The sequence below is a fragment of the Helianthus annuus genome, chromosome 12 (assembly GCF_002127325.2).
Source record: "Helianthus annuus cultivar XRQ/B chromosome 12, HanXRQr2.0-SUNRISE, whole genome shotgun sequence".
In the NCBI taxonomy this organism is placed as follows: Eukaryota; Viridiplantae; Streptophyta; class Magnoliopsida; order Asterales; family Asteraceae; genus Helianthus; species Helianthus annuus.
In genome coordinates this window covers 37,741,999-37,814,087 of record NC_035444.2, presented here as the reverse complement: position 1 = coordinate 37,814,087, position 72,089 = coordinate 37,741,999, and the positions used below count along the sequence as shown (strand labels likewise).

At 36.1% G+C, this 72,089-nt stretch overlaps 6 protein-coding genes and 1 non-coding gene across 7 annotated transcripts; all 7 read left to right on the top strand.

Annotated features, from left to right (window-relative positions):
- The first annotated feature begins 14,887 nt into the window (after positions 1-14,887).
- LOC118485037 lies at positions 14,888-21,185 on the top strand. Its single transcript, XM_035981253.1, has 7 exons — positions 14,888-14,949; positions 15,048-15,088; positions 20,050-20,188; positions 20,336-20,609; positions 20,681-20,765; positions 20,848-20,972; positions 21,049-21,185. The coding sequence occupies exons 3-7, from the start codon at positions 20,060-20,062 to the stop codon at positions 21,183-21,185; spliced, it is 750 nt and encodes a 249-aa protein (XP_035837146.1). The 5' UTR covers positions 14,888-14,949; positions 15,048-15,088; positions 20,050-20,059.
- On the top strand, positions 15,302-19,960 carry LOC110892742. Its single transcript, XM_035981254.1, has 2 exons — positions 15,302-16,886; positions 16,965-19,960. Exons 1-2 carry the CDS (start codon positions 15,302-15,304, stop codon positions 19,958-19,960), a joined length of 4,581 nt encoding a protein of 1,526 aa, XP_035837147.1.
- Positions 21,186-30,917: 9,732 nt separating the features above from the next.
- On the top strand, positions 30,918-33,120 carry LOC110894683 (E3 ubiquitin-protein ligase BOI). Its single transcript, XM_022141909.2, has 2 exons — positions 30,918-31,466; positions 32,501-33,120. The coding sequence occupies exons 1-2, from the start codon at positions 31,146-31,148 to the stop codon at positions 32,975-32,977; spliced, it is 798 nt and encodes a 265-aa protein (XP_021997601.1). The 5' UTR covers positions 30,918-31,145; the 3' UTR covers positions 32,978-33,120.
- Positions 33,121-35,124: 2,004 nt separating this feature from the next.
- Positions 35,125-35,884, top strand: LOC110892743 (glutathione S-transferase T3-like). Its single transcript, XM_022139892.1, has 2 exons — positions 35,125-35,569; positions 35,658-35,884. Exons 1-2 carry the CDS (start codon positions 35,125-35,127, stop codon positions 35,882-35,884), a joined length of 672 nt encoding a protein of 223 aa, XP_021995584.1.
- Positions 35,885-53,606: 17,722 nt separating this feature from the next.
- LOC118485188 lies at positions 53,607-53,712 on the top strand. The gene has a single exon (XR_004875493.1). It is a non-coding gene; the product is annotated as a small nucleolar RNA R71 (small nucleolar RNA).
- A 2,371-nt stretch (positions 53,713-56,083) lies between these two features.
- On the top strand, positions 56,084-58,472 carry LOC110894684. Its single transcript, XM_022141910.1, has 2 exons — positions 56,084-56,328; positions 56,660-58,472. The coding sequence occupies exon 2, from the start codon at positions 56,662-56,664 to the stop codon at positions 58,375-58,377; it is 1,716 nt and encodes a 571-aa protein (XP_021997602.1). The 5' UTR covers positions 56,084-56,328; positions 56,660-56,661; the 3' UTR covers positions 58,378-58,472.
- Positions 58,473-65,695: 7,223 nt separating this feature from the next.
- Positions 65,696-68,421, top strand: LOC110894685. Its single transcript, XM_022141911.2, has 3 exons — positions 65,696-66,020; positions 67,100-67,421; positions 67,514-68,421. Exons 1-3 carry the CDS (start codon positions 65,937-65,939, stop codon positions 68,236-68,238), a joined length of 1,131 nt encoding a protein of 376 aa, XP_021997603.1. The 5' UTR covers positions 65,696-65,936; the 3' UTR covers positions 68,239-68,421.
- Positions 68,422-72,089: the final 3,668 nt, after the last annotated feature.

The window sequence follows — 72,089 nt, the reverse complement described above, 5'->3', positions numbered from 1 at the left end:
GTGCAGGTACTATACGAACTAGGCTGGCTGTTTCCTAAGAGCGTCCACTATAGTCTCGCAAGCTCGGACGACAAAATATCTGTTGAACAATTTTTATCTTATTTTATTTGATCCGCCTTTGGATCCGTTTCAACTACTTATGATGTTTATTATGTCATTTTAATTAAAGTTGAAATGTATCTATTCTGCTTCCGCTGTGCATTACTATGTTGTGTTGTTTGTCTATGACGATGCCAACTACGTCACTGTACCCCACACCGGGCCCACCGGTGACACGTGGAAATCGGGGTGTGACACAAACCTTTTGACCCACTTCAAACTCCTTTGGCTTCAACTTTGCATCATGTGCCCTCTTCATGTCATCCTTGTACTTTGAGGCACACTCGTACGCTTCTTCCCTAAGCTCCTCCAACTCGCAAAGCTTTAACTTTCGCTCCTTTCCTGCATCGTCATATTTCATGTTAACCTCTTTTATAGCCCACCAAGCACGATGCACAAGCTCAACTGGCAAGTGGCAATTTCGCCCATAAACTAAGCGATAAGGAGTGGTTCCAATAGGTGTTTTATGAGCCGTTCTATAAGCCCATAAGGCGTCATTCAACTTCTTTGACCAATCCTTTCGGTCGGGTCGAACGGTCTTTTGCAAAATTTCTTTTATTTGCCTATTGGAAACCTCAACTTGACCGCTTGTTTGTGGGTGGTAGGGAGTAGCAATTCGATGGTCAACACCATACCGTTTCAAGAGTTTGCCAAAGTTAAAGTTCTTGAAATGAGATCCCCCATCACTAATGATCACCCGGGGAACCCCAAATCTAGAAATTATATTCGTTTGAACGAAATTGCAAACAACGGTGTGGTCATTTGTTTTGGTGGCAATCGCTTCGACCCATTTGGATACATAATCGACCGCCACCAAAATGTATAAATTGCCATGCGAATTAGGGAATGGGCCCATGAAATCGATCCCCCATACATCAAAAATATCTACAATAAGGATCGGTTGCATGGGCATTTCATCCCTTTTTGATATACTCCCTAACTTTTGACACTCAACACAATTTTTAGCGAAATTAAAAGCATCCTTAAAAATAGTCGGCCAATAAAGGCCACTATTGAGCACTTTGTGCCCGGTTTTGTGACCACTGAAATGGCCCCCACAAGCAAATGAATGCAAGTGCATCAAGACGCTAGGAATCTCCTCGTCGGGTATGCATCTTCGAACGACTTGATCCGGACAAAACTTGAATAAGTCCGGTTCTTCCAACGTGTAATACTTGATTTGAGATAGGAAGTGCAACCTCTTCCTTCTATCCCAATGAGCCGGCAAGTCACCTGTAACCAAATAGTTGACAATATTAGCATACCATGGTAATATTCCAACTTTTAAAATTTGCTCATCTGGAAAAGTCTCATTAATTTCTTCACGGGAAGAATCCTCTACACTCAATCGAGACAAATGGTCCGCGACCACATTCTCGCTCCCTTTCTTATCTCGAATCTCTAGGTCAAACTCTTGTAGCAAGAGAACCCATCGGATTAGCCTCGGCTTCGCATCCTTCTTGTCCATGAGATACCTAACTGCAGAATGGTCAGAATAAACAATGACCTTAGTACCCCATATATAAGCACGAAACTTATCCAACGCATATACCACCGCAAGTAGCTCCTTCTCGGTGGTTGTGTAATTCAATTGTGCATCCGAGAGAGTCTTACTTGCGTAGTAAATGGCAACCGGTTTCTTGTCTACCCTTTGACCCAACACGGCCCCCACCGCATAATCACTTGCATCACACATAATTTCAAATGGTAACGACCAATTTGGTGATTGCAAGATTGGGGCCTCAACCAACTTTTGTTTCAACACATTAAAGGCATTTTGACATTCTTGGTTAAATTCAAACGGGTGATCCTTTAGCAATAATTTACAAAGAGGTTTGGTTATATCACTAAATCCTTTTATAAATCTCCTATAAAACCCCGCGTGACCCAAAAACGATCTAATACCCTTAACACTCGTGGGATAAGGTAAGGTAGAAATGACTTGCACCTTTGCACGATCAACCTCTATCCCACGACTCGACACTACATGCCCCAACACAATCCCTTCTTGAACCATAAAGTGGCTCTTCTCCCAACTCAAAACAAGATTCTTTTCAACACATCTTTTCAAAACCTTTTCAAGTTGGTCAAGGCATGTATCAAACGATGACCCAAATATTGAGAAATCATCCATGAAGATTTCCAAAGACTCCCCCACCATATCTGAAAAGATACTCATCATACACCTTTGAAAGGTGGCGGGGGCATTACAAAGTCCAAATGGCATCCGCCTAAATGCGAAAGTACCATATGGACAAGTAAAGGTAGTCTTTGCTTGGTCTTCCGGATGTATAGCAATTTGATTGTATCCAGAATAACCATCCAGAAAACAATAAAATTTTTGTCCGGCCAATTTCTCAACTATTTGGTCAATAAATGGCAAAGGGAAATGGTCTTTGTAAGTTGCGGCATTCAACTTCCTATAGTCAATACAAATACGCCACCCGGTTACCGGCCGAGTGGCGACCTCTTCACCTGCGTCGTTTGTGACGACTTGAATACCCGCCTTTTTAGGAACTATTTGTGTCGGGCTCACCCATTGGCTATCCGAGATAGGGTATATAATACCTGCATCTAGCCACTTCAATACTTCCTTCTTCACCACTTCTCGCATATTCGGATTTAGTCTTCTTTGTGTGTCGCGAGAAGGATTCATACCATCTTCCGTGATGATCTTGTGCATCACCACCGAGGGACTAATTCCCTTCAAATCCGCAATGGTCCACCCGATAGCGGCTCTATGGGTGACCAATACCTTCATCAACTTCTCTTCTTGCTCCCCGGTTAAATTGGATGCAATAATGACCGGGAGCGTGCTACCTTCACCCACATAAGCATATTTAAGATGCTTGGGTAGCACCTTCAACTCCAATGCCGGAGGTTCTTCCAATGACGGCTTCAACTTCGTGTCTATGCTTTCCGGAAGACTTTCCACTTGATGTGTCCAAGTGGGCCTTCCTTCTTTTGCCGCCATAACCTCCAACTCTTTCATCTCTTCATCCATGCTCCGATTTGTTTCTCCTTGCAACCTGTCAAACATGAAACACTCCTCTATTGTGTTTTCCTCTTCGACACTAGTGTCACATAGAGGTATACACTCGTCAACGATGTCCGCCATATAACATTCATCGCCAACTAGAGGATCCGTTAATCCTGAAAAGACATTTAACCGCAACCGACGGTTACCAAAAGTCATGTCGACCGTGCCCGATTTGCAATTAATTTGGGCATTCGATGTTGCCAAAAATGGTCGACCAAGGATCACCGTTGGTTGCTTGGTTCGGTCCAAAGAAACATAATCTAATACAAGAAAGTCCACCGGATAGTAAATGTCCTCGACCTTGACTATTACATCCGTGACTATCCCACGGGGTAGTTTAGGAGTCAAATCGGCTAACACCACGGTGGTGTTAGACACTTGAAGTGGACCAAAATCGTATTGGTCATATAAGCTACCCGGCAAGATACTCACACTTGCCCCAAGATCCAAAAGTGCCCGTGTCATTTTAAATTCACCCACTTGTATTGAAATAATGGGCGCCCCCGGATCTTGAAGTTTTGGTGGAAGTGCACCCGAAAGAATCGAACTCACATTTTCGGTTAAATCAAGTTTTTTAGGAAATTTATGAGTTCTCTTTTGGGTACATAAATCTTTCAAGTATTTCGCATATGAAGGAATTTGTTTGATAGCATCTAAGAGTGGTAAGTTAATTTTAACTTGTTTAAAAATTTCCCACATCTCTTCTTGATGTGGGCCTCTTTTGTTTACCACTTTCTTAGATGGTCCCAAAAGAGCTTCGGGAAAAGGGGCGGTATTACCCTCCACACCCTTGTCCTTAGCCTTTGGGATGGGAACGGTCGCAACGGGTGTATCTTTATTAAATTTTAAATCATTTTTATTTTGACCCGTTCGACCGTTACTACCTTCATCGTCACTCGCATCTTCCACCACCCCTTCAACAAACTTGGGTGGTGGTGGCTCAACACCGTTGTCTATCACTCGACCACTACGTAAAGAAATTTTATTTATAGGTACCTCACGTGTGTTTTTCGAACTCGACCCATGATGCTTAGGGTTCACCGTAGTGTCACTTGGAAGTCCTCCTCCACTTCCTCGAACTTGAGCCATCTCTTGAGCCAATTGCCCCACTTGCTTCTCCAATGCTTTTTGGGACTTGTCTCTCACCTCGAACTCTTTTCGCATCTCAATTTTTATCTCTTGATTTGAATTCCGCATTTCCGTTCGAAGTTCTTGATGCGAATTGGTGATAGTGCTCATGATAGCATCTAGTTTCGAGCTAATTGAATCGTCACCTTGGGAGTTAGATGCACCACCTCCATTACCACCTTGGTTGTAACCCCGTTGATAATTGCCTTCACGATTTTGATATCCTTGGTTACCATTTTGGTTGTAATTCCTTTGGTAACCCCCTTGGTTACCACCTTGACGATTGTTGTATGAGGACCCACTTTGACCACCTTGATTACCCGATTGGAAATTCGGGTTCATTTGATTTGAGGCGTTACCATACCGGAAATTAGGGTGATTTCTCAAACCCGGATGGTAAGTGTTGGAATTCATGTCGTATTGCTTTCGATCCCCATACACTTGATTTACCTCCTCGGTGTAGTCACTCGATCCCGTTGGGCATTGTTTGGTGCTATGCCCAATATCACCACAATCTTCACACACTTCAAATTGAACCGCGTTCACCTCTTTCTTTTTCTTCAATTGAGCTATTTCCCGCTCTAAGGTGGAAATCCTATCCTTGGAATCGAGATCGGGAAGTGATCGGGAAACCGGATGCCTTTTTGCTCTATCGGCCGATTCTTTTTGTTTGGATCGTTTGCTCATCCTCTCCAAAAATTCCCAATCGTCATCCTCATGGTTGCTCAAGAGTGTACCATTGCTTGACGTCTCAAGCCGATTCCAAGTTGCATCATCCAAACCCCGTACGAAACATTTCACCAATTCCCATTTTTCTATTTGGTGATGTGGGCATCTCCTCATGAGTTCTTTGAATCGGGTGAATGCTTCATATAGAGGCTCACTTGAAAGTTGACGAAATGACCGAATTTCATCTCTAGCATCGTCGGTCTTGGCCATGGAATAGTATTCATCCAAAAACGCTTGTTGCATTTGTTCCCAAGTTCGAATACTATTGGCCGGAAGTGTGAGGAACCACTGTTTTGCTTTATCTTTCAATGAAAATTGAAATAGCCGAAGCTTCACTTCCTCTAGTGCGAAATTGTGCCCTCCAATAGTATCACAAATAGACGAGAACTCCGTTAAATGAGTGTACGGCTCATCATTGGACCTCCCGTTGAAATGAGGAAGGATGTTGATGTAATGCGGCTTACAATCAAACATCCTCCTTTCGCATACTATCGGAGAATTGTTCTCGGTCACTATCAGTCGGAAACGGTCATTTACTCCCCGTGGAGGTTGTTGACGACGTTGTGGCCCATTAACTTCTTGATCGACCGGTCTTCGATTATCCCGTCTTCCACCCCTTCGATCCTCTCTTCGATTATCCCTCGGGTTACCACCTCCCACAAAACGAGGAATCCGGTTAGGGTTTACATTGTTGTTGTTATTATTGTTGTTGTAAAACCCTTCATTCCGGTTTCGTTGGTTGTTGTTTTGTGGTTGACGGTTGTTCCCATAACCATCGTTTCTTCCACCTCCGTACCCATAATCATCTTCCCCAACATAATTGGCGTTTTGAGACCCAAACTCCTCATCATCGTACCTTCGAGCATTGTATACGTTTCCCCTATTCACGTAGCCCCAATATTCATCATCATTAGCTCGATCATCGTAATACCCCCCATCGTCCGAATTTTCCGTATGAATGCTTACATGTTCCGGCGATTGATAACCGGGAACACTATACGGTTCGTCATCGGGAATTGCATTCCTTAAATCGTCGATGTTGAAAAACGGGTCTTCATTTACGGGATTACCGTGATCACGGTTACCTCTTCGATCGGAGTTGACATTCCGATCATCAAGGTTAATAGGTAACGATGCTTGTCGGTAAAGAGGTTGTTGTTGAGGTGTTCGTTGGATGTTGTTGGTGTTTTGGTTTCGGAAAGGTGGAGTGGGTGGTCTTGCATTGGTGTTACCACCCGGTTGCTCTTGAGTGGGATAAAAGGCTCCTCGGGATTGGAATTGATTTGGGTGGAGGTTTTGGTTTGGGTTAAATTCTTGGTTGGAATTGTGGTTTGCCATTGAATCGGTTTCAATGGTCGGTGTGAGTGGTGGTGTTTGGTTGGTTTGATTAGAAGCAAGAGTTGCTTCTAACCGGCTTGCTAGGTTTCTTCTTGCAAGTCTTTCAATTTCCGGTTCGTAGACTAGAGGTGAAGTCCTCCCGGAATTCCATGTACGCATGCACTACCTGTAACCTGCACAAGTAACACACCCCGCGTAACAAGGAAAAAGACAATACAAAAAGAAAGCAAAACAAATTAAACAGTTAATCACACTAATTCAAACAATATCCAAACACAAAGCGCACGCACTCCCCGGCAGCGGCGCCAAAATTTGATCGGAGTGTCGCGCTCCGGTCAAAGATAATATTTATATACCCTAATTACCCTTAACAAATAGCTAGTGGTAGCAAGGGGTCGAACCACGAAGAGTATGTGGTTTGTGTGCGGATTTGATTGAATTATAAGACATTGTCACTTTTATGAAGCTTGCTATATTGTTTTTGTATGTTTTTTGTTTGATTGGAAGTTGTGAATTAGAATAACTAAAATGATTAACTAAATTAATTACTCACGATTACTAAACGCAAGAAGTGGAATTGATTGTTTGAACAAAAATAAGAAAACAAGGTTCACACCCGGTTCGGTAATTGCATTCCTAGGGTTCCTACACGTTTTAAGATTGATTCAATTGCAAAAACGATTAACGAGTTTAGTGTTACACGGCTTAGGTGCCAAGAGCTATCAACGTTATAAAGAACGGACCACAATGCACTTCGTTACCAAGAACATGTAAACTCTAACCTAGACAAGGCATAATTGCACATAAACATTTCATAAAGTCAAGTTTAATCTTCACTCGACGGTTTACGAATTCAATACAAATGCAAGACAATTATCATAAGTTTCAAATCAAGAAGCAATTTGTCACAAAATCAATCCAAGAACAATGTTTTAACCCTAGACTTACAATTAACCTACACCGGGGTGAAACCTCCAAGGAATTAGCCGCGCATGATCGAAGAAACTTGATCACCGGATGTCGTAGACTTGAGTTGGATCATCATGAAGCTTTAAGGTGAAAGAATGGTTAGGGTTTGTGGTGGAGAAATTGAATCGATTGAATGATGGTTGATGATTAGGGTTATGGAATGAAGATTGGATGGTGTTGATGGTGGTTGATGATTCAAGGTTGTAGTATGGATGATAGGTGGATTAGAGATGAAGTGGTGATGAAAGATGGCTCCAAGAATGTTTTTCAAAATCCCAAAAATCTGTAACTTCCGAATTTAATGTCCAAGAACCAATCATAATCGAGCATAACCCCCAAATTCACAATCTGCGCGTTTCCAGTTTTGATAGGCCGTCGCCGACGGCCCTCAACCCGTCGGCGACGGGTTCTGGTTTGCTCTCCTTCTTCCGACGGCCTAAATGTCTGGATACGGCCACAATGTGTCTACGGGGCTTTCTGGGACCCGTCCGGGACGGGTATACCCCCGTCGCCGACGGCCCCTAAAAATCCACTTTTCCATTTTTTGCTCCTTGCACTCCCGATTGATCCGTAACGCATCCCGGTGCTCCGGTTTTCGACCCGGTGACCCGTAAAGCTCCCGAAAAGCTCCTTAAACTCCATCAAACCTGCAGAACACATTCTTGATTAAAAGTAGGCTATTCGAAACTAAAACTTGCGTAAAAACGTTAAGTTAAACAATAACAAGCACCGGTTTCTAACCACGTATCATATAGTTTGCCATAATCAGATGTTTTAGTGCTTTTGAGGAGCCTTGTTTGTTGGTTTAAACCTTTCTCACTTGGATTCTTACATGTCTTTTTGAAGGGTACACGTTCTATGATACTTTTGACTTGTTTGACCGGAGGTACCTTACTGACCCTTGTAAAAGATTGTTTTAGTGGCTTCTTGTCATCCGATGCTTTTATTTGTTCGAACATTTCTAGTTTTCACCCTCATGTACACATCAAATGTTTCATCCGATATGGTTGTCTCTATTCTTTACGTTGATTGATACATGAATGTGGATTCTTGTTGTAGCTACTTTTAAAATGTTAGCGTGGTCTCGCTTGTGTTGGTCATAAATACTTTCTCACGTGACTTTTGAGGAAACTCGATAGTGAAATCAGAGTATAGTTTTTGAAGTTTCACGTTTAATATACAATACAGAAGTATTTTGCGCATGTGGTAAAAGTCATTACTATCTTAAGCTCTTGTCATGATCATCAGGTTGGTATGAGATTAAAGACATTGCAACAAGCTCTGGGAGATGATGTTTGTTCCTTAGCGGCTTAGTTATATCTCGAGATGCCACACACTCATAAAATCGACCTAGTATCCGTTTGGCTAAGCACATTTTATGTTTCATTTTGTCTCAGGTGTACTAGAAAAAATATTGGAACACAACAGTGGGTGTCATAAAATTGACTTATACCAAAAAAATGACTTAACAACTATCATTTGCATCATATTCAACATTTAAATAGGGTTGTTAATAACTAAAATGAAATTTGTGAAACCATTGTAACCTCTAACCAACCACAATCTTCTCTCATTGCTTTAAACCCTCAAAAAGACAAATTAAATGAAATAAACACCCATGACCTAGTGATCTAATGGTATGATGTTTCCCCCCGGAAAGTTAGTGTGGGTTTAACTTCTTGCAAATGCAAGGTTAAATGGTATTTATGAGTTAAATATTGTTGTTCAATAAAAACGATATAAACGTTAATAGCACGATTATTCTCAAAGATGAGAGAGGAAGACATGTGTCCTTGACATATAATCCCCTTACTGATGCCAATAGGGTTATTGAAGATGCTCACAAAAGCATATGAGCGATTTTATCAATGTTTTTTTTTTGTCTTATGCTTGCAATGATTCTCTCGGGCATTTTGAAGGACCTTGAGCACTATAAACATGTGATATTATTGTCTCGGTAAATGAATAATATTCCAACAACAAGCAACACAAAAAAGGTTTCAAGTAACAAAGGCTAGTCACACAATAGGTTGACTATTGGCTCACATGTCATCCTCATGTCTTAAAGTTGAAAATTTTTATTAACTACGACTAGGTAGACATACTAGCATTTCAAATGAGCCAAAAGTACAAGTAACAAGTTGGATACATGTTCGAACTTGGATGTGCAAGTAGATCCTGAAAGTCATCCAAACAGACAGTTATAACTAGGTCGAGTCTAATTGAATCTCACTTCATAAACATACTCAAGGTCAATGTTCATATACGTTTGGTTTAACTCAAGAGCTTAAACAAGCTTATTATTTAAATAAAATATAATAGTTACCTATACATGTATAACAATGTAGGTTATACGCAAGAAATTTAACATGAATGTCACTTGCATAGTGTCAAATCCATAAATAAACAAAAATTGTTCATAAATATTTGTTTATAATTTCAAAAGAAATGAATAAAAATTGAATATATGTTAACATTATGTGTTTATATACATATATGTATATATATATACATATATTATTTAGATATTTTTATCACATTTATAAATACAATAATATTTATTATTTTGGTCAAAAATCTGATTAAAAATAATGTAACAAAATTTGTAAAGTGAGGTAGAGTGCTTAGGTGATGAACAATGGTAAAAATGAATGCTTGACGAATGAAATGATGAACACGATGATTTCTACAAGGAAAAGCCTTTGATCACCAGTAGATCGTCGGCATAAAAACCTCGGATAGTGAAAACTATCACTATCAACTATAGTGCACAAAAAAGATTACAACTTCGATGTTGATCAAGTGTGGTACAATCGAATACTAAGTGTATGAGAGCTCTGGTTTGCAATGTATGCGAATGTGTATGTGTGTTCGTAATTGCAACTATGTTAACTAACACTTGATCAACCCCTTTTGAATTAACCTAACAACTAAGTCCAACTTTCTTGGAAGACCACGTTCAACCCCATGACCGTTTGAAGAATTGGCACGTGTAGCATCTCAAACGAATAATGCCCGAGATTCCAGCTGAGACTTAGTCCACGTCGTTCATAACCTACACATGAACATTAGAAAACACAGAGAACAATTGTTAGAAATCATAAGTAATAATAAGGATCCTTGATCCTCAGACTCCTTTCACCATCCGCTAAGGATAAGTGATCCAGGCAATACTTCAGGATACATGATACATAATTAGTAAAACCTATACCCTAACAAATTCCCCCAATATGGCGGTTGTGATAAGGATCACAGCTGTCATATTGCCGTTAAGATCGAACTAGCCGTTACACAAGCCAACTAGCCGTTACGAGGCCTGACATCAGTGATGGGATTGGCTGTAACCATCATAGCGCTATTTAGGGTAGAGATAACTCTTCAAATCCCTTTAAATATCATAATATCATCTTTTAAATCTTCATTCAAGAATTAACTCAGTATTTTTTTCTTCGAAATTCTTCATCTCCCTTTCTTCGATCATGACGAAAATGGCTACCTGATCCTCACTCGGCAAGTTTAGCAAGTTTCATCAACCAATTTTCAAATTCAAAAAAATTCTTATAATTTTGCAAGACTTATTAGTTTTGTGAAAATTAATTTGATGTTTATAAAATTCTTTTGGGAAAACATTATGACTTTAATAAAATGATACTTTTATAAGTCAGGTGTAATTATATGAAAAACCATTTTGTTGTACTTTTCTTGATTCCTATGATATTCATCATTGGTTTAACTTTGATCTTCATGTGAAGATGCCGGTTTTCGTATCGTTATCTTTGTATGCTTCCGAAGCATCATTTTTGAATTGTGTCCACTTTTATCCTCATTCAATTGATGTCAAATGTCATTAATCTTCATAAATTTTAAACAATTAATGTATGTGGATCGCAATCTTCAATATTTAATCAATCCTCTCGAATTCATCATTGTTTTTCTTGTTTAATATCCAATTATTAACAAATTAATTCAAAACCAATTCTTATAATTTTGCAAGACTTATTAATTTTATAAAAATTAATCTGATATTTTATAAAATTCTTTTAGGAAACATCATGACTTTAATAAAATGATATTTTTATAAGTCATTGTAATTATATAAAAAACCGTTTTGTTATACTTTTCTTGATTCTTGTGTGATTCATTGTTGGTTTAGCTTTGATCTTCACGTGAAGATGTCGGTTTTCATATAGTTATCTTTAAGCTTCCAAATCATCATCTTTGACTTGTATCCACTTTGATCTTCATTCAATTGATGTCAACTGTCATTAGTCTTCATAAATTTCAAACAACTGATATATGTGGATCGTAATCGTCAATCTCTAATCAATTCTCTCTAATTCATCATTGTTTTTCTTGTTTAATGTCCAAATCCTAACTAATTTTATTTTAGTTTAACTTCTAGCCCTTTATCTGATTTAATTATCACGTTGTGAATTAACTAATATTTACATAAAAGAAAAAAAAGGTGAATGGTTTTGATTAGAGGAGGACCACATCTCATTTGGTTCTCACGTCCGTTAAGGGGGCGGCACTCCCCACTTCACCATCCTTCTTACACGCACGTGGTGGTATTTAGCACTGGTTTTGGGTGAGGTGGTATGGGACGCCACCCCACAATAACCATTGTCATCTAGATTATTATATTGTACCCGTTACAATTTTGTGTTGTATCGCTCAATTATAAATGGTATACTCTAAATTTTTTATAGTTATATTAATAAATAATATTTTCTTTTTTAAGTTTGTTTGTTAATGTGTCTATTATCGATCATTACAAGAAATTATATAAATATGGTTAGTGAGGCTTCATGAATAGTATTTTTTTTCATTTTTAGTTTCATTATAAATAGCATTTTATTTCAACTTAAACATCTTATTTAATGCTGGTGTGGTGGTAATTGTGGATGTTGGTTTAGCGAACATCACAGGTTCGATTCCTAATACCTTACTTTTTCCTCCATTTTTGCTTTTTTCCCCTCTCGCTTGGTATGTAGTGCCACGTGTTCGCAATTGTACACGCGTCCGCTTATGTGATTATTCACTGCATGTATTTGGTTTGACAACACAATTGAAAGTCTTTTTCTTCTTCACTTGGCTCCCTACGGCTTCCTTTGGTTTCACAACAAACTTGAAAGTCCTTTTCTTCTTCACTTGGCTCTTTACAGCTTCTTTCCTTACAGGTATGGTTGCTTAATTTCCAGTTATTAACACTTTTGGGCATCAAAATTTCAAGTGGTTTTAAAAATATTGCTTCTTAGTGGGTTTTATTTAGGGCATGCTTTTGGTTTTAGGGTTCACGCTGGTTCTTAAATTGAGAGTTTATGAATTCCAATATGGTTTTTCTTATTTTAGTTTTAGGATTTTAAGTATGGGTTTAAAGGCATTTTGAAGGAAATGTTTCAAATTGATTTGCTTTTGGTTTTGATTTTATCCCCAAAATATTTGGGGGTTCGTTCTTTCTCATTTTCAAAGATGCAAGTGGCATCTTATTTTACACCTCTGATGTTCTTATTTGATTTCTATTCCATTGGTCAATACGAATCATCAAGTAGCATGTAGTATCCGATTTTTTTTTATGAATTACATGCGATTATAGTAATTAGCGACTGCGTCCTTCCATCTGCATCGCAGTGGTTGTGACATCCGGGTGAAGGCTCGGCTCGGGATTCAACCCGGGTTCGAGTCCAACGGGGGCGAGCGGTGGTCGAGTAGTCGGCCTTTGGACATAGCTCCGAAAGGGTGGGTTTACACGTGGAAAATACTTACCCGTTCCAAAAAAAAAGTAATTAGCGAATTTTGGGGTTTTAAAAAAATTTGGAAGAACAATGTTAAATTTGAGTGATTGTTTTTACAGGAGTGGTATTTTTTAATCAAAAAAAAATCCCCAGATGAGGTGTAATTTTTTGATTAATTTTGACAAGAATTTGAAGAATTTTGGTTTATGTTGAGATTGAAGGTTACTGTAACATGGATTTTGCTCTAAATTGCTGTTGATGTTAGATAAAAGAGGTTTTAGAATTAAATGACTGTTATGGAATGGTATTGTTGTACTTTGGAAAATTTGAGCGAACTCTCGGTCGGTTCGTGGTAAACGTTTACATGACGCACTTTACATGACACACATTAGATGACGCACAATATGCTATGCCCTATAGAGTCATTGCATTATAAATGGTTTCTTTACTTGGTATACTTAATAGTTGTACCGCGATACTTGGTATGCAGTAGTTGCATTCTGACCGACCACTACTATGTGATCATATTACGTTGAAATCAAATAGGGTAAGCTTTCAAAATTGTCGCTTTTATAGCATACATGTTTCTATTAAAGTATCAAGAATAGAAATGATTTTTTTTTATATTTTTTACCCCAATCGTTATCGCGATGCTACTCATCTTAGTTTCCATGTGTGCTTTATATCCTTTACCATTTTTCCTTTATATGAAATGTGGCTTATGACCTATGAGTTGGAAGATGCACTCTAGATTCATGTGTATGTTGTTATAATGGTTTGTGTAAAGCATATAGACACTAATGGGTCAGATATACCCTTGATGGTCTTCAAAACAAGAGAATACAACTGATCGACCATCGTGGCACTATAATAACGTTTCGTCTTCATTAAGTAGGAAACTTGGTGTTTTATGCTATGGATCATGCTACCATCTACCCGCATTTCAAATAAAAAATGTATAGATTGTTGACTAAAATGTTAAATTTGTTTGTTGACAAGTTCTTTATTTAGTCACAAACTGTGGATTTCAATTGTGTCATTACTATTATGCTATTATACGTGTTTTGACATTTTCATATTTATGTAGTGAAAGAAGAGGTTGCTTTGAGTAGAAAAGATGATGAACTAGGAATCTGAATAGGTTTTATATGTAAGTAAGAACCAGTTGGTTAGTTATTTGTTTCATGTTTTGTTTAGCTTGATGAATAATAGCTTTGATAGTGGTTAGATGTCCCTGAAATATTTTAGTTTTATCTCGGTACCGACTTTTAACATTTTCGCTACCGGTTCGATGCCGGTCCGGTACCGGTGTTTACCGATTTTACCCTAAAATAACGATACCACTTTAAAATTTATCCCACTTGACATTTGAATTATTAGGCTCAATGCTAATTTTATTTAAAAAAAATAAAATAAAATATAACTGTAAATTCTTGGCCGACAATTGTTCATCGTGGATACTGAAACGGTGCTGGCAAACAAGCATCCGGATGGCATAACGGCACTTTTTTTCCCTAGGCTAAACAAATGGACGCCCACTGAATATCATTAGTTTCTCCGGAGCGAATAATCATATATATGATCATCGGTTGTACTAGACGCGCTTATTGCTTATAGGATTTTTGTAGATTGTAGACCGTAGGTTCCTCATATTTTTACAATGTCATGGAGAAAGGTTTGGTTAAGAATTTGAATCAGTGAATGATATGCGAGAGTGATACTACATCTTCTAGATAGATAGATGACACTTTTTTTTAATTTTTAGGCTTATATACAACTATGTGTGCACACAGCCTCCAAAAAGCTCAGGCACTTATTAAGATATAGTAAATTTTTTCTTTGGGTATGGCAGGTTGACAGTCACATGCAACCAGCAGCAAGTGTTAGTTCTGAAGAAAATATTCGTTGAAGGTATGGTCCTTCATTTAAAATATTGTATGTTCGGTTGTGTATTTCTTTACTTTCATTTTTGCCCCTGACGCTTTTATTTTAGTTGTTTTTTTTCTCAGGTTCACTGGCGTTTCCATGTGCATTCGCATAGTTGACTAAGGTATGTTCCTTCACTTCAAATTATTGTATGTTCGGTTGTGTGTTTATTTAGTTTTGTTTTTGCCCCTGATGCTTTTATTTCAGTTGTAGAGTTTTCATAACCTGATGTTAAATGTTGTAGCTCAGTCTAGACAGTGTGAGGTTTTGTTTGGTTAGCGTTTTAGGTTTGCGTGGCGTTTTTGTTACACATTTCGTTCCAGTGCCTTTGTTAGACATGTCAACTCCATCCACCAGTAGGAAGAGGAAGCGAAAGGCAACTGTAGTTGATGGTGAAAGCGGGGAGTCATCATCGTCTTCTGGTTTTATCCTCGGTTCTCAAACAGCTGCTCAGTCAGTAAGGCGCTCTACAATTATTAGGGCTTCATCGTTCCAGCGTGTCCTTCAAAGTCCATTGTCCGCACAACCTAATACTCAGGTGAGTGGACAAACGGCTTCAACATCAGGTAGTGTGCCTGCGCCTGGTCCAGCGTATATTGATTTGGGGGATTGTACTAATGTTTGTGAATATTGTGGGGCTCTTTTTTGGCACGAAGAAAGACTGAAATCATCACCTCAAAAAAATAGACCAAGGTACAATATGTGCTGTAGAGAAGGCACTGTGCGAATTGACTTTCCACGGGAACCACCAGTCTATATAAAGGAATTGTATTCTATGGCGCATTTTATGGAAAATATACGCGCTTACAATTCCATGTTCTCAATGACTTCCTTCGGTGCACATGTAGATCATGAAATTAATCATACTCCCGGGCCCTATGTTTTTAAGGTTGCTGGTCAGGTATCACATTGGTTGGGCTCCTTATGTCCTCCCGTGGACAACAAACCACGGTTCCTTCAGATGTATATTTATGATACAGAAAACGAGGTCGAGAATAGGCTTCGGTTTTTTGAAGGTGACACTCGGAGTCCTTTATCAGCAGACATTGTTTCTACTCTTGCTCGAGTTCTTTCAGATGTGAACGGGTATGTTAAGCTTTTCAGGAGCGCAAGAGATATATGTTCTCTTCAGGAGGTCCCAAATTTTGCGATAAAACTGTACAATAGTCATACCCGAAAAAACTATGAAATGCCATCTACTAGAACTCTTGGTGCTATTATCTGTGATAACGATCCGTTAGCAACTGACTATGACATCGTTATCCATAGCAAAGATGGTAATCCAAGACGCGTTAGCAAGTTGCATTCTTCGTATATGCCGCTTCAGTACCCGTTGCTCTTCCCCTTTGCAGAGCAAGGTTGGTCCCCTGATTTACGTTTATCTGGTCGCACACTATCAGAGGATCAAAATTTGACGATGAACATGTTCTACGCTTATCAGATACATGATCGCATAGGTGTATACACTTTGTTGTTGAAAGCTGGTCGTCTTTTGCAACAATATTTAGTTGACGCATATGTGTGCATAGAGCAATGTAGGCTTGACTACTATCGTGCTAACCAAAATCGTTTTCGTTCTGAGTTTCTTCGCGGTATCCATGATGCTTTCTCCAAGGGTGAGACTGAGGGTCGTGATGTTGGTAAAAGAACCATTCTACCATCCTCATTCACAGGTGGGCCAAGGTATATGTACAAGCATTATCAGGATGCGCTCGCTATTTGTAGAGTCCACGGTAATCCACAATACTTCATAACATTTACCTGCAACGTTAAGTGGCCAGAAATCAGACGCTACTTGAATCACGCTGATTGCACAGGCGCCCAAGAAAGACCTGACATTATTGCAAGAATTTTCCAACTGAAGGTTGAATCACTACTAAAGTTCTTAAAAACACAAAAGACTTTTGGTGGTGTTGCAGCAGGTATGAAAAAAAAAAGATTTATCTACATATATTTTTTTTGGAATTTCCTTTCCTTATGTCCACTTTTTTGCTTTTCAGATCTTTATACAATCGAATTTCAGAAAAGAGGCCTTCCACATTGTCATATGTTGCTCTGGGTTGTACCAGAATGCAGAATAAAAGATGCGCAACATGTGGATAATTTCATTTCTGCTGAAATTCCAGATCCAGGGGCAGATCCGACTTTATATCGAATAGTGACTGATTCTATGATGCATGGTCCCTGTGGCTTACCAAAAATGAACGCACCATGCATGGTTAATAAGAAATGTTCAAAATCCTTTCCAAAGGCCTATGAACAAGTCACTCGATTTGACAAAGAAGGGTATATTCACTATAAAAGACGACCAAATGGTCCTCAATTGGAAAAAAATGGTGTGCCACTTGACAACGGTTACGTAGTCCCATATAATCGGACTCTTTGTTTGCATTTCGAGGCACATATAAATGTCGAATATTGCGGTTGGAGTATGCTCATTAAGTATTTGTTCAAGTACATATCCAAAGGTGTAGATCGCATTTGTTACGCTGTCACAAGGACCCCTGACTGTACAACACAATCAACATCAAATTCTCACGAAGGTGTAGACGAAATCTCAAAGTTTGTAGATGGTAGATTCGTTTGTCCACATGAAGCAGCTTGGAGGATCCTCAATTTTCCAATTCACCATAGAAACCCAGCTGTTCAGCTATTAGCCGTTCACTTAGAGCACATGCAGAATATCATCTTTAAAGATAACCAACAGCTACATGACATTCTTGGTAACCCAGCAACTCAGAAAACAACATTAACAGAATGGTTAAGAAGCAATGAACAACAACCGAATGACAGGGATTTATGTTACGTGGACTATCTGTCTAGGTACCGATGGGATCCCTCCAAGAAAGCATGGCTTAAAAGATTATCTACCAGAACTCCACCAATTGGAAGGTTGGCATACATACATCCAGCATGTGGTGAGTCATTCTACCTAAGAATGCTACTTAACCACCAAAAAGGTTGTTGTTCTTTCGAGGACATCAGAACAGTTTCCAACATTGTATACCCTACCTACCGAGCTGCATGCGAGAAACTTGGTTTGATAGGCGATGATAGAGAATGGGTTGCAGCTTTCGTAGAGGCATCGTCTTGGGCCACGGCTGCAGAATTAAGGGCTTTGTTTGCCCATATGCTTTTATTCTGTGACCTATCTAATCCATTAGGTTTTTGGCAGAAATACTGGCCACGAATGAGTGATGATATTATTAGGAATTTGAATGATGTTACTGGTACGTCAAATACTCACATTAGTGGCTTAAACCTGCAACAACATGTATTGTTCGAATTGGAATTATTGTTGAATTCTAATGAAGGTTCACACTCATTGGCCAAGTTTGGCTTACCGATGCCTCCTGATTCAATGGTGTCAGCACTAAGAAACAGATTACTTTTGGAAGAAAAGTGCTATGACACTGACGCCTTGGTGACTAAAAGTAGAACTATGGAAGAGGCCTTAAACTCTGTTCAGCTAGCAGTATACAACATGGTTGTAAACTCAGTTATGCAAAATACGCAAATACTTTTGTTTATATACGGCCATGGAGGAACAGGAAAAACTTTCCTATGGACTGCAATCATAGACAAACTCAGGTCCGTTGGGAAAGTAGTTCTTGCTGTCGCAGCATCAGGGATCGCTGCCTTGCTTTTGCCTTCAGGAAGAACAGCTCACTCTCGATTCAAGATCCCGTTAGAATTAACAAATGATTCATTGTGCTACATTAAAAAAAACACACAGCTCTCCCAATTATTAATGGAAACGTCGCTTATTGTATGGGATGAGGCACCAATGAGTGATCGAAGATGCTTTGAATCATTGGATAAGAGCCTTAAAGACATAGTTGGTAACAAAGACAAACCATTTGGCGGAAAATCTGTGCTGTTAGGAGGAGACTTTCGACAAACATTGCCGGTCAAACCCAAAGCTTCAAAGAATGAAATCATTGCATCCACTTTACCTAGGTCACACTTATGGAACGACTTCAAAATTGTTAAGCTATATGAAAACATGCGTGTGACCAGATCAACGACCTCACCTGCTGATAAGGAAGCTGCTCTAGCATTCTCAAAGTGGTTACTTGACATCGGAGATGGTCTAACTGGCGTACCGTACAAACAATCACCAGACACGAAAATCATTGACATACCAACACAGTTTCTAATACAACCAGGGGAAAATGGCTTGCATCAGTTGATAAAATTCATTTATGATGACGACATCCTCCACAATCCAACAGCCTCTAACCTTTCCGAGAGAGCCATAGTATGTCCAAAGAATGAAACCGCTGATGAAATCAATGAGTTAGTGCTTGCATCTTCCCCTGGCGAATGTTCAACATACTTGAGTGTAGACTCTATAACGCCTCATTCCCACAGCCAAGGTGATACCGATCTTATGTACCCACCTGAATACCTGAATTTGTTGAACTTCCAAGGCATACCCTCACATTGTCTAAAGCTTAAAATAAATACTCCTGTAATTTTAATGCGAAACATTGATCAAAAATCAGGTTTGTGTAACGGTACTAGGCTATTAGTGTCACAATTGCTGCCTAGAATCATTGAAGCACGTATAATAACTGGCACAGCTATTGGCCATCGCGTTTATATACCTAGAATAAACTTTGTGCATAAAACTAATGACTTACCTTTTGTATTTACTAGACGTCAATTTCCAATCAAAACATGTTACGCAATGACAATTAACAAAAGTCAAGGCCAGTCGTTAAATAAAATTGCTGTTTACTTGCCTGAACCTATCTTTAGTCATGGGCAGCTTTATGTTGCCCTTTCTAGAGCAACATCACCAAGCGGCCTAAAAGTGCTCATAACGCCTCACGAAGAATTTGAAAGTGATAACACCAAAAACATCGTGTACTCTGAGTTACTAGCAGATATTGAAGCTCATGAGGTTAACCTCACAATCCATGAGCAAACACAAACCAACACCACACAACAAATAACAATACATACATTCCTTTACTGTTTCAGATCATAAAATAAATAATGATAGGATTTTTTACGATATTATCTGCCATTATAAACTTCTCATACTTTACTATACGCTAATTATGTGCCATTGAACAGGAAAGACAACATGCAAGAGGGTAGGATATCATCCATTGTCCCAGCAGGACCTGCAATACCAATTAAAATTCGTGTCATAAGAAAGTGGCAGCCTCGCCTACGAAACAGCGACATGTACTACTTTTTCATAGACAAACATGTAAGTTTGTAATTCATATGCTATATGTCAAATTAAAAAATTCAGTAAATATTTTTGAACTTCAATTATGATTGTCTTCACATGTATTATTGCACAAACAGATGCTAAATTTGTGCTAACTGATCCTTTTTCGCTCTGTTAATCCAGGGTGATGGAATACAAGCTAGCGTGCACTGGCTAGACAAAGAACTTTTCGAAAGGAAAATCACCCTTTTCTCATGCTACCTTCTGGAAAAATACATATGCGATGACCAGCCAACACCACCAAGAGTGAATTCACACATCGCAAGCATTCGCATGGGAACAAAAGCATCACTAACCTTAATTCCTACACCAGATGCATTTCCAATGTACTATTTCAACTTTTGTCCCTATAGCGACCTTTCACTTCGTACTGGTGACGATCAAGAACTCCTTACAGGTAACAATACTCGCATTTTCAAAACTTCCATAACATCTACTAACAAATCTAAACCATTTGCCCAATCATAGACTACTTGGCAAAGCTAGAGTACACAACACCCGGAACAACCAAAAAGGGAAGAGAATATCTACGTCTTCGTCTCACGGATATCAGGTTACCCATACATATAACTATTCATGTAAATATTTTTCACAGTCTAACATGAGGCGAACTAACGGTTACACAAATGTGACAGCGGCGAACACATAAACGCTACTTTATGGGAAGAGGTCTTACCAAAGTTTGATAAACAGGCAATGTTGGCTGCAGAGCAACCAATAATCGTTGCCTTGACATCCGTTTGCGTAAGCACGTTCAATGGTAACACACATAAACTCAAATCCTGTATCGCCAAAAGAATATATTCATTATCTAATTACTAGCACATACAATATAGATCGAGTGCAACTAGCATCAACAATTCCAACCCATATCTACTTTAACCCTGATATAGAGGCTGCCACAACTATCAGAAACAGGTTTTACAACTTTTATTACCGCAATGAAAATACTGTAGACATTTTTGTCGTGTAACCAAAAAAATAAAATCGTATCCAGGTTCAAGGAACTACCACCCCTCACACTCCAAGCAGGGGAAGGTCAGACATCACAATTGGAACTCATGTCAACAGACGAAAGAAACAAGAAAACCATTACCGAGCTACTGCAACAAAACAATGTACAAAACCAGGCAATATTCCAATCCCGCTATGAAACTAAAAAGCTTATCAATTACAATTCATTTTCATATAATTATTTTCAAACAGGGCAAAACGTTCACCTGTGAGGCATCAATTGTATCGTTTATAAAGGGCAAGCCTTGGTACTACACAACATGCACAGAATGCCGAAGGAAAATGTACAAAACCAATGAAGGCTGGTCGTGCGGATCACATGAAAATCTGCCAGAACCTAAGTTTATGTATGTAATTAACATCTAAAACATTTCGCCAAAAAACAACAAAATAATACCATAAATTATGCAGGTACTGTGCATCTACAACAATTGCCGATCACACAGACTCAACAACAGCAACACTTTTCGACGAAGCACTGACAAGCATTATAGGACAACCATGCAGAGACATCGTCATACAAGAAGGTTACACAGATCGCTACCAAGTACCAAAGCCCCTATTAGAGGCCGTTGGCAGACTAATTTCCATGCAGGTACGGTACATCAAGTCCCCAATACCGGGCTCAAGCATTCTAGCAGTTAACAGGGCATCCATTGCACAACCACTGGTAGACACACATGGTACCCCACCATCACCAACACAGACAACACCTATTGGGCAAAAGGAGCAACGACCGAATCAATCAACAACCTCCACAACCAAACGACAACTATCCTTCACAGAACCAGGTCTATTCCTAACTACATATACTACAACAGTACTACAACATTAATATCTACCTATGAAACTTTTCTCACAGGTCCCGATATCAGCGACACCAAAAGAATCCGCTACCCAGATGCTTAGGAACAAGAAAAAACATCAAGACTAGAAAGAAGGCACCTCTTTTTGCAACTAACTATTTTGTATACATCATTTTGCAACTAACTAGATGCTCAAAGGTAAGAAGAAAAAGTTAGCACTCCGAAAAAAGCATCTCTTTAGATATTTTGTATAATTTTGTAACTAACTATTACCTTCAAAGGAACTATAAAACCAAAGCCAAAACGTATGCGATACGCTGCATTTTGTAACTGGTTTCATTTTGTAAATGGCTTCTATTGGCAATCTAAAAGTTTAGATCTCTTTCTTACATTGCTGTTCACTATGCTTCGCCGCAACGCGCGACTCCAACATATCTAGTTTTGTTTACAAGTCGTCTTATATGCCTCCTGTTATGGAATTATTTTAGGTCTTTGATAATTAGTCCAAGATTCGTATTATGTTATAACTTGAGCCAAGTAATCCATTGTTTTAGACTAGGGGCATAATTTCAGGCAACATTTAGTAAGATAATGCACGAGATGGACACATGTGGCTATAAAAGAAGTGTTTTGTATATACATGTGTCTATATAAAATATATAGTGTGAAAACCTAGATTATATATAAATTTTGTTCTAAAGTTAAAGTGTGACAAAGCAAATAAGAGAAAAACATAACCGTTAATAGCCCAAAATGCATACAAGAGTCGACCGAAATGATCAAGACAACACATGTAGCATGTAGCAAGGGAGATATAAACCACATGTACCAATGACCGAAAATGTGTTGTTTGAAGGAAGCAATACTAGTGATTAGTAAGGCATGATCAAACATACGGTACGAAACAAATATTCAATGAAATTTTATATAATAACATTTACGATTGTGAATGGTACTAATTTTTAATTGGTCTATTTAACTTTAATTTATAGGGTTTATATATTATTGTTTCCTTTTTCTTTAGTTACTTTATATTACTAACACGTTATTTAATAAAGTTATTATGCAATCCCAAAACACTAATAATTCTATTTTTATAAATGATTTACATTTATACACTTGAACTTTAATAGGTTTATACACGTAAGTTTAATATTAATTCTTTTTTCGATAAACGATTTACATTTTAACCCCCCAAACTTTAATAAAGTTAAGTTTTTCCTTATATATATATATATATATATATATATATATATATATATAAAGGATTCGGATCAAGAGAAAACTCCTACGAGTTGTTGGAGCTTAGGGAACTCGGTCTTTACATGCGAGTTTTACCCCTATCTTTTTCACACCTATAGATTAAAACATTACAAAGATGGTTGTAAAAGAAATTCGAAGTTGTGTTTTTCAGTCTTTTACAGCTAAATTATTTTAGGTCTTTGATAATTAGTCCAAGATTCGTATTATGTTATAACTTGAGCCAAGTAATCCATTGTTTTAGACTAGGGGCATAATTTCAGGCAACATTTAGTAAGATAATGCACGAGATGGACACATGTGGCTATAAAAGAAGTGTTTTGTATATACATGTGTCTATATAAAATATATAGTGTGAAAACCTAGATTATATATAAATTTTGTTCTAAAGTTAAAGTGTGACAAAGCAAATAAGAGAAAAACATAACCGTTAATAGCCCAAAATGCATACAAGAGTCGACCGAAATGATCAAGACAACACATGTAGCATGTAGCAAGGGAGATATAAACCACATGTACCAATGACCGAAAATGTGTTGTTTGAAGGAAGCAATACTAGTGATTAGTAAGGCATGATCAAACATACGGTACGAAACAAATATTCAATGAAATTTTATATAATAACATTTACGATTGTGAATGGTACTAATTTTTAATTGGTCTATTTAACTTTAATTTATAGGGTTTATATATTATTGTTTCCTTTTTCTTTAGTTACTTTATATTACTAACACGTTATTTAATAAAGTTATTATGCAATCCCAAAACACTAATAATTCTATTTTTATAAATGATTTACATTTATACACTTGAACTTTAATAGGTTTATACACGTAAGTTTAATATTAATTCTTTTTTCGATAAACGATTTACATTTTAACCCCCCAAACTTTAATAAAGTTAAGTTTTTCCTTATATATATATATATATATATATATATATATATATATAAAGGATTCGGATCAAGAGAAAACTCCTACGAGTTGTTGGAGCTTAGGGAACTCGGTCTTTACATGCGAGTTTTACCCCTATCTTTTTCACACCTATAGATTAAAACATTACAAAGATGGTTGTAAAAGAAATTCGAAGTTGTGTTTTTCAGTCTTTTACAGCTGCTGTAAAAAGCTGATAACATCACCATTACATCAACTTTCTACAGTATTTACGGCTGGTGTAAATAAAAAAAAAAAAAAAACTAGTTTTTTGAAACAATTGATTTTTTCAGGATTTTTGGTAAAAAAAAATTGAAAAAACCTTTCGTAAGGCCGAATTCTCTAAGTTTTCCCAACTCGTATGTGTTTTCATTTTACTAACCCTATATATACATATATATATATATATATATTTAATTATTATTTATTTAACTTATTATCTCTATATAAAATGATAGATGTTCTACAGTAAAAAGAAATATATATTTTAATATTATTTCTCTTTCTTTACTTTTTATACATTTTAAATAACATTAGTTTCACAAGCAAAATGTTTTATTTTTTTTTTTCCTTTTTTACTGTTTATTCTATAAATATCTTATCTTTGTTTTCTTTTCTTTTTAACTTTTGATTTTTCTTTCTAATATAATTATTATAAATAATTTTATTAGTTATTTTGTTAACATAATATTTTATTGCTATAATTGTTTTGCTTTTCGCTTATAATTTTACTCAAACATGTTAAACATATTTGAATATTTTTCCTTACCGTGAGGAAGGAAACCGATACTCTTTGAACCGTTTTTATGTTTTCTTAACATGGAGGCAAATTGTGCGTTGAAAATTAAGTTGGCTTGAAATATGATATTTTGTTAGTGCCCGATATAATAACTATTTCTTTACCGTGAGGATTGAAACCGATAGTGAGCATTGTAACTGATACCGGTAGTTTAATATCTAGTTTTTTCTGCTTATGAAATGCTTACACTTACCAAAAGGACTAGGGCATCTTGTCTAAAGGAAAAGCGAGCAGTGACTCTATCGGAATCTACAAAACTCGACTGGAAGCAGGAGGAAGCCACTCTAAAGAGAAGGACTATCAAAGAGTCATGTTGGGCTTCGACTATGGACTAGGAGTTCTCCTCGGCCATAGAGAGGCAATTGACCTTTCGTGCCTGCTATGATTGCTTGTCTCTTCGATTGTCGGACCTATCTCTGATCATGTATTTGATAGAGTTGGAACTACTGTAAAGATCTGCTTGATATCCCGCCATAACTTCATAAGAAGATGAGGCAAAAAGTTCGTTAAGAATTAAGTTGTATTCGCAATATAGTAATTTTTTGGTACCTGGTACAATAATGGAATCGTGAGAAACCGTCGCTTCACATGGAAAGTTGCTGCCCGCCGCATCGTCAGCGCTTATTTTTAATCCTAATTATATTAAAGCTACCTTTTAAATCTTGACATGTTTACTTAATCGTGTTGCTTGCTTATTTTACCGTCATTTAAATTACACTTTACATGGTCTAAATCAATATAATAGGTAACAAATTCATTTGTTATTTTTATTTACCTTATTTTAGTTAAAGCTAACTTTTAACTCTAAACACGTTGATTGCTTATTTTTACCATTGTTTATATTAAAGTCTGCACGATCTATTTATAAGATTAATTCTTTTTTATTTAATTATTATTTATTTAATTTATTATAATTAAATCTACCTTTTAAATCTTGACATGTTTACTTAATCATGTTGCTTGCTTATTTTACCGTCATTTAGATTATAGTTTACATGGTCTAATTCAATATATTAGGTAACAAATTCATTTCTTATCTTTATTTACCTTAGTATAGTTAAAGCTAATTTTCAATTCTAAACATGTTGATTGCTTATTTTTATGGTTGTTTAGATTAAAGTCTGCACGATCTATAATATATCATCGATAGATCATGTAACGAATACATCATCACCAGCATTCTCCTACAACCCCACCGCGAAGTGTGAACTCCAACACTAGGGGTTGATGTGACGAGCAAAGAGGATGAGTGAAATTCTTTTCCACTTGCAGTGAAAATGTTGCCCCTCGTATGATCACTATTTTTCGATTCGCCCCTGATGAGGTGCCCACCCGGGAACTCACGAATTTTGTTTTTGGTTGCCCGGTGGAGACTTTCATCTGAGCACGCTTAACTGTGGAGTTTTCATGTGCTGCACAACCAACTAAGCCCAAAACGCGTTGGTGATTTAAGAGGCGTAAAATGTCTTATAAACCAATAATCTTTCCTAGTCACGGCTGATGTAGGATTTGTTTAGGGTATTAAAGTGATCTATGTTAATCTTTTTAATAATTGATATTAGTATCGATATCATTACATGCAGTCGGGGCAAGAAATGAGAGAGAGAGTCACAAGGCTTTCAACGTGGAAGAGAGAGGTCCTTGTCCTTCATTTCATACGATAGAGAGTAAATTAATTTTATGAATTGGACTTTCTAAGAATAGGGGATCCACATGATGGGTTGTTAAAAAACATTAAATATTGGGACATTTATTTTAAGGACCTCCGAACTAGATCTTTCAAATTCTTAAATTGAATTGGATATTAATGGCAAAGTTGAAAGAAAATAGTTGTAAGTTGGGGAGAATGAAGAAGATAACCATTTGGGGAGTAATGACGTCATGATACATTTACCAAGTTACGTGCAAAGATAAAACTAATGTGCCTGTATGTAATGCTATGTAAGCAGGCTCCACTTACCCATTGACATTGCTAGAAATCCAACAGTTTTTTTTTTTTTTTTTTTTGGGTAGTGATAGTTTATATTAATTTAAAAGTGTGAAAAATGTTTTAAAAACAGTTAAATCTTTGATCTAATAGTTGAGATCAATAGGGATCAAATTATAAATTATGTTTTAATTATTTGGACTGATTTGAAAATTGTAGGGGTAATAGTGTCTTTGTATATGTTTCAAATTAGTTAACATCTCCTAAATTCTAGTGATTCACTCCTAAATTCTAGCGATTCAATTTTAAACTTATTTTAAAATTCGGACAATATAAAAAATCCAGAAAATATATAACTGCTACAAGAAATATATAACACTATATAACAATATATAACACCATATAACACTTTGTAACACTATACATCTATCATAGACATACCATCAAAAAAATATAACACTATAACACTATATTCCATTATATAACTCTAAAATAAAACTATATAACACCATTATATATATATCTAATTTGCAACATTGGTATGCATACCGATGTTGTAAGCTATGCTTAATTGCTTTTTCTTTACATTTTGACTTTAAAGCTTACTCATAAGTCATCACCTACCTCTTTCTTATTTGTCACCTGGCCTACATTGCACCATTCCTCACAATAATACTTCCATTATATTATAGGGTTTAGGGTCCATTATATTATATATAATTATATATAAATATAATTTGCAACACATCTATACATTATGGTTTGTACCATAATGCTTAGTGGGTTGTATCCACTAAAGACAAACTTGTATTTCATTTAAACACTATAAATAATTTTGCGAGTTAACACGACACAACATGCGTGTGTGGTTAAACATTTTTACGTCGTCTATTTTTTTTACGTTTGAAAGGTTCATCGTAACGCTCGGGATCCTAAATCGACTTAGTTATTTTTTATTTATTTTACGTTTCGGTTTAATTTCTTCGCATTAACACAAAGACAAATTTTTATTTCATTTAAATACTATAAATAATTTTGCGAGTTAACACGACGCAACGTGTGTGTGTGGTTAAACATTTTTACATTGTGTTTTTTTTTCCGTTTGACATGTTCATCGTAACGCTCGGGTCCAAGATCGACTTAGTTATTTCTTTATATGTTTTACGTCTCGATTTAATTTCTTAGCATTAACATGCTGCAACTTAAGTGTTGGTGGTCTTTACCCAAAAAACTTAAGTGTTGGTGGTCGCTGGTAATAGTGTGCCATTGGTGGTCGCTGGTAATAGTGTGCCATTGGTGTTCGCCCCCGCCGCAACGCAGGGGGTGCCTAATACTAGTTTATATATACTCTAATTTGCAACATTTTTATGCAATAGAACTTGTACTATGTGTTTCATTTGTTGTACCACTTTAGAAGGGCTTCATGCTTTTTAGGAATGGCAATGGGCCACTTGTACCATGCGTTTCATTTGTTGTACCACTTTAGAATGGCTTCATGCTTTTTAGGAATGACAATGAGCGGTGCTTGGGCCGGGTATTGGTAATCCCAAGTCCGTACCCGGTTGTAATTCTTTGTCCCATACCCGGCCCGTTACCCGTCGGGTATTTGTCGGGTAATTACCCGTCGGTTATCGGGCATACCCACGGGCATCGGGTATAGCCGTTAATTTCTTAAAAATACCCGTTGGGACAAATGTGCAATTTTTACTTTGACGTTTATATAATTTACTATTTTAATGACTATAACAAGATTATGACAGAAGATTTTTTTTTTGGTAAAGGGTATAACAGAATATTATGGTATTGTCCCTGACCTCAAACATTATGCTTGTGTAGTTGATTTACTTTTGCGTGCATGGGAAGAAGCTTACATGTTTATTAGAGAAATGCCTATAAAATCATATTGATCAATATGAATGGATAAATGCCGGGTATTATACACTTGTGTGTAATTTTTATGCTGATAATGGTAAATGGGATGAAGTTGCAAAGTTGAAAATGACAATGAGAGAAAAAGGGGTTATAGTTGATCTTGGGTGTGGTTGTGTGGAAGTGAAGGGGAGCATTCATGCATTTCTTACAGTTGATAAGAACCATCCTTAAGGAAAGAAATAAATTCAATTTTGAATGGCTTTTATGAAAAGATGGAAGAAATTACGTAATATGATCATTCAAAAGTAGATGCTTTGTGTGGCCGTAGTCAAAGACTGGCCGTTGGATTTGGGCTTTTAAATACGGCTCTAGGTGTGCCTATATGAGTAACAAAAAATCTTTAGATATGGTTGGTGGTGGTTTTATTTTTTACGGTTGTGGTGTTGACGAATGCGATGTTTTGGTGGCTATTGTTGTGATGATTTTGGTGGTTGTGGTCTACCATCGAAAAAACATTTAACATAGTTACATATATCTAAAATCTGTGAAGTTGCATGGGAGCCAACAACCACATACACATGTTTAGAAACAAAACGTATACAAACCTTGATTCTCGAACGTATGGGTATGGTCAAGGGTAAATGGACAATGATGGTTTATGGTGCAATAATCTGTACTCAAAGCGGATTTACTATCTTAATGATTGTGCTTAGTAAATATACTTTATAGATCACCCTAATCTAACTTGCCGGAAAAAAGGATCTGTTAATATATTTAACACCGCTACATTGACTCGGTTTCGCAACACATCTTCAAGCCCCCACCGCATCGCGGCGGGATGCGCTTCTAATTAATATCATATAACATTATACATCCATCATATAACACTATATAACACCTATAACACCATATAACACTATATAAAAATATATAACACTATACAGTTCTGAACGAGATAACACAAATTCGTAGATTAATTCTTAATTAGTATTCCTATAATTAAGGGTGGCGGGTTATGGAAGGTTATGAATTAATTAAATCAATAAGAAAATTACTTATTTACCCTTTTGAATTAATTTAGGTTTAGAACACTTGTAATGACCACAATATTTCTCACCCTTCTCACATTTTTAGATTAATGTACAGGATCCTGTACCTATTTTTATATATTAGAAATGGCATTTTATAATCATCATATTGATATATTTACATAGATTTGCATTTTCACATGCTTATAAATAAGAGATTTGATATTTTGTGAACATTTAAAAGATGTAAAACATAATTAATATGAAAACTAGATGGATCAAAATAATATCAAAACTTAATAAATATGAACCACATATGTAAAAATGTAGAAATTATGTGAGTTATTGTGTTTTATAATGTTTCATCATTTTATTTACTATAACATGTAAATATAAAAAATTGTTACACGACATGGTGCCGCGATCACATGCATTTAATCAGTATTAATGGTGAAAAGCACGTTAGATACACAACTATATAATATAAATATTTTTGTTTTTACATGTTGAACCTGAGAGCTTTAAGTTTTTAAGAAAATTTTGAAGATACAATTTATATATGATATATATATATGAACAACATATCTGAAAATGTGGATAGAAACGGATTGTCATCGCTTTTATGATGTTTCTTCATAAAAAGACGATTTGTTGATAATACGAAAGTGAAAAGGTGATACACACAACATGGTTCGCGTCTCATATGCATCCGAGTCATCATTAACAAGGAAAAGTATGTTTGATATACCAGTAAAAGTAGATACACCATGACGATAAATGGTATTGATTACCATTACACTATTGAGATTCATTTCACATTTCCACCATGTTGATTGATTAATTTCTCCTTTCTTTTAGTCACAAAATCTGCATGACTTCCCCCTCTCTTTTCCTCTAGACTTTTTCTCCTCTTGACAAATGTACCACAAACAACAAAAGACTCTCTCTACCCCCCACTATTTTTAAACCATTTGATCACCTAAGCAAATGCATAATCCACTCTCCCCTTTTGACCCTTTTCACTTTTTCTCTTTTTGAACCTATATATACATACACATCTCCTGTATCTACACCCCCCCTCTCTCTCTCTCTCATCACACAAAAGATCCTTCACATACCAATGCAAAACTGACCCTTAACTCCCCATTTAAGATGGAACTAAACCACTGCCATTTCAAAGCTTTTTAGAGAGAGAAAGTCATGCTTGTTCTGATGTTACAAATAAAGAGCATGACCCTTCTACCTTCATAGCTTTTCTAACCTACCCTGTTCTTCCATTCTTCATAAATTCAATTATGGCTGTTCAAGCACAGTTGTACTCTGATCATCATCATCATCATAATAATAACATGGGTTGCTCTAATTTGAATCAAGATTGGGTCTTGATGTCTGGATCCTCTGTTTTTGGATATGGGGATGAAAACAGAGTACTCTGTTCTTCTTATGAACATCAACAACAAGATCAAGGGTTGATTGACTCTCAAAAGGTTATGAATTGTCATAATCTTGTTTCATCATCAAATTCAAGAAGAAATGGGATGATGATTGGGTTTCAAAATCTGTCTTCTGAGCTTGAGAGACAGAGGTTAGAGATGAACTATTTTCTTCATTTGCAGGTAAGTTTTGTTTTTTTCTTTTTAATTCTTTCTGGGTGTCTTTTTAGGAATTTTTATTAGGGGTGCAAAACGGGTCATGTTCACACGTTGGCGGATAAAACCTGACACAGGCTTTAAAATTTTACACGAACCCAAAAATCGTGTCACACACGTGAACCCAGTGTGTTCGTATGTTGACACGAATACGACCCGTTTAAACCGGAAAAAAAACAAGGAAATAAGTATATTTATTTCTTGCATGTTAATGCTTTAAAGTTAAAAGAATTACATATTATTTTCATGTTTTTTAAGCAATTATATTTAAACTATCCGAATTTTAATTTTACAACTTATAAATATTGGCATAAAAAACTCAAAAATATTAAGTTATTACATAAATTACATTTTAAAAACAAAAAACAAATAAATGGGTAAAATTGGTTAGGGGAAGGTTCAAATGAAAACCACTAGTTATTGTGAAAACTCGAAAACTAATTAAAAAAAGCGAAAAAAAACATACAAAAAATTTTTTTTTTAATTTTTTTTTTTTTGCAATCAAAATTTCACAGGTTTTTTAATATAAAAAAAAATTCAAAAAAAAAAAATTTTGTGTAGTGCACATGTGTAATACTGCACATATGTATGTGTACTACACATGTGTATTATTACACATGTGCACTACACAAAATTTTTTTTTTTTTTTTTTGAAAAAAAGTTTTTTTTTATATATAAAAACTAGCGATTTTTATAAAAAAAAAATTGAAAAATAAAAAAAATTGTGTGTTTTTTAGGCTTTTTTTAGTTAGTTTTCGAGTTTTCACAATAAAAGTGGTTTTCATTTGAACCATCCCCAAATTGGTTAATCCGTAAACATATCAGGTTAACAAGAACATGACCTGTTTAGCTAAACGTGTCCAAAACAAAAAATAAACAAATGGGTAAAATTGGTTAATCCGTAAACCTATCAGGTTGACAAGAACATGACCAGTTTAGCCAAACGTGCCCACGCGTTCAACCAGAAACTGACCCGACCCGTTTAAACATTGTTGAAGCAGAATGAGAAATTGAAAGCTGTATTAAACGAAGAAACAAGAAAAAGAGAAGCAATGTTGATGCAGAGTTACGAATCGAAGATGAAGGCAATAATGAACGAAAAAGACCAACTTTTAAACAGCGCAACAATCCGAACAAAAAAACTTGAAACATGTCTACAAATGGCAGAACAAGAAGCCAAGATTTGGGAGAAAAAAGCGATTGAAAGTGAAGCATTGGTGACAGACCTCAACACGAAACTTACACAAGCAAAAGCAACAAGACATGAAGATGCAGAATCAGTCTGTAATGGGGATGATGAAGAACAAAGACAGGAGAAGATGGTATGCAAGATGTGTCACGTGAGAAGCACGTGTGTGTTATTGTTGCCATGCAGGCATCTCTGTTGTTGCAGACATTGTGAAGGTCTGCTGATATTTTGTCCTGTTTGTGAAACTGTAAAAAATGGGAGTTTAGAGGTTTTCTTTGGACTAAATTAACGTGGGTAGAATGGTCAGAAAGAAATGTTAAAAATATGTGTTTTCTTGGCAGTACTATTAGTAGAAAAGATCCAAAATGGTTATGGGTATGAGGGGAAATGTGATCAAAATAATAATAATAAAAATTGGCGTTTTCTGAAGAATTTTTATTGTTCATACTTCATACACACCCCACCTCTCTTTTCTTTAAGTCCATTATGTTTGATGTATTAGATTTTATTTTTAAGTATTATTTTCCGAAGGTAAATTGAATTTAAATAATCTCAGTTTTTTCAATTTGAATGATAATAATCCTAACTCAGTTATTGGCCGATAATAATCCGAATGGGTCAACTTTTGGCCGATCATAGTCTGCGTTAAATATAGTTTAACGGAGTTAAGTTTTTTTCGAATTACAAACTGATGTTTTAAGGTTTTTTATTAGAACGAGGATACGAGTTGATTAATGTAAAATTTACCTCGGATTATTATCGGCCAATAACGGAGTTGAGATTATTATCGGACAAATTGAGAAAACTGAGATTATTTAAATCCAATTTATCTTTTCCGAAAGAATTTAATTTAAGTGATAATGTGTAATCTTCTATAGTTTTATGTAAGTTGGTGATAAAGATTAGTTTGTAAAACATGACATGAATCAAACATGTAAGAGAAATGATGTTGAAAGTACGTAATTTATTACATATTTGACCCTTGATTTGGACCTCACCATACACGGGTTGAATGATTTTTCATCTTTTTTCGTTAAAATATATGTTTTCATATAATTTCTTTTTATAATTCTTTATGTGGATTAATCATTTCTGTTTTTTTTTTTCTTGGGTAATAGTTTATGGAAACTTTGAAGATGAATGATAAAAGTACGGAATAGGAGAAGTAGGATGAAGCTCTAACATATACGAATTATGTATGAGAAATTGTAGATATTAGTGAGTTCATGCCATGTATTACCATTGATTCCTCGTACAAAATATGTTTTATAGTGATACATAATGATATAAAAGTGTTTTATAGTGATACATAATGGAAAGTTGTTATACGAGTATATGATAGCGTAGCATATTTAAAATAAAGTTTGATACACAAATAAAAATAGATGAACAAATATCATAATCAAACATCTCATTACTTGAAAGTGATTTTTTAGAGGAAATTACCAAGATGTTGTTTGACCAACATGATTTACCGAAATGTCACGCTCATACGTCCTTGAAATGGCGCCTCAAGCATGGAATGTGTTGTTGTGTCCAAGAGTCAGCCAAGCTACATAAACCAACCAAAAACGAGCCACAAGGAGGAGTAAGCCTGACGCATCAACCACATTTTTGGCTTTGATGCGTGAGCCGTCAACTCAATCAATGATTCTTGACACGTGTCAGCACCACCTTAATAGACGCAATAACTGATACATCGACGCATCTCATGCTTGATGTGCCATTCAAAGAACGCATGAATGTGACATTTTGATAAATCATGTTGGTCAAAAACATTTTGGTAATTTCTCTTTTTTTTTAACCTAGCGTACTTACTTTGACTAATTTCTATATATTTAATTGAATTTTAGAAATGATCTTTTTGGTTGTGATTTGTGTATGGGAATTTAGCCCTGCCCTACAACCCTGCAGTCTATCACTTGTACTCTCCTGCAACAAAAAAGTTGTACTTTTCCTTACACTCCTCTCAAAACGTACCACCACTTCTTCCCAAGTCCAATTATATCTACTTTTCCAAATCTGTTTCATGAACAATAATTACAAGCGACTCCACATACATGCTGTGAATCAAGCCTTTAAGGCTTGACGGTGTGGGGGTTGGCTTGAGCTCGTCGAGACCCGGCGCCGCCTGCTATACCATTTCCCCCCCCCCCCCTCGACGTCGTCCTAAACGTCTTGGGCAAGACGGTGGAGACGGGCGAATAAAGACAAAAAAAATGGACGTTGGGGACGTGATGACCGTTGGAAAAAAAAAATAGTTTAATTTCCTTTTTCAAACTCAACGGGTAAATTTCAAAAAACCCGAAAATTCATCAAACTTTTTTATAAATACAAACCAAACATCCCATTTTTTACCCACTTCAACCTCATCTCTCTCTCAAATTTTTATAAACTCTTCTACTTTTTTTTATAAACATTCTTCTACTTTTTACCATGGATCCATACAACTCGAACAACCCGAACAACCCAAACCCGAACGTTTTTGCGGTGCCCGGCTACTATCCTTCAATGGAACCGAGTTGGACATCCTCTCAATTTGCTTTCAACGCTTTTGCGGGTTTTCAACAATCTCCGAACGTTTTCTCGCAAATGCAACAAATGCAATCGTTACAAAACATGATGATGCAAAACCCGTTCAACATGCAATTTCATTCTCAACAACAACAACCCGTTGAATCTTCTCAACAACCACAACCCGTTGAAGACGACATTGAAATCGTTTCGGAGACGCAACCACAATCATCTAAACGTAAAAAAAGAAAGCAAGTGACGGTTGACCAAAATCAACCTTCGAAAGCGAAGGCAAAAACGTGGACGAGGATCGAGGAGGAGGCCTTAGCGAAGGCGTGGATTAGCACATCCAAACACTCCGTTATCGGTATGTAAAATTAAATATATCTTACACTAAAAATATAGAAATTTTAATTTTTTTTAAAATATAGTTTTGTTATATTTTAAAAATATAGGTAACAACCAAACCGGCGATAGGTTTTGGAAAGCGACATTATCAAAGTTTCTTGCGATCATGGAACAAGGACATTATCGCGATGTCGACTCGATCTCTTCGAAGTGGCGAAAGATGCATCTGATCGTGAACCGGTTTGCGTCGATATATAATAATTTATATACAAGTAATCGCCGTAGTGGGATGAGTGATGAAGATGTTTTCAAAGCGGCGATGGATAAATACTAAACGACGCATAAATCCATTTTCACACGTACGGGCTTGGGAAGTTTTACGAACGTCCGACAAGTGGGCGCTGGTTCCAAATGAGGTTGAGATGGCTAAACGACAAAAAACCTCGGAGACCGGTAGTTTTAGTGCCGGGGGCTCGGACGCACGATGTCAAATTAATATAAACGACGAGCCCGAATTTGGCGAAGAAGAGTACGCGGTACGAGAAGAGGAACGTCCCCCGGGCAGGGACAAATCAAAAAAGGAGGCGGCTACAAAAAAAAAAGCCGCAATGGGGGGCGGTTCGAAAATGGACGCGTTTATGGCCCAGTTCAAAGCGTACACGGAGGCCACGGCCCAAAAGGCAAAGGCGAAGGAACGTGCGGTGGATGAACGGGTTCGGTTGAACAAAGAAAAAAACGAACTAAAAGAATGAGAGATAATGACAACCGATATAGACAATTATCCCGAAGAAAAGTGAGCGGTTTTAAAAAAATACAAGAAAAAATCATGAAAAAGTGGGGTAGTTCTTAGGATTTTTATTTTTTTAGGTTGTGGTTTTTTTAACTTATATAATTTTTGGTTTTTAATATTATGTAGTGTTTGGTTTTTTTATATTAATTATTTTATTTAAATATCTTATTTATAAATGTTACAAAAGTAGATGAAATTAAAAAAATAAATAAACAAATAAAGTTGGTGCGGTAGACTCATCCTCCATTTCTATGGTTTCATCCTTGGAGGGGCATCCTCCAACGACTATGATGTGGTGCTTACGTGGCGGATCATACTCAAAGGATGGCCTCTACCATACCGCCTAGCCTAAGCACACCCGCAATGAAGGACTGCTGACGCTAATATAGCACCCGAAGACGAAGCCACAAACGCTATACCGTGCCCCTCCTTTTTTGCTCAAAGGGACAAGCCATGATCATGAGGACAGACAATCGAATGAGTGTTGGTTTGTGGGCCTCTTTCATTTTTTTTCCTTTCTTTATAAGAAAGTACTTAATAAACTTAGTATGCATCTATAAATATATAAACTTTTTTAAGGTTGATTTTAGTTATGTTTAGTTCTATTTACTGAAATTTAAGAATTTATTCATAAACACGTATGTATTTATAAGTTTGTGTATATAAACCTATAACAATATGAAAAACCAAATAATTTGTAATAAATAGTCTTGTTACAAAAAAAAGTAAATGTGAAAGCTAATGATAATGCGTAAAAATAGGGATGAGTGAAGGATTGATATATTGCTTGGAAAAATCCTATGTGAAGGACGAAGATGTTTTTACTCACATATCCTTGAGTGGAGGATTGTCACTACATTTTTTTTTTATCAAAAACATCCATAACACCCTTAGGACCATGCGTAGTGGTAAGAGTGAATAATGCCCTCACCCTTAGGCGTTTTTCGCCATGTGACAGTACAGTCAGCAAGGGACATTATTTGGCGTTTTTCTAAAATTGGTGTAGTGGGGATGTGGGTATTATGTTAAAAGGGTACAGAGAATTAAATAAAAATAAAAAACCCAACAAAAAAAGCTATTGGCCAAGAAAAAGGAAGATTAAATGTGATTGGTCCTTCAAATTTGGACATAGCGTTATTAAAAAAACGTCTAGGGGAATTTTTGATCAATAACGCCCAATAATGCCCAGGGGGTGGGGAGGGGGCGTGTTTGGGCGTGATTGAGGGCAAATTTTGAAAAAATCACGCCCACTACGCATGGTCTAAGGACAATACCCAAGAAGCGCTTAAGCAATGCCCTCTAAACATCTATATTTACATTCTTGTCAGGATTTTGAACACAAACCTTACACTAAAAGACGAGAGTCTTTATCAATTGAGTTAGCCTCACATTAGCCAATAATGGTATAACATATTATTTGACTTGGTCATAATTCTAGTCATTAAGATGGTACCATTGACCACGTTATAAGTAATAAAATCTCTAGAAATTAAATTTAAAAAATACGTTAAAAGATATTTTGTGTAACATCACATTTTTCTTCATCAAAATTCATCTCTACCGGGCAAAATCACATTTTCTTCTACGGGAACATTTCATAGAATCCAGGCCATCTTTCAATAATAAACGAACGATAGTTTTAGAGGGTGGAGATACAATAGGAAGTTTATTTGGCTAGAAAGTGATCTTGACCATCCATTAAGTTAATCAAGGGCTAAGATTAAATCAGGGAAATTGAAAGAAAGAAAAGAGGCGCGTGAGTTTGTTCAAGGGCATTCTAGTCAATCCAAGTCAATAGTTTCTCTCTCCTCCAATTCCCCCCATTTTTTAAACGTTAATAACTCTTTCATACGACATTATTTTTTTATAAAAATTGCACCAAAAAAACGAGCGTTTTTTTATCTTTAAAACGAGTATACTATTGCTATATTTAAAAAAAAATTAAAACCCAGTTGCGTAAAACGCAATAGAAAAACCACCAGTTACGTAAAACGCAATGAAAAAAAAAACCTAAAAAATGACATTTTTCTAAAACGCAATGCACCAAAAACACAAAGAAATGACTTATTTGTAAAACGCAATGGCCAGAAAACACAAAGAAATGTCTTATTTGTAAAACGCAATGGCCAGAAAACACATAAAAATGTGTTTTACCTAAAACGCAATGCACCAAAAACACATAAAAAGATGTTTTACCTAAAACGCAATGCAACAAAACACAAAGAAATGTCTTATTTGTAAAACGCAATGGCCAGAAAACACTTAAAATGTCTGTTTTCTAAAACGCAGTGGACTGAAAACACATAAAAAGGTGTTTTACCTAAAACGCAATGCACCAAAAACACAAAGAAATGTCTTATTTGTAAAACGCAATGGCTAGAAAACACTTAAAAATGACTCATTCTAAAACGCAATTGACTGAAAACACCTAAAAAGTGTGTTTTACCTAAAACGCAATGACTAAAAACACTTAAAAATGTGTTTTTTTCTAAAACGCAATAGCCAGAAACCACATAAAACTCTCTTATTTCTAAAACGCAATTGACACATAAAACTGTCTGTCACTGTGAACTCTCTTATTTTTAGTACAGCAATTTAATCGAAAAAATTTTCTGCCCCTTGGAACCCGCCAGGGGCTGCCGCCCCTGGGACGCCGTTACCAGGGGCTGCCGCCCCCGGACCCCCGCCAAGATCGTAAAACGCAATGACTAAATCAAAAACCCAGATCATGAAAATGAAATTAAAGATTTTTTTACATGGATCGAAGCCGATTTCTTCATCAATTGACGAAATTTGAATGATAGAAACACTTATCAACGCTCGAATCGAACGAATCGAGTGATTATCTCCAAAATCACCGGAAAAACGAGATTTTTTTATGAAATTAAACTGGGTTTTCTTCAAAAAAACAGTTGAAGAACACGTTGATCGGGTTTTGAATCATTGATTGGTGATGAAAATCACACTATAATGTAGTGATTATTGAGATAGAAAGTGAAGAAATGGTTGAAGATGGTGGGTTTTGAAAGTGGTGGGTTTTGAAGTTACTGGGTTTTAAAAAAAGGAAGAAGAAGGAGTTGGACTGACTAAAATACCCTTTTTCTTTATTTTAAATGTTGCCACATGTCCTAATCCTATTACTTCCTACACTTCCTAGCCAAAATAAACTTCCTATTTGATCTTTTCCCTAGTTTTAGAATGCAAACTTTGGTGACCCCTCATTAGTTTTGTCGTTGGATAAGGAGTTAAAAAAGCCATAAGCTCTCGTATATCGATATCACAAAAGTGATAGGTTCCTCTTAAATCCAAAGATACAAGCGCAATTTCAGTAATTTATCAAAGATAAGTTTCTTTGTTACTATAGTTATATTTTTAGCATGCAATATCTTATTCAATACCATTTGCCGGTTTGCTCTACTAAGAGCATCTCCAAGCTTTCGACTATCGGTTGTTGAACCTTCTCATCCTCATTCTGCCAACACGTATGTGGGCTGAAGCCCGAAGGTCTCTTCTACACGTCCCAGAGTCATCAAGGCTAATCTCACCCTTTCATTCTCGATAAGTTTTTTCGTGTTACCATGGCCAAGGAACCTAACTTCAATTTTAAACAGGAAAAGTCTTAATATTTTTTTTTTTTTGTATATGCATATAAATAGACCAATTTAATTACATCTAGTATTAGTTAAGAACAAATTCGGATGCTATATACGTTTATACGTTACATGATATTTCATTAATTACATATATTTATGGTAATTTTATGTATCATTATCGATTTCGAAATGTTAAAAGATTGTGTCAGCAAACACTTTTTCTTCTTTCTAAGTTACATTTTAAGAACGATGTTGTTGCATCAAGACTTTGTTATAAAAAGCAACATTACATTTCAGATTCAACTTAGCGGTATTTAAACACCTTTATTTGTCTAAGTTTGCATATTAGCTTACTAGTTTTATGCCCGCCCGCGTTGCCGGGCGTTAGGCCGAATATTTATCAACCAATTAAAAAACACTACCATAGTTTTGTTAGAAAAAAAAAAAAAGCTAAAACGATAGTAAGACTGCAATTTTGAGCTGGAGCAAAACGGAATTTATCAAAATCAATGAGTGAGTGCTAGGCAGCTGTCTGACACGAATAAAAATTATATCAAGTCAACCATTTAAAAAAAACACTTCCATACTTTTGCAAAAAAAAAAAAAAAAAAAAAAAAAAAAAAAAAACCTTAAACAGGAGGCATATTTGTCAAAAAGCTAAAATGATGACAATATTATAATTTTTAAACAGGGGAAATTGTAATTTTTAACAGGAGGCATATTCGTAATTTTAAAGTAGGGGTAAAATCGTATTTTATTCGAGCCAATAAAGGAGTTTCATGTAGCAGCCTCACACTATTCCCCCTTATTAGAATTGTAGTGTATATAAATATAAATATAAATAAAATATATATAGTAAATGTTATAAGAAAGTTTGACATATTTTTTAGGGTGAAATTTTATTAACATAATATTAATTCAAAACATACAATAATCATGTTGGGGCTGTGTTTGTTTCATTGTCAAATGTTGTTTGACTTGTGTGTGGTGACGGGTTTTGTTTTTGGTCTTGTTTCCTAGTCTTGGTATGCCAAGTCTAGTAGTGTGTGTCGACGTCATGGCACACCCTATTTTATTTGTTGGTTGATATATAAAATTCACCGGGGTAACCCTTTACTCAAAAAAAACATTCAATAATCATATGCAAAGTATAATATTATATATTAACTATATTAATATTAATATTGGACGAAATAAATTGGTATCATGCAATAATCATATATAGAAATAATATTATATTTATTCACTATATATGTGTGTAATATTGGACTAAATAATTTAGCATTAGGGTAAAAATTCAGTTTAGGAAATTTGTGTCTGATATCAAACTATATACATGTAATGCACTAATGTTTAGGTGGGTTTTTTTCCAAACTAGTGTTGGTGGAAAAACTATTTATCAAAATGGTGTTCCTTAAAAACTATTTACCAAAATAGTGTTTCTTGTTTATTTTTATTTGTCTTTTATTTCTTAATCAACATATTAAACTTTGATTTAATATTTCTATTGAATAAATCAAGTATTTATTTTTTATTCTTTATTATTAATATTTTTTCAATCAACCCAATAATTTTTTATTTTATTTGATTTTATTTTTTCTTTTTAATCGACACTAGCTCTTTAAATGAATCAAACGATCAATAAACCGTCCATGGCATGAAGTTCATTTATGTTCATGGACACATGTTTTGTTCGTTCAGTTACGTTCGTGAATGTTTGCTTATTTTTATTCATTTACATTTGTTTGTGTCCATTAATTTAAACAAACGAGTATGAAACGAACAAATATGAATAAATTGCCATTTAAATCAAATGAGTTTTCCATTTAGACGTTTATGTCTAATAATACATAAACGTGACATCTGTTAAACGTTACACCCGCTAATATTGAATTCCTTCGATACATAAGTATTTCTTATGCTTGTACGTCTTGTTAAAAAAAATGAATAAATTCACCATAGAAATATGACATATTTCATGTGATTATTGAAAAATATGAAAATTTTCTAATATTAAATTAGCATGTCTATATTTGAATGCAAAAGAAACGTGGAAAAAAAACGAGAAGGAATAATTAAACTTTTTGACTATAGGGTTAAATGGCAATTTATTCCTATTCGTTCATTTTGAAAAAAATATAAATTATTAAATAATAAAAAATAGATATATAGAAATAGAAAAAAAAGTCTAATATGTTGGTTAAAAAAAGGCAAATACAAACAAGAAAACACTATTTTGGTAAATAGTTTTTAAAGAACACCATTTTGGTAAATAGTTTTTCCCTTAACACTAGTTTAGGAAAAAACTCGTTTAGGTTAGGTTAATTCGTAGATTTTTAAAATTTAATTTATAATAATAATGATTTTTTTAAACTAAACCTTATCAAAGCATTATTTGAAATTATTTATTGGAATTAAGATAAGGATCTATACTATATAATAAAAGAAACCAAGTTTGGGACACATGTCATTTATTGAAACCATCTATTTTTTATTTTTCTTATCTTTATCTCCTACTTAATTATAGATGATTAATATTAATTAAAAGATAATTATAAAATTAAATTTAAACAATTCGTATAGGAGATAATATAATATTTTGAAATATTTATTAGATTTCAAAAAATATAATTATTAATATAATATACAGAGTTAAATGTCATTTTAATCCCTGTGGTTTGGGTCATTTTGTCAGTTTAGTTCAAAGGTTTTATAATACACATGGTTTATAAAGATATAATAAGACCATGCGTAGTGGTAAGGGTGAATAATGCCCCCACCCTTGGGCATTTTCCGCCAAGTTGCAGTACAGTCAGCAAGGGGCATTATTGGGCGTTTTTCTAAAATGGGTGTAGGGGGGATGTGGACATTATCTTAAAAGGATGTAGAGAATTAAATAAAAATAAAAAACCCAACAAAAAAAACTATTGGCCAAGAAAAAAGAAGATTAAATGTGATTGGTGCTTCAAATTTGGGCAAAACGTTATTTAAAAAACGCCTAGGGGGGAAAATTGATCAATAACGCCCAATAATGTCCAGGGGTGGGGAGGTGACGTGATTGGGCGTGTTTTGTGGCAAATTTTGAAAAAATAGCGCCTACTACGCATGGTCTAAGATATAACTTTTTATTGATTGGTATATAAAGTTACATGTGCTCAACCCATACAATACACGAGGTTCTTAAAAATGTAACTTTTTTCATTATTTAATATATAAAATTAAATTTACTCAACCCGTACAATACTTAGGGTTCTTAAAGATATAACTTTTTATTATCTAATTTATAAAATTACATTTATTCAACCCATGTAATAAATGAGATTTTTAAAAATATATTTTTTATTATTTAGTATATAAAATTATATTTATTCAATCAGTGTAACAAAACGAGGTTTTAAAAATATTTTTTTTATTATTTGATATATAAAATTACATTTATTCAACCCGTGTATTACACGGGGTTCTAAACTAGTTAATGATATATAATAAAGTATAATTGAAAATTTTAAGATTGAAGTAGGAAATGACACGTGCCATTAATAGGAGTCTTTTATTAGAATTTAGATTATAAGGATTTAAATATAAATTTTATTATTATTATTATTATTATTATTTATAGCTATTACTTACATATTTATTTTAAGTTAAACCAAAAATATGGATTTGTGGGGTATCAATGATGCATACACTCAAAGTAACGTTTACTTATGTTATTAAGTTAATTTTTGATTACAGGGGAAGGTTCAAATGAAAACCACTAGTTATTGTGAAAAATGGCACCATAAGATCACAAATTTTCTTATCTTTCATTCAAGTATATTCGAGCATATTTTTTATGACATAAAAAAAGATTTATGGTGTCGTCTTGTTTTCAATACTATTATTATAGTAGTGCACATGTGCAATATAACATGTACTACAATGTGCATTACATGCTTAAAATTAGCTTTTTGAGTCTAGTTTAGCTTTTAGGGTTAGTTTTTTTGGAGGTTTAGGATTAGGATTAGGTTTTTGGGTATGGGGGGAGGGGGGTTTAGGTTTTTGGGGTGGGGGGGGGTTAGGTTTTTTTCGGGTTTATGTTTAGGGTTTAGTTTTAGGTTTTCGGGAGGGTGGGGGTGGGGGGTTTAGGTTTTTGGGGTGGGGGGGGGGGGGTTAGGCTTTTGGTGGGAGGGTGAATTTAGGTTTTTTTTTGGGGGGGGGGGGGGTGGGTGGGGGGTTTAGGTTTTTGGGGGGTGTCGGTGGGGGGTGGGTTAAGTGGTTTAAACTTTCCGTATTAGTGCACATGTGCAGTACAACCAAATTTTTTTTTTTTTTTTTGAAAATTTTTTTCCATATATAAAAAGTAGCGATTTTCTAAAAAAAATTGTAAAAAAAAAAAAAAAATTTGTATGTTTTTTTGGTTTTTTTAGGTTTTTTTAGTTAGTTTTCGAGTTTTCACAATAAAAGTGGTTTTCATTTGAACCATCCCCTTTGATTATATATAAGCATGTAAGTAGTTGGTTAATTAAGTTCATAGGTGGTATTAACCAGATGTGTTCATTGATTAGATTACTATATGCTTTGTCAAATTATGATTCAACAATGGATTAAAACCATGTTTTTTATTAAACAAAATTTGTTATGTAACAATGTTTATATTATGAACTGGAGTACGGGTTCGGTTGGAGACCTTTTGGAAAAATATAAATCGGTAGGTTTAACTAGAGGTGCTAAGGAGGCTTTTGAATGTATTGTTAAGGTGTGGTGTTGGTGTATTTGGCGTGCGAGAAATAAGTTAAAGTTCGAGAATACGCAGAGTCGGGTGGAAGACATAATAAAGGATGTGAAGACTACGAGTTTTCTGTGGTATAGCAATAGATCTAAATCTAGAACAGTTTCATGGAATGATTGGTGTAACTTTGTATTATGTAGTGTTTGTGTGTTGGGCCGCCCCGTTTTGTGGGTTGGTTTTTGTTAATGAAGTTCATGTTCAGGGCCGGCCCAAGGATAAACCAAATGAGGCTTGGGCCTTGGGCCACCAAAACTATAGGGCCTCCACAATTTGATGAAACCACAGTCCATTTATAAAAGATTTAAGGTGTGGGTTATCAATAGATTAATGTTTGGTAGTGTAGTGGTTTTGTGTATGTATGGATGTTGGTGAGACCCGGGTTCAAATCCCTGGTTCAGCAACTTTTTCCTTGTTTTTAAATTTTAACACAATCTTTCAAATAATTACACTTGGGCCCTTCAAGTTTAACTTTCAATTACATACATTTTTTTGGGAAAAAAGGCCACAAGATTTTACTTCGCCTTAGGCCACCAAAATGGTTGAGCCGGCCCTGTTCATGTTTCAAAACAAAACAAACAAAAATGGCCGGTGTCACATGACACTATATAATTTTTTTATACGTTATATGGTATCTCATACTCGTTTTTTATTGTACACGCATCTATCCTTCAAGTGTCACTGATTCACTGCAATTTTTTTTGGAAAGGTGACACTGATAAAAGAAATTCGAGAATTTGCCGCTAGCTATTTTATGTTTTATACTAGCGATAAACAATTTATGCCTTTTAAATTTAATTAACAAAAACAATTAACAGCTTATGAATCTTGAATTAGCTTTCATAGCCACATGCAAACAAAAAAATCAAAATATTTAATGTTGTGAGAAAAGATCACGTAATTGTGATTCATTGATCATTGGAAATCTACGGATGATGATGTTGCGTACACTTCGTATATTTTTTTGTATCGTTTTCTGTTGAAAGAACAAATTTAGTCGAAAACGAAGAAGATAAGCATAAAAGTATAGTTTGAATATAAAGGAAACAAGAGAGCGGAGCCCGCCCAGAGATGTTTTCTGTATGTGGGATTGTGGGCCGAGAGGAAACACTAGCCCGAACTCCGAAGCCCCAGTCCCCAAGGCCCAAGTGCGCTATTGTTCACTTGTTGATGTTGTTGCTGTTGGATTTTATTGGACTGAGGCCCATTCACCTTTAACTATCGATGTTAAAATGTTAAATTAATAATTATTTAAGTTTTGGATTGATTAATAAAATTCCTCAAGTTACTTAGTCATTTGTTTTTTTATACTAAGTTTTAATTAATTACTTCCATCTATCTATCTGTTTTCACTAAATGATAGGAGGTTATGTTGCATACACCTACGAGTATTATAGTTTTATATCACAAAATTGATTAAATGTTACTCATATACCTCACAAAAAAATTGTACATGAGTAAACTATTCCATAAATGGATTATAATCTATCTATACTTTCTATAAAATGAGAAATCCAAGTGACATAAGAAAAGTTGATGTGTCAGCAGGAGAGGGTGTCCAACAAGGCTTTTCTTATCTCATTATTACATCATAAAGCCAAATATTAAACGAGTTTAAAATTCAAAGGTGGCTCACATTTAGATTCCAAAGGTCTGCCCATCCAAAATCTCTATTATAATACGAACCACTGTCCATCCAAGCCACTGTAATCAAAACCATTGTCCATTCAAAGGTCTGCTCATTCAAATGAATGTAATCAAACTACTGTAACCAAACCACTGATGATTAAAAATTCAAACTTCAAAACCTCCGACGATTCAATATTATGGCTCCAAATTCAAAATTCAAAATTACACTGGCTCCAGATATATAACATATCATCTTCTTCAATCAATTACTCTCTCTGATTAACATCTGTCCTCAACATTTTATAATCAAACATCTGTTCCCAATTCAAATTCTGGCTTCACATTCAAAATTCAAAATTCAAACCATATTTTCTAATTCTATAAATAAGACATAATTATCTGGCTCCACATTCAAATCTCTCTCACTGATATCTGCAAGCGTCTCTCTCTCTCTCTCTCTCTCTCTCTCTCTATCTATCTCTCTCAAATGCATCTTTCTCGTGATTCAGCCACTATTCTCCGATTACACTTCTTTGTTCGAATGTTTGATGATTCTGTTTACATGTTATCGTTCCGGTATCATTGTTCCAACATCGTCGTTTCAATGATGTTGGCCATCACACATCAACCTTTAAATATTGATGTTGCAATATAATTGTTGCAACATCGTGAAAAGTTGCATGTGTTACATTCTTTGATGGGAGAGTTGCAACTTCAACCGACGATATGTATCTTCTATCGTGAAAAAGTCAGTTGTGCTACACTAGTTGAGAAGAGACCTTTGCATTTTAGGTTTGTTTCTTATTTTTTATTAACTGTTAAGATGCATGATTATATTATTAAAATGAACTATTACAGATAAAAATAGGAATTTAATGAAATATTTATAAAGTATTACACGCTAGGGTTAACACTTGCTAAGATTTCGTAGACTCTAGCCTTTCTCCATGTGATTTCATGCTCTCTTTTTAATTTCAGGTCAATTAGCATGTTGCAGATTTTCTGATCATGTTCTAGAAGTTGTGTAAGAAACTCTTCTGCATTCTTTTGGAAGTCTGATAGAGGAGAGTGGAGGACTTCATCGAGCAATGTTATGCTGTTCTAGGTTTTGTTGTCATTAGTGTTGTTGATTATGTCGACTTTCCTGTTTAGTTCTTGGTCTGTTCTTTGTTCTTTGAGTGACCACATCGAGAATTGTGTTTTAAGATCGCTGGTGTCTGACCAGTGGTAGAAACTGAACTTTGCCATGTAGATTTTTTGTAGGTTTTCTGATTTGGAACTATTTTTGACAGGAAGTGATTTATAGGACGAGTTGTTGATGTTTTGAATCAAAACTAATCATCGGTTTTTATAGAGTTTAAAAACACGTTTACATGGTAAATGAAGAGTTTAATTGTAATTTTCATAATCTGCTTTTGTTATTTGAATTTCGATATTTTGTCCCTTGGGTTTCTTGGTATTTAATTTTACGATTTTCCCATAAAAGTTGGGGTTTTGAAAAGGTTTTTGCATTAAAAGATTGTTGTTTTGAATTTTACATTAATATGTTTATATATATTAAATCTACACGTTTTCATAATTACAAAGTTCAGTATATAAACTCATAGTCACTTCACCTGTTTTTCATCACGTTTTCCTAAGAAGATATCATACTTTCAGGAAAGTTGAGTAATATAGTTTATTCAAATGGCCTCATTCACAGATGAAAAATCGGATGATTTCAAGAAGCGTTTTGTCAGGAAAATTGAGGAACAGGTATATGAAGACAGGGCTACTCTTAAAGAGTTGAAGAGATGTTTTGATGGATTACAGGTTGGCCTGTTCACTAGAGAGCAGGTTTCCAGAGATCTTATATGCATGCCTTCAACTTTCGTTCGTGAGCTTTGTGTTGTTAGTAATATAGAGTGTGGTGATAGAGACGTGGAGTTCATGTCGATGCTGAAGGACATACATCGAGAGGTACAACAATCGATGGAGTTGAAGCTAAAGTTTCTTCATTCTTGCTGTTATTGTTAGATTTGAACTTTAATGTTGTTCAGTATGTGATGTAATTATTGGACTTTTAATGTCATGAATAAATGAATAAATTTTAAACTTATGAATCTATGTCGCCTTTTAGTTTTACTTATTTAGTTTTTTAGTTTGATTTAGTTTAATTATTGATTTATTGGTAAGTCAACAGAAGTTTAATAATATGAAGGGTTGGTTTGATGACGAAGAGATAATGTTGATGTTGAATTGTGTCTGAACATATGTTTGGTAAGTCAACAAATGTTTAATAGTATCAACGGTTGGTTTGATGGTTAACAGATTATGTTTATGTTGAATTCTGTCTGAACATCTGCTTGGTAAGTCAACAGAGGTTTAATAGCATCAGGGGTTGGTTTGATGGTGAACAGATGAGTGCAAAGATAAAACAAATGTTCAGAATTTGATCATTGATAGTAGTTTTTCCAAGAATCTGCTGATGATGAAACAACTGTGTATGCTAACGACTGTTTGATTTACCACTGTTGACTAAATGACATAAATTTAAATAGTATTAATCTTTGTTGTCGCATCTTCATTTTAATTATTTCAGTTATTCCTAACAGTGGTTGGGCTAATAGCAGATGTTAGACTTACCGCTGTTGAGTTACACTGATCGAAAACAACTGTTTTTGAAACTTATGCTTGCCTAAAAACACATCCACTGCTAAATGGTACCGTCTGTTATCATAATTTCTGTTTTTCCTAATGACTGTTCATTTACTATAGTGCTGACTGCTGACTGTCATGCATTATGATAACAGAGGTTCTGACGTGGACAGATGTTAGCTAAAAATAAAACAACTGCTGAAAGTTATTATCTGTTGTCATAACTTCTGTTTATCTAACGACTGTTTGACTTACACTGTTTCCAACGACCAACAGAGGTTTCCAAACACATTTTGTTAGACATCTTTTATTAAGTTTGTAAATGTAAATAACAAATTCAATAAGGGGTGTATGTGTAAATATTTTTAATTTGTTGAAAATATGGGAAAACGAAAAGACAACTGTCATTATTTCTTTAGCATTATTACACATCAAACATCTATCATCTGACTTCTTTCAAAAAACTCTTCTTCCTAGTCATTTTCAAGGGTTTCAACTTTCTTATTCTCCGTCTTCTACACTTGAATCACTGGAGGTTTTGTTGTTTTTTCTTCAACAATTGGTATGTAAATTCATATTTGAATACTTTATATTGTTTAACCGATTTTAATTCAAAAAAAAATTCAAATCCTATCTTGCTACAAATACGATTTTAAGTTTATTGCTATACATTTAAGAAGGGTTTAGTTAGGTGTTTGAATCATTTGTTGATAACATATTAAAATAGTTATTATTTGCAGAAAATTTTTAACTCATACTCTGTTTCTATGATTAATTTCAGTAGATACTCTGTTAATACAAAAAGTTAATGTTCATCTCCGAAGCAAACTTTTTAATTTCAATGTTTTAACATCTTTACTGATTCAGGTTTTGTCACGTATACTACATTTGTCAAGTTTCTTGATAACCCAGAATCTTTGAAACTGGTATGACATGTTTTTATATACATAATTTATTTTTATTGAGATATATATTTAACAGTTGTTATAGTTTATATTTTCTTACACTACTTAAAAATTATATACAGGATGTACCTATAGCCTTTGCTAATCAAAAGTGGGGAGATTGTTGGCAAAAAAATAAGTTGTGAATCTATCATTAGTCTGGTAAAAAGTGGTTTGTGAGGGTCAGAATAGAAAAGTCAACGCCAATAATAACTGACGGTTGGGACAGTGTTGTTAAAGATCTCAATTTGCCGAGGGATACTTTGTTGGTTTTCAGAGTGTTAGGTGATTTTGGGCTTGAACTTTCATGTTTTGTTGATGGCATGTGTGGTGAATCTTATTTCACGTTTAATCGTTATGCAAGATTTGGTTTTACGGTATGACCATTGATCTTAACTTGAATCCTTTTGCATCTTAAATCTGTCAATGCTTATTCTCATAAGTCACATACTTCACGTATAGTATTCATTATTTTTAATTTTATGCAGGTAATCGAAGATTGCTTCATTAAACAATTTTACGAAAACAACCCACCAAGTGGTAAATTTCAAATCTTTTATAAGGGTTCCTATTGGAATGTTGAGGTGTCTAAGGTTGATACGAACTTTGTATTTGTTAGAGGATGGCCGGAAATGTGTAAAGATGTTGGAATACTGGAGGATGATTTGCTTGTGTTTAGCAGAATTGATGATGTTGTTTTTGACATAGTAGTTTATAGAGATGAGATTGAGATTTGCTTTTCGAAGAAACCTGAATCTGATGATGATAGTGTGCTTGAGATATCGAAGGCTGATTATGTTGAGAATGTATTCAAGGTACGTATGTATTTAGTATTAGCAGTAAAGGTTTTAATTATTTTAGCATTATACAAATTCTTTCATTAATGTTAACCAGGACATCTATGAGGATGAAGAAGTAGTGTCTGTAGGTGAAGGAAGAACCGTTACTCAGGTACTTACTAAATTATTAAAATTATTTATTTTTAATTTAACATATATAAGAATTTAATGTTTTTACAACTATTAGTAATGCTGTTTACTGATGTTACATTTATCCAATAATGTATTATTTAGATGAAGTTACGAACGAATGCCGAATGCACGTCGAAGAGACGCATGTCTTCACGATTGAATAAAACACAAGATGTAAGTTTACCGTGTTAAAGATTGTTATATTACTATGGTTATTAAAGTTACTCTATGACAATGACGGGTGGTCCTTGGGACAACCCTTAAGCATGTTAAGATATGAAATAATCCTCCATTTAACCGCGTAATTATCTTGAATTAGATAACTACGATGCTTATGTTTCAGGTGCGAATTAGGAGATAAGAGATGGATAAAAGGCAGCTTATGGATGCTTTGGTGGAAAACGGGTCGAGAGAAGAACACAAGACGAAACATAGGAGTCAAGGATGCTGAGTACCGTAAATTACGGTTCTACCGTAATTTACGGTAGACTTGATTTTTGCTGATTCCTGCACCGTAACACAGGCTTGATTCACCGTAACAATCTGATGGCCACCGTAAAATTACGGTGGAGCCGTAATTTACGGTGGTGCCTGAACGTGAAATGTGTAACTGCCACAATATACTCGTTTTTTGGTGTGTCTTTTGGTATTATCTCATCATTGACGGTTCTTGGAGACTTGGGAGGCGAATTTGGAGTATTTGCTTGCTTTGTGAACAATTCTAAACATTTGGTTTGTGTTTTTAATTCGTATGAACACTAGATTAATGTTGATGATGATTCACCGAGCCATGTCCGGCTAAACTCTTCGGTGATCATCCTAGGTGAATGTTTCTAAGACTTTTGTGTGTTAATTTCTGCATTTCTAGAATGATATTTTGCGTTGCTTGAATGTCATGGTGTATGTTTGATTGTTTGTAGTGCGTTAATCTATATCACAATTTCTAGTCTTGATCGTACGTTCTTGGTGCCGTTGGCAACCGAGATATCACGGGAAGGGTTAGGGTTGGTTATTGGTTAATAGGTCATCGGGAAACAACCTTGCATTATCTAATCCGAGTACTTTGTTCCCTTTTATCACTTCAATCACACATACACGAGTTATGTCTATGTAACTCTTTCTAGTGAAATTGCACACAATTGTTTAAAGAAACTGAAACCTAGGGTGATCATTGTTCTCTCCTAATTGTTTACAACCAACTTTGATTTGAATTAGTTCTTAATCTAGTTTTCCAAAACAACAATTCACAATCTTGAATTTTAATTTTATGCAATTTAGTTTAATTTTAGTATAAATACAAAGCTACACAATCAACACATTTTCCACATACTCCCTGAGTTCGATACCCTACTACCACTAACTACAGTTGTTTAGGGATTAAATTTGCGTGACCCACGACATCACGTCAAATTTTGGCGCCGTTGCCGGGGAGTAGTGCGCAACGTGTGTTAATTTCATAGTTTTGTTTGTTATTTTCGGGTTTACGCTGGTTGTGTTTAGTGTGCAGGTACTTGAGGTGTATGCATACTAGAGGCTCTCACAGGTCATCACCGCTATCGTTTGATCCGGAAATTGAAAGAACGTTACGACAAAACCGAGTTTTAGTGCGAGAAAACAAAATTATTGGTTCACCTACTTCACCCATTACACCGAGAAACATCATGGCTGATTCTCAGATTCCACTTACAACCAGTCAAACAACCTCATCCTTTATACCTACTTCCACCCAACCATCACCAAACACTACATTACCTAATACCACCGCTGGGTTTACACCAACCAATTCCACTCAACCAATCACCACTCAAAATGAGCCTACCATCACTTACGATCCATCCACCACAATCCCACCATTATCTCACTTCTTTCCCACTTCTTAACACACTAACATGGTTAATATTAACATTACCTCGTGACGAACCATGTGAAGGGTTTACCTTTGTGTCGCTTGGAAGTTGACCCTTACCTTTCTTTAGTTCCGCCACATCGGTTGCTAATTGCCCCATTTGAGTCGTTAGTGACTGGATGCTTTTATCGCGAACCTCATCTTTTTGCATCCGCACTTCATCAAGTTGATTCCGCTTTTGCATTTCCAATTGCATGCTTTTAAGCATCTCCATCACCTCATTTCCACCCGAAGATCCCCTTTGATCTTGACCCGTTTGGTATTGTTTTTGATACCCTTGGTTATTTCCGCCCCGGTACCCACCTTGGTTATTATAGGATGGCCGTGAACCAAAATTACCTTGGCTACCTTGAAAATTTGGGTTCGCTTGATTTGACGGGTTCCCATATCTAAAGTTCGGGTGATTCCTCAACCCGGGATGGTAGGTATTAGAATTCATGTTGTTGTAGTTCCTACCACCTCCTCCTTGGCCTTGACCTTGGACCGCATGAACTTCCTCGTATTGCCCTTCCAACATTCCTTGGCAATTTTCAGCCGCGTGACCTATTTCATTACACAAAGCACACACATCATAAATTTGATTAGTAGTTTGAACATTACCTTCATCTATGGCATGCACTTGTGGTCGGTTAGTTGTTGGTCGAGCTCTCCTCGAAGCTTGGGCTTTCCTTTTTGATGTAGTTGCCATACTCTCCAAAAACTCCCAATCTTCATTCTCATAATTCGTTCCAAATGTCCCTCCGGTGATAGACATTAAATCCCGTGCATCTTCGGCACTTAACCCCTCATGAAAAGCGTTCATTAACTCCCATAACTCAATCCCATGATGAGGGCAGTTTTTAATCATCATGTTAAAACGCTCAAACGCTTCATGGAACATCTCACCGTGTTGTTGTTGAAAACTTCTCAACCCCTTCCGCGCATCATTAGTCTTTTGGGCGGTGTAGAATTCATCCAAAAAGGTTTGTTGCATCTCCCCCCATGTATAAATTGATGCTGAAGGTAATGTATAGAACCATTTCTTAGCTTTCTCTTCCAACGAAAACTGAAATAAGACTAACTTGACTTCATCGGCCGAAAAACCTTGACTCCCAAAAGTGTTACAAATTGAGTCATAAGCCTCTAGATGGAAATACGGCTCCTCCGTTGCTAACCCTTTATACTTCGGTAAACTTTGCAACGAGTTTGTTCTTACTTCAAAAGTTCTCCCTTGGTTGTTGTGAGGGATAACCACCGGTGAAGGGTTTTGAGTAATGATTGGCCTGAAATGTGCCTCTATTCCCCTTGCTTGTTCTCTAAGATGTCTTCGTGGCACACCATACCTACCTCTCGGAATAATCGGCCCATTCGGTCTTGGTACTTGCCCTTGCGGTGCGATCGGTTGTTGAAACTGTTGTGGTCGCATCGGTGGGCGCTGAGGCGGTCTTTGAAATGGTTGTCATGGTGGCACATTTTACGACTATGCGCAGCAACCATATGAGCCGGGGTGGGCTTATAGTGGTTCAATGCAGGAGGTGATCGAGAGCCAACGCCCGCCGGCGGCCATCTTTGATACTTGGTCGGGTTCGGAGAGGTCGTTATTTGATCAAGGCACGCGGAATAGCGCTAGTATTGAGCGGGCGCTTAAACATAGCTTCGACCGCAATGAATTATGGCACCGGACCCACGCATATTCGCAGGAGGTGGAAATGAATAACCGATATCACGATGATCAGATGAGGCGGATGCATGCGGATTGGCATGCCGGAAGGCCGGTGGTTGAGGATCCACAACATGTGGATTATGCCTCATTGCCACCGTATGATGGCAGCGTTTCGTATCCGACTCCACAACTCCACCATTCTCAGTGGCTTGATCCAAGACGGCAAGAGGGACCACAACAACAAGAGGGAAGCAGTAGCGGCTCGTTCGGGTTTGGAGAATGGAGCGATGTGATGTCGTCCATTTTTGGGCCCCCAGGACCGCGTTATTATTGATCAGGTGGTATTCTCTCTCTTGTATAGTTTGTATATATTTGTTGGTTTATGTTGATTATGGTGGGAGGATGGGTGGTGATTGATCATATGATTGATTGTTGGGTTTGGTTGGTTGGTGGTGTTGTGTTTAAAATGAAAAAAACATAAAAAAAATTATAAAATGAAAAAATACAAAAAAAGAAATTTGGGGTTTGAGATGAGAAGCTTCTTGTGGATGTTGATTGAAGTAGTGATCAAAACCTCCCAGACCATACATTGGGGACAATGTATCCCAAGTGTGGTTGAGGGGGTGGTTGAGGACATCACGGGAATGGAAAGTGATGATGAACTTGCACCGGTTAAACCACAAGAAACAACTATTAAAAAACCGGGGTTGGGTGAAAGTGAAAAAAGTAAAAATGAGAAGAATGAAAAAATAGAGGGTGAACCGAGTCAAGTTCCATTCCCATCGGCTTTACTTGACCCGGGAAAGAAAAATGTTATTGTGTCAAGGGGTCCTCAAAAAGAGGAAATGTGGGATATGTTCAAACAAGTTAAAATAAATCTCCCACTTCTTGATGCAATAAAACAAGTTCCCGCTTATGCAAAATTTTTAAAAGAATTATGCACACAAAAGAGGCCCAGGTTTGGTGGTAGTGTACATAGTAGTTTCATGTTGTTTTGTTTTGTATTTTTGCACAATTGCCATAGCTTTTCGAAGTCCGTGTTCGAAACAAGTGTGGGGAAATTCGGGTCGCGAATTGCTCTTACATCGTGTTGAGGACAACACGGGATTTTTGAGGGGGTAGGGTGATTTTTCCAAGTTTTTGAAATACTTAAAAAACATAAAAAAAATCATAAAAAAAAAAATTTAAAACATCTAAAAAAAAAAAAAAAAAAAAAAATTGGTCACATAAACCTCAAGTTTTGCCGAAATGCACATGCCCAGTGTTCACCGTAAATTACGGTGGAGCCGTAATTTACGGTGGTTGTTAAAAATTTTTTGAGTTTTATGGTGAAAACCCTCTGTGTTACGGTGAAAATTGAGGCCTGCAGGTTACCGTAAATTACGGTATTGCCGTAATTTACGGTGGTGAAAAAAATGGTTGGAGTTTACGGTGGAAACAACCTGAATTACGGTGAATATTTGACATCCAGGTCTCACCGTAATTTACGGTGAGACCGTAAATTACGGTACGCGATGAAATGGTTTCCGTCGGTTCGGTTCCGTATGTATATAAAAAAAAAAAAAAAACAATAAAAAAAAACGAAAACAAACAGGCTTTCACGTGCATTAACCCCATCCACTCATTCATTCTTCACTTTCCACCAACTTCTTCTTCTCCAAGAACCCACATCCTCTTTCTTCTTCTTCCACCTTCTTTTCTTCATAAAACCTTCAATCCTTGCCCAAATCAAGTGAGATTTTGGTCTAAATCGACTAATTTTTCACAAGCTTCGTGATTGTGAGGAGGAATTCCAGAGAAAACGTGGTTTTGGGGTCGAAGTTTGAAACCCTAGGTTGAGATAATTTGGGGGTTTTTGGATTTTTAGTTTCACAAGCATCCTCTCATCTTGAAACAAGGTATGAACACTTATTTTACTATATTATGGAGATGCATTGTGAAAAACAAGGTGAGTTAGGTTATATGTTCTTGCTCACTTGTTTGTTGCTAGGATATGAGTATGAAATTGTTATTGAACATGGTTGATGGTTGTAGATGTAGGAAATATGGTTAAAGTAGTGAACTTTTGGGATGTTCTACATTGTAGAGACACCATGCCCAATTTTTGAAAATTCTTGATACATTTTGGGTTCACTAACATCTACAACCATGGCAACAAGCAAGTGTGGGGATGATTTGTGAAGAGAATGTTAATTTTTGTGTTATTTTGTTGTTTCTTCATGTGTGTAGGAATGGCAAAGACAAAGGAAAAGCCGGGTTCAAGTTCATCCTCGTCAAGAGGCAAAGGCAAGGAGAAGGAGCAGCCATCGAAGAAGAGGCAATATCTTGGTAGGGTTAGTGAAAGCGAAAGCGAGGAAGAAGAAGAGATGCAGTTAGACCCAAGAGATAAACCGGTGTGGAATTCGGGGTCATTGGATGACCAACCCGAAATTTGGCAGCCAACTTTGTATAACGATTGCATGAACAAGTTAAAGAATAAAGCGGCCGCATTCATCTGTGAAAGAGATGTTGATGAGCCTCAGTTGGGCCAGTTCGGGGTGTATGACAAGTTCCGTGCTTTGGGTTGGGAAGGAGCACTCAAGTGTTGGGATAAGGATAAGAGCAATTTGTTTTTGACTGAGATTCAGGAGTGGATGGCAACGCTTAAATGTCACAACTTCCACAGGCCATCACAAATGAAGTTGGTTGGGACGGTACATGGGGTACCAGTTGAAATGTCATTCGATACGTTGAAGAAGTTGGGAAAATATGATAGCCTTCCAAGTAGGGAGTACATGATTCCCACGCTTGATGATTTATTGCTCAAACCTGAGAAGCACGTGACATGGAACAGTATGTTGGCTGATTTGTTTTTGCCCGGTAGGTATGGTGGCGTGTTATACCGAAAAAATCTGAAGATAGAAGCCAAGCTCTTGCATACGATCTGTTTACTTAATGTCATCCCAAGGAGAGGGGATAAAGAACAGGTGAGGTTTCCAGAGATACCTGTTCTGTATTCATTGATGCATGGCTCCCCACGCTTTCCAATTCGCTACCTGATCATGCACCATTTGTGGATATGCCGGAACAAATACGGGAGAGACATTGTCCCGTACTGCCGCATCATAACGGGCTTAATGAAACAGCAGAAGGCACTCACATCTGAAGACCGCGGTTTAACGAAAAGGCACTTACCTTTTACTTTGGATAGGTTGGGAAACGTTTGGACATACACTTCGTCTAAACGTTATCACAAGCTGAAATCGGAGGGTCAACGGTGGAGGGCGTTGAAATTAGGTGCAAGGGAGTTGTTACCGGGAGAACCGGATGAACCTGAAAGCGATGAAGAGTTAATTCCGAGTGGGGATGATGATTACGCAGACGAGCCAACGGGTGGTGCAAATGTTGGTTTTGGGGCTTTTCATGGTGGTCATGGTGGCACATTTTACGACTATGCGCAGCAACCATATGAGCCGGGGTGGGCTTATAGTGGTTCAATGCAGGAGGTGATCGAGAGCCAACGCCCGCCGGCGGCCATCTTTGATACTTGGTCGGGTTCGGAGAGGTCGTTATTTGATCAAGGCACGCGGAATAGCGCTAGTATTGAGCGGGCGCTTAAACATAGCTTCGACCGCAATGAATTATGGCACCGGACCCACGCATATTCGCAGGAGGTGGAAATGAATAACCGATATCACGATGATCAGATGAGGCGGATGCATGCGGATTGGCATGCCGGAAGGCCGGTGGTTGAGGATCCACAACATGTGGATTATGCCTCATTGCCACCGTATGATGGCAGCGTTTCGTATCCGACTCCACAACTCCACCATTCTCAGTGGCTTGATCCAAGACGGCAAGAGGGACCACAACAACAAGAGGGAAGCAGTAGCGGCTCGTTCGGGTTTGGAGAATGGAGCGATGTGATGTCGTCCATTTTTGGGCCCCCAGGACCGCGTTATTATTGATGAGGTGGTATTCTCTCTCTTGTATAGTTTGTATATATTTGTTGGTTTATGTTGATTATGGTGGGAGGATGGGTGGTGATTGATCATATGATTGATTGTTGGGTTTGGTTGGTTGGTGGTGTTGTGTTTAAAATGAAAAAAACATAAAAAAAATTATAAAATGAAAAAATACAAAAAAAGAAATTTGGGGTTTGAGATGAGAAGCTTCTTGTGGATGTTGATTGAAGTAGTGATCAAAACCTCCCAGACCATACATTGGGGACAATGTATCCCAAGTGTGGGGATGGGGGGAATTTTTTGAAGATTTTTGAAAAAATTTTAAGCCGAGCAAAACAATGTGAAATCTTGTCGCCCCAATTTATCCCCAAGTCAATACACCGGCAACCCTTATTACCCTTTTCATTCTTGGTGAGAGTTGTAGCCACACGTGTATATAAATAACCTTTGATGAGAGTGGCTACGGGTGGGGGTGTGTTAGAACTTGTGCTTGAATGCGATTTGAATCCGTTGTTAGACATGAATGTAGAAAGGATAAGGGCATTAGGTAGCCTCGTCGGTTGTGTGAGTGAGTGTGGGATTTGGGGGGTTGGACCTCATAAGTTATATATATGAGCATGGTAGTGAGAGGGGCGGGGGTTTGGTCATTTAGTTGCCCAATTTTGTGCCTAAAGCCTATCATTTGTTTCCCCTAGCTACTTACTTGAAAATGTACCCAAATTTGACCCGGTCTTATAAGCATTAGTGATATAATTAGTAGTTTATGAGTTTGAAATAGTCATGGTTAGTGTATTATCGTTTTGTGTCTTGAAAAAAAAAATGAAAAGAAAGAAAAAAAAAAAAAAAAAAAAAGAAGAAGGTTTCATTGTCTTGTATATAGTAGTATGCATTGTTAGTTGTTTTTGGTAGTTGTAATAAAAAGACCGGGTCGAATTTTCGCTACTCATATATATTCCATTTCCTACCCATACACCTAGCCACGTTACAACCTTTAAGCCCCTTTGATTTGCATTCATGTTTGACCCATTATAGGAGGATAGTTGATTCAGGTACAAGCTTATGATTGCGCAACCACCCGTTTGCCTAGTGTGTGTCTAGCTTATCTTTGCTAGTTTCCACTTTTAGCCGAGAGGAGAGAAATTGTGAGGGGTGCATTGCTTGGGCATTAACAAAGGGGTTGATTAAGAAAGTGCATGATTTGTTTGATTTGATTTGATCACTTGTTTCGAAGCTATGTTGATGAGTTGCTTGGGACAAGCAACGGTTAAGTGTGGGGATGTGACGGGTGGTCCTTGGGACAACCCTTAAGCATGTTAAGATATGAAATAATCCTCCATTTAACCGCGTAATTATCTTGAATTAGATAACTACGATGCTTATGTTTCAGGTGCGAATTAGGAGATAAGAGATGGATAAAAGGCAGCTTATGGATGCTTTGGTGGAAAACGGGTCGAGAGAAGAACACAAGACGAAACATAGGAGTCAAGGATGCTGAGTACCGTAAATTACGGTTCTACCGTAATTTACGGTAGACTTGATTTTTGCTGATTCCTGCACCGTAACACAGGCTTGATTCACCGTAACAATCTGATGGCCACCGTAAATTACGGTGGAGCCGTAATTTACGGTGGTGCCTGAACGTGAAATGTGTAACTGCCACAATATACTCGTTTTTTGGTGTGTCTTTTGGTATTATCTCATCATTGACGGTTCTTGGAGACTTGGGAGGCGAATTTGGAGTATTTGCTTGCTTTGTGAACAATTCTAAACATTTGGTTTGTGTTTTTAATTCGTATGAACACTAGATTAATGTTGATGATGATTCACCGAGCCATGTCCGGCTAAACTCTTCGGTGATCATCCTAGGTGAATGTTTCTAAGACTTTTGTGTGTTAATTTCTGCATTTCTAGAATGATATTTTGCGTTGCTTGAATGTCATGGTGTATGTTTGATTGTTTGTAGTGCGTTAATCTATATCACAATTTCTAGTCTTGATCGTACGTTCTTGGTGCCGTTGGCAACCGAGATATCACGGGAAGGGTTAGGGTTGGTTATTGGTTAATAGGTCATCGGGAAACAACCTTGCATTATCTAATCCGAGTACTTTGTTCCCTTTTATCACTTCAATCACACATACACGAGTTATGTCTATGTAACTCTTTCTAGTGAAATTGCACACAATTGTTTAAAGAAACTGAAACCTAGGGTGATCATTGTTCTCTCCTAATTGTTTACAACCAACTTTGATTTGAATTAGTTCTTAATCTAGTTTTCCAAAACAACAATTCACAATCTTGAATTTTAATTTTATGCAATTTAGTTTAATTTTAGTATAAATACAAAGCTACACAATCAACACATTTTCCACATACTCCCTGAGTTCGATACCCTACTACCACTAACTACAGTTGTTTAGGGATTAAATTTGCGTGACCCACGACATCACGTCAAATTTTGGCGCCGTTGCCGGGGAGTAGTGCGCAACGTGTGTTAATTTCATAGTTTTGTTTGTTATTTTCGGGTTTACGCTGGTTGTGTTTAGTGTGCAGGTACTTGAGGTGTATGCATACTAGAGGCTCTCACAGGTCATCACCGCTATCGTTTGATCCGGAAATTGAAAGAACGTTACGACAAAACCGAGTTTTAGTGCGAGAAAACAAAATTATTGGTTCACCTACTTCACCCATTACACCGAGAAACATCATGGCTGATTCTCAGATTCCACTTACAACCAGTCAAACAACCTCATCCTTTATACCTACTTCCACCCAACCATCACCAAACACTACATTACCTAATACCACCGCTGGGTTTACACCAACCAATTCCACTCAACCAATCACCACTCAAAATGAGCCTACCATCACTTACGATCCATCCACCACAATCCCACCATTATCTCACTTCTTTCCCCCAACTACGGGTCAATCATCATCTACCTTCACAATTGCACCCAATTCAACTATTGTGCATACTACCCCATCCTTTAGACCACAACAATCGGGTTTTCAGTATTCAAACATTCCATTTGGGCAAACTTCAGGAATGCAAGGGGGTGATTATGATGAGGGATTTGAAGACTTTGAGGGGTATGAAGATGATGGGTACGGTTATGGAGATTATGGTGATCAAGGGGATTTTGGGTATGTTCAAAGTCAATCTCAAGGGATGGCGAGTGTTGGTGGAATGCAACATCAACAACTTATACCACAACACATTCGGCCAAGACCACAAGGGCCACCAATGCCACAACCGATTCCATTGCAACAGGTCCGGCCACAACATGTACACCAACAACCATGAACCAAGTTTGTGAAGATCATTCAAGCGACATGAGCGGCTAGTCCTTTTAGTGGTTTCCTTCGGATGGAGGGTTTTGTAAGTGGATAATTTTATGTGTTTGGTGACAATCGTTTGACTCAGTGATCTAAGCATTCGATACTTTTCACTTGTGATTTAGTTGATTAATTGTAATCGGTTGCATTTGCTTAACCTTAGTCTTTGATCATTCAGTTCCCGAGAGTTCTAGTAATTGGGATATATTTGCTATGGGATTAGGGTTGGTAATTGTGATTGGTAACCACTAGATAACCTCCCGTTATGTATTGACCGGAGTACTTAGTCTTTGGTTATCACAATTAGTTGATTAGGTTAGTCCACTTATGTCTATGTAAGTGTTCGATTAAACACATGATTGAAGTTAACTGCAAAACCTGAATTCTGGAGGAACCATTGTTCTTTCTATTGATTTGAATCTCACTTTTAGTTCGTAATTTTTAGATAATCAATCAAATCCAACAATTGAGTTTTACTTTTTAATAGTAGTTAATTAAAACTAAACTGAGCATTATACACTTTCCACAATCCTCCTCTGGTTCGATATCCGACTTACCCTATCTACTGGTTTAGTTGATTTTTGCATGTCCTTAACGACAGACATCAGACAACAGGTTAAGAACAAAGGTAAAGTTACTTCTGAGAGAAAGGAGACGGTCAAGAATATGACTAAGGGAAATGTTGCCTTACCTGTCGACACAGGTGATCATATTGGATGTTCTTCATCTGCTCACAAAGTTAAGGTATCTATACTCGCCACTTAATCAGTATATCTTATATAAACTGTTTTTTTTTGTTCATATATTCAACATTCCTTTAATTCACATGTATATGTTTACTTTTTCATCAAGGGGAAAAGAGCCGCCAACGTTCAGAAAAAACTTATCTGTAGAAATAAGATTATAAAGACTGCAAAAAGACATTCTGGACATCTTCTCGATCCTGAGTTCTTTCATTTTGATCGCAAAGGAGACTATAGGCTGGTATACCGTTTTTTATAACAAACTAATGATTTATGTTTATTTGTCTGACTATTATTTTTTTCCACACAATACATGTAGCGTCTTCCTGTTGAAGTTGCCAGACGAGCAGGTCTTTCTGTTGATCTTCATCCTTTGAAAGTTCAAAACATGGTTGGAGTTGTGGAGGTTTATGATGTTAAGTCGGAGTTAAATGATTTGAAGCCACATTATGCGTTGGACGGTTGGCGAAAGTTTATGACTGAGAATAAGTTGAGGTTTGGTGATATGTTGCACTTCACTTATGTGTCTTCGGAACAGAAGATCATATTAAATCAAGTTACCTCAGTTTAACAACGACATTTAAGTATGTTCTCATATCATATATTATAATTATGAATTTTTTGAAGGGGAGATTGTATGTTTTTTTTTTTAAATTATTAACTTGATGTTTTGCTGCTATGTATAGCTAACATGATAAAACACTGTTATTAGCACTTTATGTTTTATATATAGATGATATCATGCTTCTTTTTGCTAATAGTAACTGCAATTAGTAGAAACTTAGTTTATTAATCGCAAATGCGATATTCTTCTGCATTTATGGGTTTATGAATTCAGAATAATGGATGGATGTATATGACTGTATTTGGCATGATGATGTTGTGTTTCATGTTGTTAAAACCAGGGTTTGAACATCTGTTTGACTTTTGGTCAATAGTTAATGGAAACCCATGTTAGGTTCAACAGTGTTTTGAAGAGGAAAACAGTGTGAGAAGACAGTAGATCTGATTAAGTTAAACATCTGTTCAGACTTAAACAGATGTTTGGCGTTAAACAGATGTTTGGCCTTTCACAGATGTTTGGCCTTTTATATCGGAGGTTTGGACTTAAACAGATGTTCGTGCTTAAAAAGATGTTTGGTCATAAACAGATGTTTCACCTTAAATAGATGTTTGGCCTTCTATATCAGATATTTGGACTTAAACAGATGTTTGGCCATAAACAGATCTGTAGCGTTAAAGCAAACATCTGTTTAAGGTCAACATCTGTTTGACTATTGGTCAACATCTGATTGACTTTTGGTCAACATCTGTTTTAATTTTGGTTAACATCTCATTTAGTATTCAACAGAACTTTGAATAAGTCAATATATGTTTAATTTGTTGTTTCGTTTTCTTGAATTCTATGTAATTTTGTAAAGTAGTACAAAAACAAACATTTTTACAAAATCCCAAATCATCCTATCATTAAAGTAATTTTGTAAAGTAGTTTGCTATCAACATAATGGAATTGCTGTTGAATAAACCTATTGACCATTAGTGTATATCAATTTTATAAGTCTGCACTAATTATTTTTTTACTCTCTGTCAATATGAGCTATGCATGATTTTCTAAGAAACGACCCGTGTTTGCACACGGGTCTTACCGCTAGTACTATATAATAAAAGAAACCAATAAGAGGACATATGTCATTCATTGAAGCCATCTATTTTTAGTCTTCTCATCTCTATCTCCACTTAAGTATAATTAATATTAATCAAAGATAATTCTAAAATAAAATCAAATTTAAATTTAAACAATTCGTATAGAAAATAATATAGTCTTTTGAAATATTTATTAGATTTCAAATTTATTTATCTTGAAATTAACAAAAACGGTATACTAAATATAAATTAATATAATGTAAATAGTTAAATGTCATTTTAGTCCCTTTGGTTTGGGCCATTTTATCAGTTTAATCCAAAAGTTTTATAATACACAAGGTTTATAAAAAATATATATCAAGATATAACTTTTTATTGATTGGTATATAAAATTACACGTGCTCAACCCACACAATACATGAGTTTCTTAAAAATGTAACTTTTCATTAATTAGTATATAAAATCAAATTTACTCAACACATAAATACACGGGGTTCGTAAAGATATAACTTTTTTATTATTTAACACATAAAATTACATTTATTCAACACATGTAATAAACGAGGTTTTTAAAGATATATTGTTTTATTATTTGGTATATAAAATTACATTTATTCAACCCGTGTAATAAACGAGGTTTTTAAAGATATTTTTTAATATTTGATATATAAAATTAGATTTATTCAACCCGTGTATTACACGGGGTTCTAACCTAGTAAGTTTTATATCACGAAATTGATTAGCATGTATAAAAAATTAACTATACTTGATGAAAATAACTACGGTTTTTATAACAATAATAATAATTACTGTTTTAACAACAGCAGCAGCAACATCAACAATAATAATTTGGTTTTCATAATTATACAAAATTTACAACTCTATTTTATCATCAGGAAAAAAAGTACAAACAAGTAAGCAAAACAGATTCAAGCTTTTAACCGGGACGCACATAAAAATTGGTGCTCATGCATATTCAGGGGTATCCATGGTGTAATCCTTATATTGAGGCATTGGGTTTTTCTTGTTTTGTTCTTGTCAATGTTTTGTTCTTGTCAATGTTTTGTTTCCAATTTTGTACTATTTTTTATAGTTATTTTCTCTCTCGCTTTCTTTGAATGAATTTCATCATCACCGTTAAAAAATAACAAAAGCAAGGAAAACAGATTATGTTTTCGGAATCTTAGAGGTTGTTTGTCAACTTCTGAATGGTTAAGTGCTGAACCAGTAAGAGGTCTAAACAATTAATTGCTTAACCAGATACCGTTCAGAGACAAATGTCTGACCAATTCAGATTAGAGGTCTTAACCATTCAAACTCAGTATAATGCTTAACTATACAGAGACTAATGTCTGAACCATTTAGACATCTGCTTATGAAACAAACAGTCAGAACCATTAAGTGTTAAATCAGTAAAAAGTTTGAACCAATAAAAGTCTATTATGAGCTAAACAAAATGTCCCAAAACCAAGCCCATCTTGAAAACTTGGCCCATAATAAAAAGAACCCAAAAGAGCCCAAAATAAGGCCCATCGTGTAAAATACGCGTTTTAAGGTCGGCGAAACATCACCCTATAAATACTACCTTACCCCATATCAAACCGCATTACGCAAACATTCAATCTCAAGATCTCATCTTCAACCTCTCGCCGTTCGAAACCCTAACCCTAGTTTTTAAAATCTTCACGGCGCAAGAGATCTTGTCTATCCCGCTCAATAGATCCTCACTTGCTCTATTATTCTCACTATTTTTCAATCTCTAATATTCGTTTTCGAGACATTTTTTTGAATCGTATTATTTCTTTTTGTTTCCGTACGGTCTAAAAGAATTAATCGAAGATGTCTCGGTGCTTTCCGTACCCTCCTCCTGGTTATTATAGGAACGGAGCTACTGCACACGACGCCTTGATCGAATCGATTAAGGTTTGTTCAGAAAGCGCTTTTGAGATCTCTTGTTGTTCTATCATGTTTATGTCAAATTAGGTTGTGTATGTCACGTGTTCGCGGTTATGAATGTGTTTATCGACGATTGATTGGATTATTATTGATTCGTTTTTGAGCGAATTAGGGCTAGGGTTTGATTTTTACGGATCGTTTGTTGATTTTGGTCGAGGTTTTGTTATTAGAGAATTAAGTCGGTGTTTAGGCCAGAGTTATGTTTAAGATTGAATTCGGTGTTTTAGAGACTTATTTTTGGTTATTAGTTTTAGGCTTAATCAATATATAAGCGCTGAGATAGGTATAATGTGTTTTTGGGGCAAGAGATAAGGATTTTTAGGCAGTTAATTGTAATGATGTGTAGATTTGAGTACTATTTTTGAGAAATGTTGTGTGTGTAGAAAAATACCTTTGTTTTAAGGGTATGTTTTATGGTTGCATACAATAAGTTTTGATGGTAGAACACAAGGTATTGAATGTTAAGTGTAGGTGAGTAAGCTTACAAGGATGAATGTTAGAATAAGTAAGACGTTTGAAAGTCGGGTTATCATGGTTTTAAACTTTTAGAATTGTTGAAATTCTGTTAAAAATTGTTGAAATCACACTGTATAAGAAAATGGTGTTGAGAAATTAGTGTAAGAAAGCGTTCATGACCACCTTATATCGATAATCGTATAAAGCTTTTCTAATGGACATCAATTGTTTTACCATGTCAATATTTTCAAACCAATGTTTGTTTTACATTAAATCATACTGTTTGTGTTACAGTATTTTATTGTTGTTTTTCTGTTTAATTAATGATATTTATAAACTTTTTCCAATTATATCAAATGTTTACTTTGCTCTATTTATTAATTTATCTGCATTAGAATTCATGTTGTAAATTTAATATGTAATTTATGTTACAAGTGTTGTTGCTTGTTAGGAGCTATTTGTTTGCTTATTGCTGTAATATTGTGAATTTGATGTATCTGAACCTGAAATGCGAAATTATGGTCATGTTGTTAAGTCCCATGTATGTTATTGTTGGATCTAAATATACTGCTCTGGTGCTTTAATTAAAGCTCCAGAAGAAAACCGATAAGACGAAATCTGAAAGAAAGAAAGAGAAGAAGGACAAGAAAGAAAAGAAAGATAAAAGACGAAATGAAAAAAGAAACAATGAAGTTTCTCATAAGGTGTGGCAGAATTCAGCTAATTGTACAGACCCTCAAATCAAGGAGACAAAGGCAAGCACTGAAGTGCTTGATAAGAGTGACTTGACCCAAGAGCACGGTCAACCCATCAGCTCACACCAACCAAGCTACTCATCCGATAGCACACAAAACAGTAACAAAAGAAAAAGAGACGAATACAGTTTATTACCTGATAGCTCTGCTGGCAATGGTTAGTTGCATTTGCTTTTTGACTTTGATCTTGAACAAGTTTATTGTCTATTCAGGATGCTAATCTTACAAGATTCTTTTGGTTTTAAACAGGATCGTTCAAGATTCGGTTTCTGAAGAAGCAGAAAGGATCTGATTCTAGCGGTTATGTTGCAGATGGAAGATCAAACACTTATACGTCGGTGGCATCTTTCAACTCAGACAGAAGTATGGTTTCAAGCATTGGGAATACTAGTGTTCCTACAACAACTGGGAAAGAAAACAGAACTCAAACTCAAACGAAGTTACACTCAACTTTTAAGGGAACAAAGATTAGTGATTCAAATAGGCCGCATTTTAGTAAAGTACAGTGTGTCCCAGCTTTAGCAAAACCAGCCTTTCAATCTACCGAACCACAACAGCAAGTTATTTCTCGAACTCATATTGAACGTGAGATACCAAGTTATCGTGGCGTTTCCAATCTTGTTATAAACAAGACAAGCACATCAGCTACAGGAAGACTGTCTGTTAATGAAATCCCAGTGCCTGTTATTACCAAGCAAAAGGAAGACTTGCAGAAGGTAGGTCCCACACGATCGGAGAAAAAGATGTTGAAGAAGCATGCGAAGTATGAAAAGCTAATAGGAAGTTGGTTACCGCCGGTTTACCAAGCTGAGCTACCTGATGATGATTGGCTGTCTAGCAGTAAACCCTCAAGATCTTCGGTCTTGAAGGTTGATGCTGAAACATGTTGGGAATCGGTAGCATCTTGGCAGCCGTGTGCGCGCTTTTTAGCTGAGGTGGATATACATGCGTTGCCTTACACAATTCCTTTCTGATATACTTAAGATGTTGTATAGTTGCATCGGTTGAGAGCCGAAATTGAGTAGAAATTTTTTTTGTAGTTAGGGGAAGATATACCAAATGGGGGTGTCTTCGATAATACCAAATGGGATCAATGTTTAAGTGTTGGTTTTAATTTTTGAACCATTCAATCGTTATACATTGCTATTTGGATTTAATCATTATGTTTGTTTTAAAACATGTGGTTCATGGTTTGATGACCAAGTTGGAAATTAAAAACCAACTTTGGTGTACCATTAACATCATATAAAAGGTAGTTTAGTTAGTATTTTGTAAAAGAAGCTGAATGTATAGTAATGAAACATTGTTCATTGAATAAGAGTTTGTATTGAAATATATTATAACAAAAACAAAGAAATAACTTTACCAAATTCTTAGTTTTGAATAATTATTTTACCAATCATACAAGCCCCTAAAAACACAGATGACCAACCCCATCCGAGGTCACAATCAGTAACAGCCAAAGACCTGTAACACTAGCCCATGCCAATCTAATATTCGGTAGTAACCGAGTTATGCGTATAATTTGTAGTCAGCAGCAACAAACTCTGGGTCAACCGCTCCAAAAGTCGGGATGACAATGAGACAGGTATAGGTAATCATTGTCCCATACTCATTTTTAATTAAAACCGTGTCCCACGTCTAGGATAGGTCGATTGATTATCCTTCGAGTATTTTATTGTGCCCACTGGTCCATTAAAATTATTCATTTGGGTTCTCAACTACATTTAGACCACCCGTAGTGGCCCAATTTGGGCGTTTTCTCTGAAATCCACGCCCCAAAACACCGCCGCCACCGCCCCCTTGGGCGTTGTTTTCAGAAAATGAGGGGAAGGCGTTGTGTAAATGTAAAGAACGCCGGTGCAATGTTTCTCCATTATTGTTTGACCAATCAGAAGCTTCCAAGTATTATTTTTTGTTTTATTTTTTTTTTAAAGATAATAATTGGGTAATCATTGATGGGGCATTATTGGACATTATCCCACTACACCCATATATGAAAAACGCCTCATAAGGGTTCGACCATATTTTCAAGGGGCGTGATCGAGTTTTCTGCTTATAAAATGCACTAATTTTTTTCAAGGGGTGCGGTCCGCCCCTGGGAACCACCCACCCTATCCAGCATCAAAGACACTGAAAGTTCGCAGCTGTGACGCCTGGAATCTTTGGTCTCTTCATTACCCACCATAGAGTTGTCTCTTTGATGTCTTATTGTCTTCCATGACCTACGACTACATCCCTATTCGCAAGGGCATCCATAGACGGTTAGATGCTCTCCACACGAAACAGTTAACTTTCGGCACGGCAATGGAGTTCCACTTGAAAGCTTTCACAGCACGGTCTAAACCACCAGCCATTTCTATTCTAACAGTCTTCACCGAAAAATCTGTTAAATCACCCCCGGAACTCCACATCCAATGGTCTGGTTTATCTAAGACCACTTGCCTACACAGCAAATCTTTAACATCATTCATTTCGATAATCTCTTGAGACGTAGTCGGTACTTTGTTCCAACCCCAAAGAACAGAATCTCCTGTACTACGGTAACATTCTGCCACCACCGCCTTTTTATCTCTAACAAGAGTATAAATAAGTAGGAATCAAACCGAGAACCGCTTTTACAAGTATAACTCTACCCGCAAATGAGAGATTGCTCGCTTTCCACGAAGACAACTTTGTGTTGAATTTGTATATCACCACCTTCCAAAACCCGGCCCGGTTCATATTAGCGACAACTAGCAATCCCGATGGGGAGCTCTCCTCTATGGGAATTAAGATGGGCCGCCATAGACACCACACTCCCCATTCCCAACACCTTTTTTAGCCTATTAGCCAACACGTTGGATATCACCTTACCGACTACCCCAGTTAGTGAAATCCGATAATGGGTCAAGGACCTTTGGAATCATAGCCACAAAAGATTGTTATCCTTAATCAAAAACATTGCAAGAAGCAGGATCAACAGCAACCAAAGACCGGTAACAATTACTCTTAAGTCTTAACAGAAAAGGATATGCTATATGCATCATGGACATCCAACACCAAAATTTAATTCTGGTTTAGTAACAATCAATGTATACAGAAAAAGGTCAAACATATTATTTGACAGTGAGTTGATGTTTTTATCCCTTTTGCCTTTGATACTTTTGGCTCCCTAGCGCCAGAAGCCATCAACTTCTTGATGAGGGTTCAACGGGTTATCCACAGCAATTGTTCGACCCCAAGCGGGCAGGGGTTTGTGTTCGGGAGGTTGGGGTTTGCAATTCAGAAAGGGTTGGCGGCGCAGCTTGTTGCCCGTCTACCTTCTGTTTTGATGTAACTTAACAAGTTTTCTGGTTATATCAATATGTGAACGAAACTGAATGGTAATTTTTATTTTTAGATAAAAAAAATTCCTTAAATAAAAAAAAGTTGATGTTTAGTTTCTCAACTATAAATATTTATATGATGACAATTTTTTTATAAAAGAATTGACTTTTATGTTAAATATTTATGACGGTATGTAAATATTCAAAATATGATAATAAGGCCATCCGTAGTCATAAAGCCCATTGTGGGGCGTTATGCGACACGTGTCGTGCCACGTCACACAGGGGCTTTATGGGGCGTTATATCACTAGAGCCCGTAGTCATAAAGCCCCTACCCATCATTACCTAATTATTAATTTTCGTTTTTATTAATTAATTATAAAAACCCATGTTTTTTTGTGATTGGTCCAATTTTGAAAAGCTTCTCCAAAACGCCGCGATAATAATGGCGCCTCCCCCAAATTTCTGAAACATGGCGCCCCTCGTTTCAGTGTTCCGGCGCTATGCCGGCGCTATGGGGGGGGGGGGGGGTTATACCGCCCCACTACGTATGCTCTAATGTTAAATACAACTTTAACTACCAAAATAGAAAAAAGAGAAATGTTTTTTGTTGACAAAACAATCATGAAAAAATTCGGACCGAACGCCTGTTATCATCGCCTCCGCACCCTACACCTCAAAGACAACAATAGTGGCGACGATAGGTAAGTGATGATCTATGTGGGATTTCAGTTTCTTTCACTGAATTCCTTAATAATTTTAAGAGTTAAATGCCATTTTAGTCCCTGTGGTTTAGGCCATTTTGCCAGTTTAGTCCAAATGTTTCATTTTTAACATCTGGATCCAAAAAGGTTTCATCGTTGCCTTTTTGGTCCAACTGACTTAACTCCATCCATATCTGTTAAGTCTGCCAAGAGCATTTTTGTCATTTCATTTAAAAGAAAAGGCAATAAAGAAAAAAGGGTTAATAAAAAGAAAAATGAAATGACAAAAATGCCCTTGGCAAACTTAACAGATATGGATGGAGTTAAGTCAGTTGGACCAAAATGACAACGATGAAACTTTTATAGGTCCAGATGTTAAAAATAAAACCTTTGGACTAAACTGGTAAAATAGCCCAAACCACAGGGACTAAAATGACAATTAACTCTAATTTTGAAAAATATTGAATCCTAATGCAAAATATGAAGAAATATCATTTTGTTTTTTTAATTTCTTAGCCAAACATGTCTTATTTGGGAGTTGGGACTCAGATTTTAATTCTAACAAATTCTACATATCAAACAAAATAAAATTGAAATTGAAATTCTGTTCAAATTCTATGAAACCAAATATATGTATAGTTGAAAGTTGAATCACATATTTTGTTGTCCAAATTAAGTGGGCTTTTCTTTAAAGCCCAAACTTCTTAAGGCCCAATCTCATATAAGATTAAAATCTGGTCCTTTCGTTTCAGGTACAACCACCGAGTTGGAACAAAATCCACAGACAACTTTGTTTTTTTGATCTAAAAACG

What these genes read in the sequence shown, in the direction of transcription:
- LOC110892743 (XM_022139892.1), top strand. Translation starts at nt 35,125, where the DNA reads ATGGATCCATACAACTCGAACAACCCGAACAACCCAAACCCGAACGTT. An exon ending in ATCCAAACACTCCGTTATCG is followed by an intron (nt 35,570 to 35,657) that starts GTATGTAAAATT and finishes TTAAAAATATAG; the next exon opens with GTAACAACCAAACCGGCGAT.
- LOC110894683 (XM_022141909.2), top strand. Translation starts at nt 31,146, where the DNA reads ATGGCTGTTCAAGCACAGTTGTACTCTGATCATCATCATCATCATAAT. An exon ending in ACTATTTTCTTCATTTGCAG is followed by an intron (nt 31,467 to 32,500) that starts GTAAGTTTTGTT and finishes TTGTTGAAGCAG; the next exon opens with AATGAGAAATTGAAAGCTGT.
- LOC110894685 (XM_022141911.2), top strand. Translation starts at nt 65,937, where the DNA reads ATGTCTCGGTGCTTTCCGTACCCTCCTCCTGGTTATTATAGGAACGGA. An exon ending in CCTTGATCGAATCGATTAAG is followed by an intron (nt 66,021 to 67,099) that starts GTTTGTTCAGAA and finishes CTTTAATTAAAG; the next exon opens with CTCCAGAAGAAAACCGATAA. An exon ending in TGATAGCTCTGCTGGCAATG is followed by an intron (nt 67,422 to 67,513) that starts GTTAGTTGCATT and finishes GGTTTTAAACAG; the next exon opens with GATCGTTCAAGATTCGGTTT.
- LOC118485037 (XM_035981253.1), top strand. Translation starts at nt 20,060, where the DNA reads ATGCAAGAGGGTAGGATATCATCCATTGTCCCAGCAGGACCTGCAATA. An exon ending in CTTCGTCTCACGGATATCAG is followed by an intron (nt 20,766 to 20,847) that starts GTTACCCATACA and finishes CAAATGTGACAG; the next exon opens with CGGCGAACACATAAACGCTA. An exon ending in TTGCGTAAGCACGTTCAATG is followed by an intron (nt 20,973 to 21,048) that starts GTAACACACATA and finishes CATACAATATAG; the next exon opens with ATCGAGTGCAACTAGCATCA.
- LOC110892742 (XM_035981254.1), top strand. Translation starts at nt 15,302, where the DNA reads ATGTCAACTCCATCCACCAGTAGGAAGAGGAAGCGAAAGGCAACTGTA. An exon ending in TTTTGGTGGTGTTGCAGCAG is followed by an intron (nt 16,887 to 16,964) that starts GTATGAAAAAAA and finishes TTTGCTTTTCAG; the next exon opens with ATCTTTATACAATCGAATTT.
- LOC110894684 (XM_022141910.1), top strand. Translation starts at nt 56,662, where the DNA reads ATGGCAAAGACAAAGGAAAAGCCGGGTTCAAGTTCATCCTCGTCAAGA.